A 69,237-nucleotide genomic window follows, 5' to 3' on the forward strand; every position below is an offset into this window, starting at 1 on the left:
CACATGTTGGTATGGTGAACAGTATAAATAGCTTCTAATCTTTATTCCCCTTTAGTATACTTCATATGTTTGGTTCTTGGTTGCCTTGGGTTAATAAACGACTGGGTCCGCTCCTTATGGTTGGGATTTTTTTTTAAAGTAGCCATGTATTTCATTATCCATGCGACAACAAGATTACAATGCCTACACACACATGGAAACCACAAAAGACCACAAGAAAAATAGATGTCTTGAAGAATTGCATAAGGAACCGAACCAATAAAAAACTAAAATTTGATTTTGGAGACCCTTCCACCAAGCCAAACCGTTGCCCACCACCAATCATCCCCGCCACCATGGCGTCATTGAAGAAGGGAAGAGGGAGCCCGACATTCCAAGATCTGGAGGAGCACCATTGCAGAAATCATTACCTTTCGAACCGATGAACCAGACCGCCGCATGCGACGGCACGGAAGCTTTGTGGCACGTCGACCGGGGATCATCCTCATGCTCGCCGAATCCAGGCGCCGTCGCCTTAATACAACGTAGTTGAAGAAGATTATTATCTTTGGACAATTTGGCAATGCAATAATGATGTGATTTTAACAACTTGTCCTACTTAGAGTTGACTTTTGTGATGTAATAAGTTTGTACTTTTTTATACTGTGTGCGCCTTATACGAAGAGGCAAGGTTTGATACTTTGTGATTGTATCGCTCAATATGACATTGAAATTAATTAAAAAAACTTTGTTTAAAAAAATCAATGTTTTCTTATCGCATCCATACTTTGTGGTTGTATCGCTACAAAAATCAATGCTTTTTAAGGCATCCACACCTTCTGCAATCATGGGCGGATCCAGTGGGGGTTCCATGGGTGCCCTGGCACCCCCACCAAAAATGAAAATTAACATAGCTATACAACATTTGCACTAAATCTAGCTAGTTTCACTAATGCCTAAGGCTCAAGAATAACTAAATATTGTAGTTAAGCCAGCAGCCTAAGACACGATCATCCAAAACAAGCTAATCATCCTAACTTTAAGCTTATGGGTAATTCCCCTTGTCTTAGAATTGGTCGGTACAATTGGTCTCTCTTGGTTCATAGTCATGTACTCTACTAAGGACAACAAGCACACCGTAATCTATAAAACTCTTTGACAGATATTCCCTCTGTCCCAAACTAACTGACGTGGATTTGTATAAGAGGAAGTATATATATAACTCGTCAGTTAATACAAATCCATGTCAGTTAATTCGGGAAGGAGGGAGTATATAACTCGTGAACTCATATTGACGGCTCAACCATTGGGCAACGGGATGTCTTAAAATTTCAATGTTTTTGATTGGTCCTCCCTTGGATCCATAATAAATGTTTCAGATTTAGTACAACTTTGCACTAAGTTAGTACAAAATCTGAGACACTTATTTAGATCGGAGGGAGTATCAAAGTATTTATATACCAAATTTTGAGATAAAATTCAATTTTGTTTGAAATTTGCAAAAATAAATCTATAATAAAAAATCAATAAAAATATCGAACTGATTTGTAATTCGATATTATTTAAAGTTATGTTCGATAACTTTGATATTGGTACGACACAAGCACCCCAGTGGTAAAATCCTAAATCCGCCACTGCCTGCAATCATGAATCTCGGTTCTCGGATCACCCAAACAATGTGTGCCTCGGGTTTACGTTTGTGGTACTCGTCCCGTCATTTCTACAGTACCATTTTTTTTTCAACGGTTAGTCAAGCCTAGGAGTGGAAGACTGGTAAGAGAAAGCACGATAAGCCGATGACCCAAGACGACGACGACCGTCTTCCCAGGAAGGAAACACTATAAAGTAGTTGTAGTGCTTCACTGGCCTCGTGTTGTCACGGCGTCACGCTACAGAATAGCGAATGCGCTACGTTGAAAAAATTGACTGAAGGTGCCACCATACGAGCTTCTTCCTTTTCTCTAGCGAGCAAAAATTTTGTGCATTTTTTTTAGAAACACGGGCTTTTCTTCCTCTACAATATACTCCGTAGTTTGCCAAATTGACATGGAGGCTGATGCGGCGTCAATAGAAGCCCAGCCCAAGACAACTACAAATGGAAACAGTTGGTGATGCTTGTTTCTTGGGAGATTTGGAATGAAAGAAACGCGAGGGTGTTCCGGAAGATCTTCTCTATGCCCACCGTCGTCGCAAGTAAAATTAAAAGGGAGGCCTCTACTTGGGGGGTTGCGGCTGCCGTTCATTTGAGATCTTTCTTACCGCGAGAGTAGTTCGTTCATGTGCCGGTTTGGCTAGATTTTGTTTTGTTGTTCTCTTGTAACACTCTTTCTTAATCAATATGATGAGCCAAAGCTTTTGCCTCCGTTTCAAATAACAAATGGAAACAGCGTTGTTTCTGCCGACAGTAATCCTTCGTGGGCCGCCTCAGACAAAATCATCCGCTGCAAGAACAACCATTTTCCCTCGCCCCGACAACTGATTTGACGATGGGAAGAAACCATGGAGGAACATCTCGCATATAGTTTTCTCTCAAAAATAAAACCTAGCTTTAAGCTGTTACTCCCTCTGATCCTAAATTCTTGACTCAAATTTGTCCAAATATAGATGTATCTATTCTTAAAAATGTCTAGATACATGTAATATTTCGACAACAATTTAGTATCAGAAGGAGTACCTTATTTGTAAGATTTGCATATCCTCGTCAATGCGTCCTAATGCTGGAGATGGCGTCACGCGGACTAAAAGTCTTCTAGCTGTTCTATGATGTCACAGTCTACTCCATGAAGTTTAGGAGATCACATAGTTCATGTTTTTTCGGACAAAGGACGTGTCTCCGACCATAGTGCGTCCAGTGATTCTAGGTTCATACTTCTTGGAATGTGGTGGGTCATGCGGCTCTTTAAAACATGCAATGTTAGTACAACTTCTGCAGGTAGTCTTTTGTAATTCTCTCAGTAGAGATTCTGAAATATGGTGCAAACGGTGGAACTAGAGATGTTGACTTCGATACTCTTCTATATAAGTTTTGATTTAACCGGAATCTTCGTTGTTATTTTACTTTTTTTTCAATCAGCTGTAACGTAATCGTTGAATAAAGCAAACCCAGGAGAACTATCTTTTCTGATTGTAGAACATCCTAGTTGTGGATATACTGTTGGTAAAATCTGAAAAATATGGAACATACTACCCGCTATTTATTTTTTTCAAATTATGAGGTGCTCATGTGTTTTGAGCTTTGCCTTTGACAAGTTAGACAACTAAAATATGTTATATTCATCATAAAAAAAATATGAATTCAACTGTATAACTTATTTTGGATCGTAACCCACATTTATCGTGTCATGCCTGTTCATGGTATTTTAGTTTGGCCCGACATCATGGTCCACCGAACCAGCCCAAAAGAGAGAGAAGCAACGGAAACGAAACGCTACCACACCAGAAACCGTCAGATCAGTGCTTCTTTTTTCCGTGCGATGACATCACAGTAGCTCCCCTGCAGCTCTTGGACAAGTTCCAGCAACGCGACCCGTGACGTGCCACCGTCAGACACCGCTGACTGGGCCGCCTGCTGCGCCCAGGCGGCCCTCTCCCGAATCCTCCGCCCTTCTTCGCTGCCGCCGTCCATCATCCTCTTCACCTTCCGCTCCACCTCCGCCCTCTCCACGACGCCGCCAGCCTTGGCGCCTTCGTCGATCCTGATGCCGGCGCCAATGACGTCCGCGACGTGGTTGGCGTTCAGGTGCTGCTCGGCCATCATCGGCCACGCCAGGACGGGCTTCCCGGCCGCGAGGCTCTCCATTGCCGAGTTCCACCCGCAGTGGCTCACGAAGCCTCCCACCGCGCGGTGGGCCAGCACGCTCCTCTGCGGCACCCACCCCCGGACGATCCGCCCGTTGGGCCCCGGGTCCACGGGCGGCGACCACGTGCCGGACCGGACGGCCCAGAGGAAACCGTGGCCCGACCGCACCAGCCCGTGGGCCAGCTCGTCCAGCTGCGCGTCGGCGAGCGGGGCCTGCGTGCCGAACGACACGTAGACCACCGATTCCTCTGCCTTATCGTCGAGCCAGGGGAGGCATCCCTCGGGGTCCAGCTCCGCGTCGCGCTCTGTCATTTCGCCGGCGGCGAGGAACAGCGGGCCCACCAGCCAGGCGCGGGCGTCCGGCCGAAGGTAGAAGGACTCCAGCGGCGCCACGTAGTCCTCGTCCAGCGAGGCGAAGCTGTTGACCAGGACGCCCCAGCTGCGCGCGTCCGACTCGCCGATGTCGTCGATAACGAACCGGACCACCGGGTCCTCCGGGTCGTCGGCGATCTTGGCTACCACCTCCGGGATCTCCTCGGGCGTGATCTTTACGTGCTCCGGCATACCAGACACGTGGAAGCGAGCGCCCGTGCCCTGCTCGGCAGCCCTGGCGCTGGGCGATGATAGGTGGTTTACGACGAGCGATTTGCAGATGGCCGTGGCGAAGCAGGACATGCCGCTGAACGCGACGCGGCGGACGCCGGCTTCGGCCGCGACGCCGTGCGTGAACCCGAGGAAGAAGTCGGAGACGAGCGCGAGCGGCGGGGAATTATAACGGATCAGCGACGCCATGAACTCCGCGAAGGGCGCCCTGAGGAGCGCCGTGGCGCGCAGGAACGTCGGGTAGAGGGACGGATCCGGCAGGGCGTCCGTGGACTCGACGCCCGGCGGCAGCGGCGGGAGCGACGGGAACGGGAGCACGGCGAGTTGTACAGTCGCGGGGAGCCGGCTGCAGGCGAAGGCGGCGTTGGCAGGCGTGGTGACCATGGTGATGCGGATGTCCTTGCGGTGCAGCGAGAGTGCCGTGGCGAAGTGGAGCAGGGGGAGTGTGTGCCCCTTCGCCATGAACGGGAACACGACGATGTGATCGCGGCCGCGGCCGCCGGAGGAGCCGTTCCCGGCATGGCTGGCTGCGGTGGCAGGACGGTTGGTGGTTGTGGCGGTGGTGGCCATGGCAGGGCGTTGTTGTGGTTGGGTGCCAGAGCTTGGAGTCGATTGATACGGTGAGACTTCATATACGCAAAACAAACTAATTTAATGTGTTCAGGTCATCTCCATATCTTGGAATATTTTAAGATGTGTACGCAAGCTTATTTAATGCCATCGCCATATCTTGGAATACGGTACAGCATCAATGCTGAGATATATACAGATGTCATTTTTGCGAGAAAGCCTTGTAGCTTGTGGCGGTGTAATACTTTCTAATTTCATTTCTGCGAAAACGAGTTCCTAAGTTGGCCGTGTTTTAAAAACAAAAAATGGTGAGCTGTATGTTTGCTCACCATATTTATCTTTTTTGTGATATATTAAGATCAAGTTCACTCGTACAAACGAGAGACAGTTCAAATATCATTGGCAATACCAAGGGGGACAGACTGTACTAGAATGGAATCATGCTAGCTGGGCATTTTGTCACAAACGCCAATTCATGCGCAATCTTGTTGCCCAGCTGTGCTAAACTTTTTTAAATAATACGAATTAAATAATTATTTTTGAAAATAATACGCGTTTTTCAGAATTTTCAAAAATAATGGGCCAGGCCGATTAGCTCCAGTCGGCCCGGCCGAAGCCGATTAGTCCCAGTTGTTCCGGGTAAACCTGATTACTTTCAGTTGGCATAGGCAGAGCTGATTAGTTTCAGTTGGTGTCGTCCAAGCCGATTAGAACTAATTAGCTTCTCCAAGCTACTTAGTTGCATGTTTAAATGGACGTAACTTGTGTTTCGTTCACAAACCCAACAATTCGACTGAAATTAAGGCACGACTGAAATTAAGAGAGCAAATTAATTAAGAGAGCAAATAGTTCAATCGTGCCTTAGTTCTGTAACCAGTTTCTGTTCAATCGTGCCTTTATTTCAGTCCAATCGTGCTAACTAGCTTCTGTTAATTTGCTCTCCTAATTTTAGTGGTGCCTTAATTTCAGTCGAATTGGGTTTGTGGACGAAACACAAGTTACGTCCATTTAAACATGCATTGATCATGTAACTAAGTAACTTGGGGAAGCTAATTAGTTCCAATCGGCTTGGGCGACACAAACTGGAACTAATCAGTTTCGCCCAGGCCAACTGGAACTAATCGGCTTCGGCCAGGCCGACGGGAGCTAATCGGCCTGGCCCAGACCGAGGACGTATTATTTTTGAAAATTCTGAAAAACGCATATTATTTTCAAAAATAATTATTTAATTTGTATTATTTAAAAAAAATTAGCGCCTGTTTAAGTAATGTTGTCTAGTTATTGTGAAATTAATGTTGTTGAAATTATGTTGTTTTGTTGTTATAATCTGCTGAAACGGGTTGTTTTGCCGGCATGACGCTGCTGTTTTTTCCTGTCTATACTACGTATTCTCGCAGGTTCGGGTTCCCTGACGCGGGAAAAAAATACTGATGAAGTCGGTTGGGAGCGAATTTCAGCCGGAAGGTTAAAAAATCCCCTCGTTTGTCTCATACCAAAAAACAGATCTAAGGCCGGTTTTGATCTCACGTGATGCTGTGGTGCCGCTGTGTATTTGTGGGGCATGAGGTCGGAGAATTTTGTAGGCCTGTATGAGAAACTTTTCTTTCAAACGATACCGAGGGTTTCTAACCTGCCGGGCCTAGTTTTTTTATTTCATGGCTGCTCAGTTGGGTAGGATTTGAGAATGTCAAGAAGTTCCGTATATATTGGAACAGAGTGTCCTCGCAGAAATAAACATAAACAAATTGGAAGAGGTTGATGGAATCTAAGGTAGTGTTTGGTTGTGATCATGATCGAAGTGAAATGTAATGGAATGGTTCCAAAAGCTGAGATGATTCATGTATTTGGTTCTTAGAACACAGAGTATTGGAATGGAACCACATGGTTCCTCAAAAGGGAATATTCCTTCAATATGCCTAACCATCTCATTTCTCCAAAATGTAGTAATGAGTTGGTTCCAAGTGGAACCAGTGATTTAAGTGTTTGGTTCTTAGGATATTGAAAAGTAGAACCGTTGCATTACATTTCATTCCTACAGTATAGAACCGTTCCATTTCATCCCACCTCGCTCTGGAACCAAACACTGCCTAAGTGACTGTTCATCAGCAAAGCGAGATGCTCGAGGTTTATTTTCGTCGCTCGTGGACAAGCACAACGATAATAAGGATAGTGTTTAAACATAGCTAGAAGCAATAGAATGGTGCCATCAAGATGTAATTAGCTCATAAGAGCCACCGGAATGGTATGATTAATTATCTGTAATACTATCTTGGGCACTGAACGGCGAGTATTGCGCTGGCAGTATAGGTACTCTATCTAGCAGTAGTAGCCGATTACTTTCCCTATAAACAAGAGGTTATTTGGAAAAATCTAAAAACATCTACTACTCTAAATTACTCACTTGGATCCATAAAAAGTGTCGTCCACTTAGTACAAAATGGGCGACAATTTTTATGTATCGGAGGGAGTAGTTTTATTAAATCAACTATGATATATATTTTCATAATATATTTATTTGACATTTGAAATGTTGATATACTTTTTTATAGACTTGGTCAAAGTTTAGAAAGTTTAACTTAGGACAAAGTTAGAACATCTTACATTTAGGAATGGCGGGAGTACATTTCAAAGGATAGCGATGAGAACCCAAAGTTGCATCGACCCTTTGAAGTTTGAACACGTCAATTGAATGGGCAACAGTCCACAAGGTTTACGACGGGACAAAAGAGGGAGGTGAGCTTGAATGGTATACCACCAGCGCTAAGGCACCCCTAATATATTTTATCTTAGGGTTTATATTACGTGTTAAATATGTGTTTATGTAGAGAAATTTGACAAAATGGCACATCTTTTTTTTACTTTGTCTCGAAAGTACACTTTTCATTTACTTAGACAAAATAGCACGCTTTTCTTTGACATCTTAACAAAATAGCATATTTTGATTTTCTTTGCCACTTTTCGGACCTGGGGCCACAAGTCATATTTTTTTGGATCGAATCACCCCTGTGTAATAACAATTGAGATTCCTGGATCGATTGGGAATTCGAAGGTTCCATGGCAAATAGAAGTCTACAGGTGCTGCACACACTCTACTCCGACATGTGGGCCCATCTCTGCGTCAGCTTGCCCATGTGACCTGGGCATGTGAGGCCCCACCCGGACGGCCCGACACAAAGCCCTGCATCCCAAGCCAGACCCAGGCCTCATTTTCCCATTCGGAGTCCGACATAAGGTGTAACAAAATCAGTATAATACTACCTTTGATTCATATTACTGGTAATAACTTTGTCTAGATACACCTATCTATACAATGAAACATGTCTAGATATGCAAAGTTGTTACCAATAACATGGATCAAAGCAAGAATAAAAATTTATTTTTATCCAAAAAATATAAATTTAATTTTTTTAGCGAAAAATATTAATTTAATACTACTTTCGTTCCTAAATACTTGTCGTTGTTTTAGTGACAAGTATTTAGGAACGGAGGGAATACTAAAGAGACATTTTTCTGGGTTTCGAGCTGGGCCTAGGCTTAGAATTTTAGGTTCAGGCTTCCCGGCCTAGAAGCCGGGTCCAGATAGAGTCCACCTTACAGAACTGGAAGATGTCTTAGGTCTCACACCCTCGCCACGTCAACATTTGTCCATTTAGCACATAGGTAAAGAAAACCGAATAAACGGCAGCAAGGTCCACGAAACACTACGGAGTAATTGATTTTTCTAACACTGCCGATACATCAGCGTAGAGAACTAACTTTATAAGGGCCGTACACAAACTAACGAAACATGTAAACAGATCGGACGGGTGCAACATGATTCACGAACGAGTTACTTTCCAGATGGCAAGTCGGTGGCCACAGTTCGGTTACAAGCATTATCCCACGCATTTGATCGTATATATGCACACATCTAGAGTAGCAATCGAGTTGACAATGGAAAATCATGACAAAATCGAGCCCCAAACGACATTTTCGTTAGTAACTATCCTCCAAACATCTTACCAGTAAAATCATCGTTCTTCACTATCTCCGACAGTATGAACACATTAGACAGAGAGTATGCATACACATTATTGATCATTACAATTTTTTGACACTTCCATTACATCCATTGCAATAAACTGTCAAATACGGAGTAATTGCAAAGAAACAATATACTTCATACGAGAGCAGACATTTACTCATGCAGAGGCTGACTCTTGCCGTGCTTGCAAACAAGTGTTAGTGCTATACGCATCCACGTACATGCCGAATGACAACTGGCAGCAGATGGAAATATATTCTAGTCAAAACTATAGACATTGCCTAAAATCAGCACAGTGGCTATTACCCACAGCGCTGATATTTCAGTCAAAATGCGAGTACCGAACATATTTAGTGATGATGGAAAGAACATGGAAATATATACACAACTATCCGGAAGAAAGAAGCAATATACAACACCAAACCAGAAGTTAGATGCAAGCCTTCTAAAGCATCTATCAGCCTCCCTCGGACACAACAATTCTCCATGCACCTAGAAGGAAATAATGGAGACGATAGACCAATAAAGTGAAAAAGTTATCTGGAGGCACAAAAAAAGTAGCTTGCCAATGGTACAAAACACAGGAATAGCATGGGTTGCTTAAAAGGGGCCAGTTTATGCTATTGCAGAATAGTAGAATAATGAGTTCATATCATAAAACGGAACACTAAATTTCAGTAACATAACACTAGAGAGTTCTTAAGCAGAATCACTACTTAGGCAAAAGATATCGAAGTAGCAGCAACAGAGAACAGGACAACAGGCAGTAAATACTGACAACCTAGGTAGTAAGAGGGAAGGCTAATGAATCTCCCCATCTTCTCCAAGTTCACCATCTTCAAGTTCCTCATGTGCACCATTTCTGCGGGAACTATCTCGATCCTTTTTATGTCGTTTATGCCGGTTTTCACTATCCGAGTCTGAAGCATGGGTATGCTGCATGAATGACAAACAATCTCAATGTCATATTCATGTGATGTTGGTACCTGAAGAATTTGTATGATGCATGAATGATAATCATGCTGTCATCCATGCTAATCCTCGATAAAATTTATGCATCAGATATTTTACATAGTACAGATATCATATATGGGCAATATCCCAAGTGCAACACTTTACCAATATGGAACTACTATATGTGAAGGTGTAACAAAACATACACAAATGCCTCACCACTCTGTACAAACGTCACAACACAGAGGCGAGAATACTCTAAATTTACTAACAAATTGCATACCGGGGATCACCAAATTTGTTGTGAAGACTCGATGGAGTAGGTGTTCGAGGCAAAGGTGCCAACCATATTCTAAGTGCTTTGATTTGCACAAAAGGATAACAAACGTTATACCTTCCTAGATTTCTTGCGATCACTGCTATGCCTTCTAGACTTCTTCGAGTCATCCTTCTCATCCCTTTCAGAGCTTAAATCATCTGTGGCATCATGATGGCGTCTTTTATGCTTCTTTTCTTTATCCTTCTCTCGTTTCTTATCTTTTGAGCCATGAGTCTCCATGTCAGCTCCATCGATCTCCATTTCCTCTCTCCTTGACCGATCCTTCACCTTTTCCTTTTCTCTTTCCTTCTCCCGGTCTCTTTCTTTTTCTTTGCGCTCTTTCTCCTTTCTTTCTTTCTCTTTCTCTTTCTTCTTTTCTCTCTCTTCACGTTCTTTCTCCTTTTTTGCCTACATAGAAGAAACTTACACTAAGGCATATGTAGGTAAAGAATACAACTGAGAAAGAATCATATCCTGCCACTACAAGTTAGCACAAGGTAACACATCGAGGTAGTAAGACGTGTGGCATAAACCACCCATCTAACAAGTGAGAGCAGAGTACCAAAAAAATACAGAGGAAAAAGTTCAGAAGACTTGATGCAGACAAAGTCGTTTGTCATAGCCATCAGCAAGATAAAAATAATACTCCCTCCGTCCCATATTAAGAGACTCTCTATTACATGTAGCTAGACGCTTTTTAGGCATAGATACATCCATGTTTGGACAAACTTGAGTCACTTAATATGGAACGGGGGGAGTATAACAACAAGAACCAAACAAGAAGTCAATAGGCCTAATGAACAGTACCATTACCTTTTCTTCCTCCCTCATGCGCTCTTTCTCTTTCAACCTTTCTTTGAGGCGGACAACACACTCTTCAAAAAGCTCTCTAGCATATGTCTCACTGTCCAGAGCCCTGATGTGACATATACAACATAAAATCAATGTGAGAGAGGAACTTCTGTAAACATTGTAAACATTCCAGGCTCAAACCAGGATAGGTACTGGTACAACCATTTTTTCACAAGAATTGTTAGAACATCCAATTTTTGCAAGGGTCATCAGGACACTTAGATTTTATTTACAAGTCAGGCACAAATAATCTTGAAAGGACATGTCTCAAGCTTAATATGAAAAAAATCTGGCTTAAAGAGCTTTAAAATGTATGAAGATTTTTTCCTGAAATGACAGTACTGTTACTCCTGTAGCCTGTAAATATACAGAACTATGACAAATCTAAATCTCAGGACGCCCACAAAAAAAAATTCTTTCCAATCTATGAACTAAGTTTTTTCTTTTCAAACCAAACTGTACAATATTACGTGCAACTATAACTAACTAGCCCAGTTTGCACTTGCCACAACTACATAATCATCTGTATTGCACCCATAAAACAGAGAGGATTAATAAGTTTTTGTGTAACAAAGAGGGATCATCATACTTAAGGAGGATGCATTTACCTGCACTCCTGGCTATCTTCAAACAGTGGTTTAGAATCCTCCCATGTTGAAGTTGCTGATATTTCCTACAAATTTCAAAGGAAAAGATAAATTAGGTTAAGAGAATAACATTCCAAAAGATAATGTTCCTCAACTTATCTTGTTTGAAAACACTGGGCTAACTATGGTTTGATGAAGCAAAACATTTACTGAATGAATGTGTCCCTACACAAGGTTTTTCATTTTTTAAGACAAAATGTTTTGAGGTTCCCACTGGAAACCATTAGTTTCCTCAGAAAGCTTTCTGGCAATTTTCGCTGTATATGGTTGAAACTGAGCACTGCTATTGACGATGATTCAAAATTTCCAGAACAAATAAAGTTGAAAAACCAAGATTATAATTAAAACCCGTTTCAAGCAAGTTTTTGGAACTAGGAACGATAGTAACAATCCAGTAAAATATCTTGGTGGCACTTAGGCTGTAAAGACATGACATCAGGCATGCTTTCTATCTAACATCTATGTTTGACAACCTTAGAAGTTAAATAATCAAGTGTTTTCTTGGTAAGTATAGCAGGACTATTTGATCTAGGTAATCAACTAGCTTGGCAAATAATGATGCTGTCAATACCTTGATTGAGTACAGGAAATCCAAAAAATTATCACCCAGTCGCTGGCGCTTCTTAGCCTCCTTCAGATCCTTTTCCCTGAGCCTTTCAATTTGGTCATCATAAATAAGCTGGAACATGTCCAGAAAAGAGAAGTAACACTATCAGTATAACTAAAACTCAATACTGAAATCACTAGAAAACAAAATTACCACTATAGGATATCTCCAGTATATCTTTCAGACACTGATAAAAACTTAAGACCGCACCTTGATATTAATATTTGATATTCCTTTACAATTGTCATCCCCTGTAACAGCAGCTTGGAAGTCTTCTAATGTCCATGAGGTCGTCATATGAATCTAGAAGAAATAAGAAGGCAATCAACCATGCATGTATTTGCTCTACAAATTCCGCATCACATAATGCATCACATTATTTGGGAAAATATGAAACGAAAAGGTACCTTTCCAGACTTCAATTCATCTTTAATTAAAGTCTTGTCATCTTGATACTGACACAAAAAGATAGTAACAAAACATCAGTTTTCACAGACAAAGAACGCAACACATCTGAATAGGCTTGTAACATGAATAGAATATATCCAAATACATAGTAGATTTTATTCCAACTATGAACATAAAATTAATCAACAAGTACGAATTAACACAGAATATTCTGCTAGAATTGGAATAATATGATCCAATCTCAGAGACTGAAGATAATTAGTGTGAAAAGCCTCCAACTGCTGAGAGCAAAGGCTACTCATGCAAAAGAGCACAGAAAATTCCAATATTAAGTTAATACAATTGAGCGTAACTGTTTGATTGTTAACACAAAAGTGATTACCAATTGAAGCAGCAAAAGAATTTGAACCGTTCCTGATTTAAACAACAAAGAACCAAAGGACAGAAATGACATCATCTGATAAATAAAATAACACATTGCCACCACAAAAGAGAAAAACTTTGTTTCAAAAACCAAACTAAATACTTATTTGAAATGTAACCGCGCAAGTTTCATTTCGAAGAAAACTATCAAATTTAACCTTTGTTGTAACTAAAGGTTAGGGCATCCCAAAGATGGCAGCTAAGGTACAGGTATGCTAGAATCCAGACGATTTAGTCATGTATGGGTTCACAAGGGTTCCAGTTTGAAGCTAGGTTCCAATAATCTTTATATTTACTATCATATAAATGGGAGATGGTGGCCCAAAATCTCTCTTTCCCACCAACCTAAAAAATCTCTAGGATAGCAAATTAACTAAATAAAACATGGAGCTGGCGTGGAACATGAATGCAGAAGCGTGACACCATCCTAGGTTTAACTTGGATGCATAGCATCATAGCCATGGCTTAACATGATCAGTTCTACTTTTTTGGTAGCTAAGCTTGCATATTTAGATAGTTTAACTAAATGATTAATTAAAGGTTTTTAAAACAATGTTTCAGTGCAGAATTTATTGAAATTTTTCGATCTTCGATACAATACAGGGACTACTCATCCAAGTACCAAAATTAGCAAACAATAGTAGCACTTGATAAACAATCACAAGAATATCATGTAACTTTTAGAAACTAACCTGTTTATCAAGCTCCTCGATGACATCTTCAAAGAGCTCTTTTGGCATGGAACCAGACATGTTTGAGGCTACTGCCAAGTAAGCACGTGAATCTTTTACCTGTAAAGTGGTAAATTTATTGAATCAGGGTCAAAGTGTTAGCCAATTATTTCAATCCTCAATTACTGGCAGCGTCTACATTTAGTCCTTCCAGCTCTTATAAACCGAAAAATTATGTCCCTCAACAATCTTGGTAAAGTCTGCATTTCTTGTACTTTTCATCTCTGGGACAATACCACCTTGGTTTTGAATGACATAGCTCCTGTGTATGTGGTTTTTCACGCACAAGAGATGACTTGGCATCCAGTAAAAAAGTCAACAGATTAAAAAAATCCCAAAATGATAACATGATTATTTTTTATTTAAGATGAGGTACCATGCAGGTGGCAGACACATGGCGTGTACATGGGTTGAAACAACTTGGAAATTCTCTCAGAGATGAAAAGTGCATGGTATTGATAGTTGAAAACACAATTTAGCCTCTTCTAATAGCCTAATAGTTGAGGGACAAAAGTATTTTCCCTTTTAACAAAGTACCGAAATAAATATTTCAACAACCTGTGCACAGTAGTCACGCCAATGAGTTTTCGCAGTAAGAGTGCCATCAGCAACATGTTCTTCCAACATCTTGCGGAACTCGTCGCGGTTTTTCCGCTCTTGTCTCCTTGTATGCTCCTGCATTTTACCATAACATAAGTCTATAGACGTAAAGCATTAGGACTGTACTGGTGATAAAGTAAAATAAAAAAAACATACCTTCTGAATCCGCTTCTGCTCTTCCTCTTCTTTCTCCAGATCCCGTATATACTCCTGTGGACAAAATGTTTTGTTAAACCACAAAATGAGAAAGGCTGATATGGGGCGCAGAAAATACGAACTTGAAAAACATCCAAGCGATCAATCTTTTCAAGTCGGGAACAGCGTTCATCATCCTCTAGACGATCTTGAACTTTTCTCCACTGGGTGCTTGCCTGAGCATATAAAATGAACTCGCAATGATGAAAGACACTCTTGAGTAGAATAATTCACTAAATGATAAAGTCTGAGAAATAACCTTGATGAAATCACACGATTCAAGAAAAGCTCTATATTCTGCTACATGTCTTTTGTGCTCTTCAGCAGCCTTTGCTTTTTCCTGCAATGCAACACAATACTTATCAGATCAAGATCAGTGTGTGATGTTTTAAGCTACAATATTCAAAAAGCTCCTAGAATACAACACTTTCTAGCTGCTACACCTAGAAAGTATGCTGTAACTTCATGTCAAAAACTGATATATGATCAAGTACATGTGGAAATTCAAAAGCCAGAAGTCCATTAGTGTGAGAAAATGATGTGGAATAATTAATCATAGGATCCTTAATACATTCTTGTTTGGTTTTAGGAATATATTGGTTATTGACCATGCCATTCTTTTTTTGACCTGATGTGTTGCAGGATATGTGTACTTCTACTTGTTGCCTAGATTCCAAATACCGACACTTTAACATACTCATATCTAAAAATTAAAAACTAAAAGTGAATATACCCACCCTCGAGCTAAAGCTTGAGAAATGGAAATGGGAGGGATACAGTATTTTTGGCTACATATGGTATGACAAGTTAAAAACATTAATAGCCTGACTGGAAAAAAATGTGAGATGAAGCAATTAAAGTATAATTAAATCCAAAAGCAAGTTCTTTTACAGGCCTATCCATAGGGCAGACAGTCATGAAAGAAAGACAACACATGCATGACCAGTAGTCTCCACTCTAAGGAGTATCAACAGTTGAACAGCATTCATATATAACAATCTACAAGTGAAATAGTACACCAACTACCACAAATATAAGTTAGTGTTTTCATCTAATACCTTCTTTTGTAATTCCACAAGATAATTCTCAAATAGATCTTCACGCTCCCTTGGACGCTCAACAGCATTGAACCTTTCGTCATCCTCAAACATAGTTATTGCTTTGCTGCACAGTGAAAAGAAATATATTAAGTGTATGCAACAGAAAACAAAAAAAGAAAGACTAACAAACAGAAACTTATTATTAGAAGAACTTGTGATTTTTTTTTTGGAGAATATACCTCCATCTTGTTGATGATGTAAGGTCCTTGCATTCCTGAAATACACAACAAAGTGTTTAATATGGTAACATAAAGAGAAAGCTTACTACAGTGGTCTTACTTCCAGCATTGTGAGAAAATCATCACGTGATTTCCTCTGCTTGACACGCCTCTCCTCAGCTTCAATCTTTTTCCGCTGGTTTAAATACTACAAAACAGCAGATATAACCCTCAGTGAACCATCTACCACAAACCCAAAAGATGGGACCAGACTTAAAGAATTCAATAACGATGTTATCTCTTATAATAAAGAAATGTTAACCTCGTTATAAACTTGCTTTCTCTCTCCATGACTTCTCAGAGCACCATATCTTTTGTCATTTATGATAACTCTCATGGCCTGGGAACATTAAACCACATTCAGACATGCGCCTAACTAATTAGTAGCAGTTCAATACAAGCTGTGTACCTGATCCCATGACCAATCAGACTCAACATTTGCTGATTCAAGCAGGGCTTTGAATGCATTTTTTGCTTCCTATGATTTGAAAAAAGTAAGAAACATGAATTAGGTTCACAATAGCAAATCAATTGCTGATTCTTAATTTAGTTATGTACTAGTCTTCCTCACCAACTTATTAGCATAAACAGGAGGTTCTTCTTCACTTGTTTTCTCCTCCAGTGGTGTAACATTGATCTTCCCTGCAGTTGGCATCGTCTTTTTTGCCTCCTTAAATGGCAGTAGGAAATAGTATTAATGTACAGAGACACATAAAGAGATGCTTCCCACAGGACAACATAACAAATATAAACTATGAAAGGTAGGCCAACCTTAACTATCAAATTTCATTCTGTGTAAAAAATCCAAGTTACAATATGCAAATCTGTCTAGATGTCTAAAAATAGCAGCTTCGGTAACTACTCAGGATGTTGCCATACTAGCGTCAACTCATCCGGAAACCTTTCCTTGATAAAAAAGAGTTCAGACTACTAGATGATGTATATTACACTAGTTTTAACAGACCTATATAAAAAAGGAAATAGAAGAGAATTTCTTAGTCTCCACTATGAATCAAATAACGAAATGAGATTCTGTACCATGACAGTCCATGTAAACTTTCTCACCAAATGTTGCAAAACAAGAATCACGCCAGTACTGTACAAGGTGGTGTCGTACCAGTAACACTAGATATTATCTGTATATGTAGTGGAAAGCGGAAACCATCTCCTTCACCACACTAACATAATGTTCTGTAACTCGCTAGAAATATCTAATCAATAAATTAAGCGCTTGACAGTAAAAAATCATGGTAAGGATTTTTCACAGGAAAACAGACATGTTGAGAATATGAGGATGTTCCCGAAATAGCTCACCTAATGGATAGATTTCATAAACAACTAGAGGCAGTTTCATAAGGGTATGTGGATAAAGAATTCCCCAGATCTAAACAGGCCTTTGGAGAAAAAAAAAAAAGATCCATGTACTCCCTCCGTCCCATATTAAGTGACTTTCTATTACATGTATCTAGACTCTTTTTAGGCATAGATAGATCCATATTTGGGCAAATTTGAGTCACTTAATATGGGACGGAGGCAGTAGGAGGCAAGGTAACGATGTTGTAACTTGTAAAGGAGAACTATTCACATACAAATCTAAGAAACGACACAATATCATGACGGTAAGACGAAAGGTGGACAGAACGCAAAAATGCAGGCCTTACACAAAATAAGAGTAAGGAACTATTCTCAAATAATTGGAAGTAGATTGTCTCTGCTAATTACATATACTCAGCAATCTCAAATTTTCAGCTTGTAAACCCATTTGCTTTGGGAATAAGCAAATATTAATTAATAATTATATCTACATCAATCACTGTTCCCAAAATGGAACCAACCAATGCATGAAGCAGAGGGGTGTTGTGATCTTTGAGATCTGCCTCATAAACTGAAACGGAGGGAGTATTTTGCAAAACAAAAAACATGTGAGAAGGAACCAAAATATACCTCCAAATCTTCAGCAGATGCTCCATCTTTTGTGTCAGTGGTGATTGTTCGAGATGAACTTTCATAATTGTTTCTGCAAAATTTAAAATAGAACACAATATAAGCTGCACTCAAATGATGCAAGGAAGAAGCAAAGGGAAATGAGAAAACATCTGCAAATACCTGCTTGTCCCTGCATCAATTGCAACTGATGAAACTCCTGTGCTCGTTGTAACAGGGGCAACAACAGAAGCACTTGTTCCACCATTTTGCGTGTCAACATGGGAAGAAGCAATGTCACCATTGTAAGATAAGCCAGCACCAGGGGGAGCATCAGGAGGAAGAGGTAAGTTTGCCAACGCATCATGTGTGGTTGAAGCAATTATTCCTACCACAGATGAGGACTGGTTGGCAGGTAAGGAAGGCTCCACCGGAACAGAAGCGGATCCAACAGGGCCACTAGTAGTGGTTTCAGTTTCCCGGTCAGGCTGTTGATTTGATGCCTTTTCTGCCAGTTCACGTGCGATCTAAACAGAAAGGTGAAAGTAATTGTAGATACATCCCATCTCTTATTAGACAGTTAATATAGATGTTACGTTAAAACAAAAACCTTTAGCTCATCAGGAATAGACCATTTGGATTGTTTAGTCAGCTTGTTGTAATAGTACCTAGAAACAATAGAATGGTGAATCCATGACTCTGACCGATAGCAAAAAAATAGGGCAATTATTTTCAATATGAACTTACTTTCGTCCTTCAGCTGTAGTAAATTCTTTCCATTCAGTTGAGGCATCAGCCCTCTGTACCATGAACAAGAGTATGTAATTAAAAACGTAAAAGGCCATTTAATATATACCAAAGAAAAAGAAGAAAGCATTGAAGTGAGCTGGTACTACAAGACACTGACGTGTTTCTTTAGTTACCATATGGATTGTTCCCTGGAGAGAACAAAAAATAGGTAATTGGATGAAAGCGTAGTTACAGGATTAGCTAGACAATGCATTGAATCCCAAACCCAATCGATATAGATCAGGATATGAAACTGGTCCTAATTGGTGATGGTTTGCTCCCCAATTCATAAGAGAAGGAATACCACACCGTCATTACTTGGCACATGCTGCCTCCGCAACCAGTCGACCCACGATATTGTTCTAGCCGCTCAACCATTGTTGTACCATGAACCTTTGACTCTTCGAGTGCAGTCGCCGTTGGGTCACCATGGAAAAGATGGTTTGAGGAAACAGAAATAAATGAATTGGAAGAAGTAGAGTAGTGGCTGCAGATGCAGGTTTGGAGGAGGGCTTTAACTGTAGGAGTGCAGGATAAGAGGCAGAAAATAGCAGCGGCAGCCGGTAGCTTGCTTAGCAGCCAGTCAGATGCAGACAGAGAAGTGAATCAGATATTTGTTGGGCTAGGCTGGCCCAGCCGCCCATGCCTCAGTCTCTTTTTTTTTGCTTTTTTCTCTCTTGTCCATGCTTGGATCTTTCATGACAAAGTGTTACCGTGTGTCTACAAAGCAATTGATTCGTACACACTGCTTATCAATTTATTGCTTAGTGAATCCCATGTTCGAAATTCATCAATCAGAAATGTGTACCCTCTGGCGAACCCGAGCCCGATTTGTACACTTGATCAGGTAACTATGGATGAAAGCAAGTTGTACTTATCATATGAAACAAGTATAAGAACAGAACTAACCTCCAAAGGTGTCATCAACTCGGCAGGTTTCTCCCAACTTGATTGCCTTGTCCTCTTATTGTAATAGTACCTAGAAGAGAACAATAGCAAGCAAAGAAAATAGGATCAAAACACATAACAATAATATCACCACGTACATCATGAAGTTTTTAGTAAAATTGTAAAACAGAAAGTAATGCAAAGATGATTTACTTTTTTCCATCCTGTGAAGTGTGCTCTTGCCAATCAGAAGAGCTAGGCTCAGTTGAGCTGACCTGCACATTTGTAAACTGAGTTGTTGGCTGTTGCACAGGCAATCAAATCCAATTTGATGTAGTAAACAAAAAGGAATGGTGTGGCAGAGGTCTTAGATGTTACATAGTACATAAGAATTATCACATAGCAGTATAGTACACAAAAATCAAGAGATCAAAATGTACCAGAGGTCCCACATTACTTACTGAGGGCAATGAAGCTGACATGGACTGATGCCCGGGCTGCACCGCCGGTGGCACAAGAGGTACACTCTGACCTAGAGCTGTACCCCAGGATTGAGCTACAGGAGGAACCGATGTTGGTTGATACTGAAATGTAGAATTAATAACTTGTCAGCAAAATATTCTGTGCACACACTGATGGCAGTGAGAAGCAGTCCATACACACATCATAGGAGTGCAGTAAATAGTGACATACCGTATAAGATGGGGGCGGCATAGGGGCGCCCATGGTGGGCATATGTCCACCAGGGAATACAGCTTGCTGCTGCGGCTGCATAGGCGCAGATGACATAGGTCTAGCTGCCTGATAGGCCATAGGAACAGCTTGTGATGCAGGCGGAACATGACCAGAGTGAGGCATATGCTGACCAGGTTGCGGAAAATGTGGCATCTGCCCCGGCATGCCCATGTTAGCTCCTGGCATGGCCTGACCAACAGGTCGAAACTGTTGCGGCACCGGTTGCATGAACTGAGGCTGTTGTGGAGGACCTGCTGGCCTAAACTGAAAATGGAGCACATAATAGCAAAATTAAAAACCTATCATAAGACTACTAAAATGCATACTGCATAAAGAAGCGAAACAAATCAGATGTTCTAGTTTACCTGCATGGGAATTGGTGGTCCCATATTTTGCGGTGGAGCAGTAGAACCCATCATGGGAGGCCTCGGAGGCTGCTTGGAAGACAATATAGGGAATTACAAACTTGCACACCACAAAACATCAAGAAACCTTGATACTGTGAATAACCACATTACAAAATATAGGATGGTACTTACCTGAGGAGGCCCAGAAGCCTGCATATTACTCGCCATTAAACCGCATCAAACGACACGGAAAAGAGGAAGAGCTCTTCCAAAGATTGACCGTCTGCCCAGTGACAGATTGAGATGTTAGAATATAACATGCAGATGACACAATGAACTCCTGAAGAAGAGTGCAACTGCTAACATAAACTCACTGCATACCATGTACCTAGTCTATCAATAATTGTGTGTGTTGGCAGTTCGTTTAATGGATACCGATGTAGGCGCATTGTTTAAGAAAAATCAAGTCTAGTGATATGTGATTGTATTGTGTTTGCACATAGGAAAAGAAGCAATTGCAGGTTTCAACAAATCTACCAACGGCTAACCTTAAAAGGCCGAGCTTGCACACAAGGCATGAAATTCTAGGGTTTACTCTAAACCTCAACTATTTTGGAAACGAGATATTACTATTCAGTAGTAATATATCACAACTTTGCAACAATTAACCACTCCTAGAAGGCTAGAACTCCGCCTGGAACAACTAGTATGTGCTAAACTAAATTCCTCCTAAAACAGCAAGGAAAATCAAAATACTCTAAACAGTGGCTTACATTGCACACAGAGTCGCCCTGCCGCACAGTGGTCGACAACGATGGTCAAGTGGGTGGTGTCGTGGAGTCTTGGAATTGGACGCTACAGCCTGGCGTTCAGGGGAAGAGAAGTTGTCGGACACCTGGGGTTGAGCACCACACTCCCTGCAGTGAGAGGTGTGTCGCACCGGCAGCTCAGAGAACTAAAGTTGCAGCCTGCAGGGTACTCCAAGTTGGAGGTCAGGAATCGGGGGCACAGGCGCCGCGCAAAGCCACGAAGGGGGCAGGGTCAGGAACAGGATTGAGGAAATGGGCACAACAGGATAGGAATCAGCAAGTTGGGCTAGGCATCTGGGCCATGGATCTTAAAAGTCTCAGGGATGTTCCACTGGAGACTTGGACTTGCCTGAAAGTAGCCTGGAAATTTGATGGTTTTTGCCAGGCCGGGAAGTGTTTGGTTGGTGGCCTAGACCTGACAAAGCAGTAACAATTGTATTGTGGTTTCTGAAATATAAACCTGTTTCAGATTAATTGTGTTCAAAATAAATGAAAAAACTCCAGCCACCCTGACGTGTACATTCCACACAGAGAATGATAAAACCAACAATAATCCCTCCTCAAACCAATCTCAACTAACTGGGTGCCCCAGAACAAGAAATTTCATACAATCTAATTCAACTGTAGGGGTGATATAGGCTACAAAACCAAAAACCCTATTTCCTGCCGCAAACTTCCCCCTCTGTTCTGGACACCAGCGGAGTTCTGTGCCTCACCCTCTCCACCGCGTCACCTTCCTCATGCTTCCTACCACATCTGATGTTCCGCCCGTTCATCCGCGAGCTCTAGTGAGCTTTCATGATAAGATTCTTCTACATGAACTCACACTCGAGTATGAATAATGAAGAAGACAATCTTTTTCATATGGCAGCATTCCATAATGATGGACCCACGTTCCACAATAGGATATTAAAAAAGAACATTCATGCCGACACATGCGACACACGTGGCGATAGGCTTTGTCCAATTTGTTTGGGTGGCGTCTGTAACGAGTTTTGTCGTTTGGCAACACGGCTGTAGAGTGGTTTTAAGCAGAGAAAATATCTGAGTTGCCCTTAGGGTTCTGCGAACATGATAGTTTGCTGATCCTGTTAATCACCTCTTTTTTTGTTCATTCAATTATAAATGACTGATTGTGCAAAAGGCGCAGCAAGCAACAAATCATACAGCAGCAGCAGCAACAGAACCAAGGCAGCACACCATACAGCAGCAGCTTAGAGAGGTGGAATTTACCAGCAGAGCGTGGATGGCGGACAGGGCAGGTAGTGGACGGCGGTCTAGGGAGGAGGTGGAGACGACCCGAGGAAGAGGCCTCGGGGGACGGAGCGGAGATACGGGTACAGGCGGCGGCGGCGGCGGCAGCGCGGGGGACGCGGTGGCTTGAGTTCGGTATGGAGGATATGGAGCGGGGGAGGCGGTGAGAGAAGCAGCGGCGACGGCTCCGCTCGCCGGCGGCGCTGAAACCCTAGTTCCTGGGGATATCGGGGGAGGGAGGCGATTGGGACGGGATGCAGGATGAAAACGACTAAACGAGAGGGGCGGGGGCAAAAATGAGAGAAATTTGCTGGAAGGAGTAGGGGCAGTCTGGGCCTGCAATTTCAGAAACCGGAGAGGTATTTTGGCCCATTGTCACGGTGAGCTTGCTTGCCATGGCAGTGCTACTTTGGCTTGATGCAATTTGGCAACCTAATCGGGGTCCTGATTAAAAAATTGGCTTGATACAACTTGGAAACAATCCTACCATGTCAAAAGCCAACTGAAACCAGAAGGACCGAAAATTTAAAAAGTCGGTTCATGGACCCATTCAATACTCGAAGATAGACCTACTCAAATAGTCGAGTAACTCCGAGTTCCCGTCACCCACACAACCGATCAGTTCATCAAGATTCAAGCCATCAATGGGCCCCTTCTCAGCTTCTCCTTCCCCTCCTCTAGTTCTCAAGAGATCGAGACCAAGACCATGACTCCCTACCCAGACCTTGATTATCATCTTCCATCGTGTCGTGTCGTGCCCCAACCCTAGGCGCTGCGACCGCACGCTTGTTCCCCAATTGATCTATTTTAGCCTCTTCCCTCACAGCATGTCCCACTGCAGCCTTAGGCACCGCCACGTCATAGCCACCAGCCCACCACTGATGCATGCTTGTCCGCTGGTCATCACACCGTCTCCTGGGCTCCTGGCGTAGTCGAGCATGAGGCGGACCGGATTCAAGTACGAGGCGATACGAGGGGGGCTCATTTTCTCCCTTTCTTTCTCTCTCCTCCTCTCCCTTGCGAACAGCTCGCCTCCACCTTCACCCGGCTCCTCTCCCTTTTCTCTCCGCCGGGCTCGCCCGATGGAGTGGGGATGGGAGAGGAGACCGGGCTGTCCATAGTAGTTGTAGGGCTAGGTCTTCGATTGCTTTAGAGGCGTGTGGCGTTATCCCGTTATCGAGAAGCTTCTCTTGGTTGCTCGCGAGCAGCAGCACAGGGTGGCCAGCGAACTTCTCTGTTCGTTTTCCATGGTGGAAGATGAAGGAGAGGTTTGGATCTGGCGAGGGCTTGGTCAATAAGCTCATTGGAGCTCAGATCCGTGGTGATTTGACCCATTCTAGCCTTCCTGGTGGCAGTGAAAGGGCCAAGTTGCTCAGATCTGGAGCTCGTTGGGAAGTTGGTGAAGCTGCATCTCTGTTTCTTCGTCGGAGCTCATCCCCAGCGGTGTCTAGATGGCCGGCGCTGTCTCGTCGCTGTACCTATTGGCCGTTTGAGCGGCTGCTCCATGAGTTGGTGCTGACCGATGTCAGACACTTCAACTCTTTCTTCCTCCTGGCTGCCGTGCCAAAAGGGAGGTCTCCGGTATGGCGTCTCAAGCTTGCTTCGTCCCAAGTGTTGCCGTCCCCGGCGATGATGTGCATTGCCATGCCTGTAGGTCTCAGAGCTTGCAAAGCGGAGAAGGACCTGATTATAATCTAAATCGTTCTCTTTGGGTTCTTTTTGTAAAAAGTGAGGACTTTGTTGTTATTCTAGTTCATCTTGAGGTCCTCTCTGAAAATTGTAATCCAACCGCTTTAATGGAGTAGTGCAGATTCTGGGTCGTTCGGACCCTTCCCTTTCAAAAAAAAAAGTACAAGGTGACAGGCACACGGTGATGAGGATGCAAGGAAGCATTAGAAAAACGACAGTGTTGCACCAATCACAAACTTCCAATGTGTGTTCGTTTTCCGCATCTGCTCCTTTTATCCGGTCATGATCTAAGAGCTAATCAAGTTATTGGTTTTGTCGGGTAGCTAAATGAACTCACAAATCTAGTGATCTGACTAACCGGAAAAAAATTGTAAGAAAAATACCGAATTTTTCCGCCCTGAGTCTATTGCACTTGTTTCTGCTGCACTATTCCTGAAGGACCCAAAGTTTGATATGAAATTTAATTTAGGTCATGTCTAGTTTATATGTTTGTTTTGTCGTCGTGATAGGAAATAAAAAACAGAATTTATAATGAGCGAACGTTTGTCTTTAGTCTTCCGAAGCGAACGCTTTGTTGGCCAACTGATCGGAAAGGCTATAGATTTTATCGTATCACGGGTCCTGTGGGGTGACAACTTTAGATATGTGAGATGTCAACTTTAATTACGTAGAGGGGCAGCTTTAGTCCGTCAATGTGGCAGCTTTAGTTCTATAAGTGTTGGCAACTTTACTCCGTCGTGCTAGAATGCTAGGGAGCAAATGTTTTGTTTTGTGGAATGACAACTTTAGCTCCATGAAATGCGACAACTTTAATTCTGTGCGGCTGACAACTTTACTCCGTTGCAAGGCTAGGGGGCACACTTTCGCTCCGTATTCCATAAAAAAAATATGGTGGAAATTTTTGTTTACGAACAGTTAAATAAATTTAATAAAAATGTTAATTAATCTACAACATGTGGGACAAGCCGGTAACAAAGGTTCACGCAATAATTTCAACTTTGTTATGTTTGCTCAAATATTTTGTTTTTCCGTTGTTCGGTTTCTTAAGGACCTTTTAAAAAGATCTTATACGCGTTGTGACACACGCACGAGAGTAACTACGCTTCACCCACCGAGCTGTCAAAAAAAAAAACTACGCTTCGTCCTCCTCCTGGTTCACTCGCCACCTGGAACTACAAGTCGCACACGTGTAGCTTGCAAGCCCACCGCACCAATGGCGCCCCTTCCCATACATAAAGCTCCTTCTCAGCAGCGGGGAAGACGCCGGCCCTCCGCACGAGAACAATGGCGAGTCATCAGCTAACACCAAGAATAACGGGGAGCGCCTCGTCGTCGTCGCCGCCGCCGGCAGCGAGCATGAAGCTCTTCATCGACGTCGACGGCGGCGCGCCGCGCGTGGTGTTCGCGGAGGCCGGCAAGGACGCGGTCGACTTCCTCTTCTCCATCCTGGCCCTGCCGCTCGCCAGGGCGGACGCGCTGCTCGGCGGCGCGGTCGGCTCCGTGGGCAACCTCCGCGCCAGCGTGGAGACACTGGACCCGGCATTCATCCAGCCAGGCGCGGCCAGGGAGTCGCTCCTCCACCCCACCGTGCTCTCCCCTCCGGCCGCGCGCGCCGAGCTCAGCTTCCACCCACGTAGGCAGCTCTACACCTGCCCCACACGCATCTACGCGACTACGCCGTGGACTGCGGCAGGACATTCACGGACGGCAGGGGCGCCGCGTGCCCGTCCTGCGGCGACGAGATGACGGCCGTCGCGCGCTACGTGCCGCCGTGCCCCGGGTCCTCCACGGCCGGCGCGTCGGGGTTCGTGGCCGCGACGTCGAGGTACGTCGTGACGGACGACCTGAGCGTGTTTCCCGCGCCGACTTCGGCCGCCTCCGGCGTCGCGGTTTTTAGGGACCTGGGCGTCCGGAACGTCGGCGCGCTCCGGCAGATGGATGTGCAGCTTGGGCGCAAGGAGGTCGGTCAAAATAGAGCTGACATTGATTAATCCATTCTGTCCTTCAGCATTTTATCACAGTTACTCTTCTTTTTGCAACCGTAGGGTAAAGAGATCCTGAAGGCGTCGCTGCAGTCCAAGACGGTGCTCACCGACGTTTACCTTCGCCGGAGAACTGCACCCGGAGGCGAACGTACCCACCCGACACTGGAGTATGCGAATGCTACCCCGGGTCGTCTCTACAGCTACAGCTGATGTACGGTGCCTGAAGCTAGTGGTTATATGTAATGCCGTAATGGTTAATTCTGTAGTTCTAGCTGCAGGGAGCTGAGGTGCACACAGCACACTCTTGTTTTGAATGTCCTGAATATATGTACAGTATGTCGTTAGGCTTATGTTTTTTGTTGGTACGAGCAGATCACGCTGACGATTTGATGCCATGGTCTGGTTCTGTATCCCCAAATTTGCTTAAGCTCTCTGTAAGGCGCTCTAACCACAGCTTCGTTAAAATCACCTGAAGAATGGAGTTTGTTCCAAATCAGTTCTGAACTTCTCGTCATCCAATGCTGAATGCAAGATTGTTAAAAAAAGGTTTCATGTGTGGAACCGTACAAAACCGGCAGGAAGTAGGCTATAGTTCAGTTCTGTTCTTTCCTTGTTTTAGTTGCAAAACGAGACACCGAGCTAGCAAAAAAGTTGCGCAGAGTTTGTTAGCATATCCAGATATCCATCTCGATAAGACTCCCGTCCGGATTAAATGACTTGGTGTTGGACTTCAATCGATACTGACTATACAAAATCAGCGTATTTGGCCCAATTTCGCAGTTCTTTTGACACCCAGAACATCAGCATAATCAGTATCTTCCAACAATGAAGAAACATACACACAATTTACAAGCTTGATCAAGAAACTGGTGTACATATGTATTACTAGTACAATTAATATACATTCTCCCTGTGTTTTCTCAATCAATTAGTGGCACGAACTTTTCGTAGAGTAAATCTACCAAAACAAACTGCGAACGAAGACAAAATCCTTTACAATGTGGGTTAATCAATCAATCGAGGAACAGGGGAAAAAACAACAATCCATACGGACGAAACGAAAAGACGCGCGCATGCTGGGTTTCAAAATCATCTGAGCGTCAAGATGTGGAGGTTGATGAGCACGGGCGTGACGAGGACGATGACGATGGCGATGCCGCCGAGGACGGCGAAGCACATCCACTTGCGGCTGTCCTTCTGGATCTCGTGCGCCGTCTCGAGCTCGACGGTGCCCCTGCGCACGAAGGAGCTGGCGTGCGCGACGTGGCTCTCGATGTCGTTGAGCTGGTGGCCCTGCGCCTCGACGAGCGCCGCCATGTCGAGGAACACCTGGTGCAGGTCCATGAGGCTGCGCTCGATCTCCTTCACGGCGTCGTGCCGCTCCTGGATCTCCGAGATGGTGTCCATCACCTGCCCGCGCCCTTGGTCCTGGATCGCCTTCTGCATGAACGACTCGCTCTCCCCGGACGAGATGAGCGACTCGATCGTGCTCTCCTCCGCGTGCTCCCCCGTCACCGTGTAGTACCGCCGCGCCACCGTCTCCTTGTACTCCGCCGCCATCCTCGTCCTCAGCCCCTGCGCCCCCCATTCACATTCTTCATGTCCTTGAGCAAATTGCAAGCATTGGATATATGGGTTATAATAACGGGTACCTGGAAGTCGTCCATGATGTCCTTGAGCTTCTTGCCGAGGCCGGCGACGACGGAGGTGCGGGTGCGGTCGGTGGAGGAGCCGGGGCCGCAGCCGGGGGCCTTGCGGGAGTTGGCGTTGTCCTTGTCGAGCGCCTCGAGCTTGGCCTTGACGGCCTTGGCGCGCTTCAGCACCTGCTCCACGTCGCCGTCCATGCGGGAGCGGAGGGACTTGATGGCGCGGGCCTCGTGCGCCGTCTTGGTCTCCTCGTTCGTCGACTGCAGCCGCTTGTACAGGGTCTCGAAGCCGCGCATGTCCTCCTTCACCGCCTCCACCTCCTCGAAGAACATGTCCAGGTTCGCCACGCTCTCGCCGCCGGCCTCCATGTCGCCGCCGCCCGCACCCTGCGGGCTCGCGTCCGCATACTTCTTGAACGAGCTCGTAGAGAAAAGGTCGTTCATCTTGGCGACGGCTTAGATGCGCAACCCGGCCGGCCACAAAGCGCGCCGATCGACAACGGAACGGCCGGCAAGCTAGATGGATTTTGGGAACAACGTTAACGTGCGGGGAAGGGGATTAATTGAGTTTGGAAGAAGAATGACAATGGCTTGCCGGCCTCTTCCTAGAAAGCGCGAGCCCAAGAAACTAGCAATCGACCATGAAGTGGTGTGGAAGAAAGGAGGGTCACCCTCTCCTGTAGGAGGGACTCTCTCCCTCCCTATTCGTGGCAGCACGGCATGGACGGCTTCTCGTTTGTCTTGCCGGGGTCTTCTTCCAGTCATTTTTACCGCAGGCGAGCGAGACTCCTTTTATTTATTTATTCAGAAAATTCGCTATTTTCTTTTCTAACCAAAAAGAAGTAGTTCTCCTGTTTGTGAAGGTGCAACTTTTACTTTTTTTAATCACTTATAACTTATAACTTTGTTCAAACTCCGTAATCGTTACAATTATAATGTTCGGACCATGGACAGAAATTACAAAATGACTCATATAGTTAAGAATTACAATGAAACCTTTCGAAGACATCTTCTCCATGACATCAATTTTTTCAACACGAAAGTCTGTGAAACTTCATCAAATAGACTACAATTAAAATTGAGCAACAACACTACCGCCCGTACCTCTGTACAAAGTTGAGCACTACTTCAAAGGTCTCAAAAATCCACTTGAATCGCCCATCCGAAAAGATAGGAAGCTGTGAGTGTTGAATGTACTTAAGCCGGGATGATCCATTACGGGTTGTCAAACCACAAAATCTGCATTAGGACACCAATGAAGGACTCCAAATCCACAAAAGACCATACCACCGAAAGATCCATGATGCTTTAACAAAAACTCATCAAATACGAAGGACACAAACTCAAATCTACAAGATCGGACACATCAAACCTGCGCTGAGTAGAAATTTTTGACCCCGTGGCATGGCCAAAAAAGGTACCGCTACAACAGAAAAAGAAGCAAAATACATTTACTTTACTTTTTAGACAGTAAAAGTAAAATCGAGCCCTTTGGGACAGATCTTAGGCCACTTGAGTCGTCTTCTCTCCGATCATGCCAACTGGTCCGTGTTGTAAATCCTGCATACTGTCCTTACTTGCCGCTATCTTGAGAAAAAAATCGAGCCTTGTTGTTAATTGGGCCTGGTTCTCCGGCCATCTCATATGGGTGTGTACTGACCCGTCGTACCGTAGAACTTTGCGCGTGGCCAGTGGCAAGTAGCGAGCTAGGCGAACAAAGGTTTCGTCTACTGGTACTAGCCGAATACTCTTCTGATTCTCCGTAAAGCACCATAGCAGCCACGGAAAAAACCTAGCAGCGGTCTTCGGAGTAGCTTTGATATCCGCTGATTCCTTTCGTCTCCTACAGCTAATCTGGCATTGATTGGCAGAGGAACCACAAACCAAAGTGGGACATTTTGATATCTTTTTGTTAGGTTTGTGTGTTCTTGACGGTAGAATCTTGATAATGGATGCAACATCATTTAGAAAATTAGTGTCCTGCTTCCGTCTTCATCCCAGTAGTCATGGAATTGGTGGTTCTTGTGGCTCGTTTTTTTTGTGCCTTTCTCTTTTTTCTTGTCGATTCAACGATGTTGTAGCGATTTCATAGCCTGTTTTGCAAGGTGGTATTACTGATCATGGTATATCCAACAATATTAGGTCTTCACCCTATGAGTACTACTTCGTTCCCAACTATAAATATTACTCCCTCCATTTCACAAAGGTTGGCGTATATTGTCTCGTTAAGACAAGATTTTGACCATAACTCTATTAATATGTGTTTTTTCACAAATGAAATTTATATCAATAAATTCTTCTTTGAATTTCTTGCTAATAATCATGGTTTCATTTCATATAAGTGACATATTCATAGAGTAATTCTTGGTCAAAAGTTTGTCCTAATGAAACAAAATACGCCAACTTTTGTAAAAAGGAGGGAGTACTAGTTTTGTCAAATTTCTTAAAGTTCGGCCAAGTTTATAGAAACTACGTCAAGAGCTGCAATATCAAGTAAGTATACTATAAAAAAAATTATGATGGATTTAATTAAAAGTAATTTAGAGTCGTAGATGTTGATAGGTTTTTCTAAAAACTTGATCAAAGTTTGAGAAATTTGACTTGGCACGAAGCAAAAAATTCTTACATTTAGAAACTGAGTGAGTAGCTTTTATTGTCTTCGTGGAGCAAATCCGTCCACTAATATGGGTCCAAATGGAAAAAATGTTTTAAAAAATAGAAAATGGTATTTTGTCAATGTTTCAAAGAAAAGTGTGGCATTTTGTCTAGCACAAGAAAAGCTGTGTCTTTGGGACAAAGTCTAAAGAAAAGTGTGGCATTTTGACAAATTTCTCCGTGATGATCACGGAGGTCAATTGCTCCCTTGCCTACTTCCGCTTCACTTCTACAACCTATTTGTGCGGAGATTTCAACAAAATAGACTTCGTGACGAAACTATTTCATAAAATAAACTCGATGCGAAACTATTTCACAAATCTAACCATTTGTTTAACGTCCGACAGCGTGGCGCTATCCTTCATAGTTCAGCGCCTTTCCGTGAGGCGCTATCCCCCTGCCAGCATGTCCAAGCCGAGCCAGCGTGGCCAGCCCAAGCCCCACACGCGGTTGTGTAGCGCCTGAGACACGGGCGCTATACCCACAAGATTCGTGCCTGAGGGCTGGGCATTATGATCTCAGGCCAATTTCACCTGGTATTGTTTCACCTGCCAAAGCAATTAAGAGGAATAGACGCATGCATAGCTATATATGTTTCACCTTGCGGCTGCCAAAGCAAGCAATGTAATGAGATGCAATTAACCAGGAAGGATGCGTGTATTTGGGCCATGCATGACCACAAATCGACCAATCAAGGAGGAAAGAACGTTTTTCTTGCGTCTTACTCTTTCCGTTTCTCCAGCTCGTATTCTCCTTGGGGGAAAAAGACAACCGCATGCTCCGGCAGCTTGCAGATGAGGTTGCCGCCCGTGGATGCGTATGAGATGAAAGGTACATGACAACCTGGACGAACTGCTCGACATCCTCAACGTCATTGAGGCTAGGCTTGCCGCCGACATGACGGACCTTCTCGTTCTCACGTCCTGCAAGTGCTGACGCTGCGCGCTGTAGACCGAGGTGCAGGAGCTTAATGCGAGCATGACGGAGTGGCAAAGGCTGGAGGCTATCAATGTCGACCGGCGAGCTGCAGTAAAGAGATCAGCCGCCTTGCTCTCGTTGGGCGCTCCTTACACCTAGAAATTTTTGTCTGCTCCCAAATCCCCCTTTGCCCCGCCTCTAGAAATTTCTCCGGCGGCCCAGCCGAGGGAGTAGCGCCAAACGCCCAGGCGCGAAGCCTGTGGACTTAGAAAATTTGGTTACTCTCCCATATGCAGGCCTTGCGTCACGTGCGAAATGTTGTGCCAAGGCCGCCATGGCGACTTCTCGGCCCCTGGATGGCTCCATCTAAAATTCGAGCCATGAATGTGAGCTCCATGACCATGACGAGCATCTAACATCTGAAAGGGACCAATGAATGCGACCTCCGGTGCTTCTTCTTTAATGCAGGCGCCCCGAGGCGGCGATGGTGATTATCGCGGACATGGTGGCATCCGGCGTCGTGCCGAACGACTTTGCCTGCAACGCGGTGCGGGCGGCGTGCGCGGACGCCGGCACGCTGCGGGCTGGTGACCAGGTGCGAGTTCCATGAGGCGGGGAGTGGAGCCGAACGAGCACACCTTGACGAGCAATAGAGCATCCAGGGGTCATGTTGCCCATTGATTCTTGGTGAGCAGGTACATGCCTACCTGGTGGTGCTCCATGATGCAGCTGCTGGTTTCTCTATCTCGGATCAATCCAGAAGTAAGCAAGTGCTGTGCTAGTTTTAATCGTGCATCGGCAACAAGCGTGGCTTAACTGCTTAAGTGGTTGGAGAGTAACGCCTTTCTCAGAGGCGCTATGCCCCAAGCATAGCGCTACACGACCTCAGGTGGGGCCGGGCTGGTGACGGTGGCTGGGCTTGGCCACGCTGGCAGGGTTATAGCACCGAGAGATTAGGCGCTGAGCTGCGAAGGATAGCGCCGGTGCGTCGGACGTTGAGCGAAAGGGTTATATCGGTGAAATAGTTTCGTTTTTTTTTTTATTATTTTCTTTCGTCACGAGGTCTGTTTCATCTCCCTTTCCGCCCCCCTTCCCCTTCCTCCGTCAGGCTCAGGCCATGCTCTGAGGTTGACCGTCGACTTAATTCGCGAGCTAGTTGTAATTTCCGTCCCTTCTACAGATGTCGCGTGCAGTAATTCTCTGTACTGTAGCACATCTCAGTCTGTACGATCTACTCCGTATGCAGAGTACCGATGAATCCCCAAACCAATTAAATTGTACACTTGACTCCATATATATCTCAAGTATCTGAAATTCTGAACCCCTCTACACGATGAAACCCATGACGAGAACATGCGCAACCAAGGCCAGCAACGTCGTCCACCTAAGCGCCGGGGCCATCCTCCCGCCGGCGCTGATGATCTGGACCGGAAACAGGCAGCCCTTGGTGGAGGCGTTCTTGTCGGTGATATTGGCGAGCCCGTCGAAGTCGCAGGCGCGCACGTCCTGGTCCTGCATCTGGAAGTACATGTTGAAGGCGTAGGAGATGTTGCTCTTCTCGTCGAGCCCGTCGCAGGAGCAGCCGTAACCGAGCGCCGTGCAATCCCCGCCGGCGCACGCGTACTGGATGTTGCCCGGCAGCTTGTCCTGGGCCTTGGCCTCGTCGTCGAGCACGCACCACTGATGGGGCAGGTACTGCACGCCGGACACGCCGGCCAGGAGCTTGTCGTGCCCTTGCCCCGACAAGTCCATGGGGAACTTGGGCTTCCCGTCGTAGGTGAGGATTCCCCAGTGCCGCTCGAAGTTCCCGGGAGCGATGCTCTTCAAGTCCTCGTCGAAGAGGCCGAACAGGTAGACGTCCAACTTGCCCGGCCGGAGATGCGTGCCTTCGTTCTTGGCCAGCTTCTTCATGAGCCCGTCGTAGAAGCGTCTCGCGAGCTTCATGTTGGCGTTCTTGTTGCCGTCCGTGGGCCAGCCGACCTCGCCGACAACCACCTTGAGGCCGCCCACGCCGGCCTTCTTGAGCGCGCTCACCAGCGTGTCGTAGTTGGCGTCGAACACGTTGGAGTAGCTCACGCCGTCCTTGTCCTGGATGTTGCGGCCGCCGTCGAAGAAGGCGAACTCGAAGGGGAAGTCGTCGCTCTGGTACAGGCTGAGGAACGGGTAGATGTTGACGACGAAGGGCGCGCCGTGGTCGTGCAGGAACTTGACCATGTCGGTCATGACGTCGTCGATGTCCGGCCGGAACTGGCCGGAGGACGGCTTGTCGTCCGGGGAGACGTACACGTCGGCGTTCAGCGGGACCGTCGCCTTCACTTTGTCTCCCAGGCCCGCCGCGTCCAGCGCCTTCTGAATGTTCTTGAGCGCCGGCACGGTCGTCTTCATGAACGTCCCGTTGTAACTCTTGAGAAACGGCTCATTCCCCACTGCCACATACCTGCGAGTTCAGGATCAGCGCGCCGCCACGAACGGCTTGATGACATTGATGTTGATTGAGGAATTAACGCGTACTTGAGCTTGAGCTTGTCGCCGTAAGCGGTGACGTTCTCCTTGACCCAATCCTGGGCGCTGCCGTAGCTGCTCATGATCTCCAGCATGTCGTTGGGGATGCCCAGCATGACCTCGATGCCGGAGTCGAGGAGCGCCTCGACGGGCCACGGGTCGGCATCGAACAGCTTCACCTTCATGATCCCGTTGTCCTTGAGCATCTTCACGACCGACGATGGCAGCAGCGGATGCGTCAGCTGCGAGCCCCAGTTCACGCCGACGTCCACGGCGGAGCTCCAGGCGGACGCATGGGACACGGCGACAAGCAGCGCGGCCGCGCCGGCCAGCAGCCGCAGGAGCGGAGCCATGCCGGGGCGTTCTCTCAAGTGTTTTTTTAATGTCCTTCCTTTCTTTGGCGTAATGGTAGTTTTGGTATGTTATTGGGATTTGGTGGTGCTCGTGGCCTGAGTTCCCCGTCGCTGCTCTGCCTCCGGTGGTGTGGAATGGAGAGGAGAGGAGAGGAAAATGGCGAGGAAAGCGGTTGGAGTTTGACTATGACACTAAATCGAAGACAGACGGGGGTCCTTTTTTACCATGTTTTCTCATGTGCAATCAAATGGAGTATGTTATTAAAGCAACACAAATTAGAAATTTTATTATCCAGCTTTGCAAAAGTTAATTCAGTGTTCAGATTTGTACAACAGTATGGACAAAAAACAATCTTGGTTTGAAGTAAATCGATCTCAGTATGGAAAAAAAATCTCCGTTTAAAATCAATCTAGGTATGGAAATAAAACCAATCTCGGTTTAAAGTAAATCGATCTCTGTATGGAAAAAAATAATTATCAGTATAAAATCAATCTCGGTATGGAAACAAAAAATATGTTCTATCTTGGTATAGAAACCAATACATGTATGGAAAGTTGGAAACAAAAAATGTATAAAACCAATTCGGTATGTAAAATGAAATCAATCTTGGTATGGAAATTGGAAAGTATGAAAAAATCAATGTTGGTATGGAAACCAATTAGGAAGGTATGAAAAAATAACCTCGGCATGGAAAACAAAAAAGAACCCTTTGGTGTAGAAACCAGAACTGAATGATAGGTGATAGTTTTTTTGAGTATAGAAAACTCGCTGGATATACAAGCAAAAAATATATCATTCGTAGCCGAGCACACTCCATATCTGGACCGACCATATAAGCCGATACGCGACCTACGGGCTATTACCATGCAACCAAGTGCAGACTAAACAAACTCATATTTCAAATATATACGAATGGAGTAAAGAAATAAATACATGAATCAAGTACCTTTGTCGAAGGCCTTTTTTTCTTGGCTCACGGCAAATAGCGCATGTTGGATTTTTTCACGGCAAAAGTTCTCTTTACCGTGAGACTTATCTCCGGCCTTCGGCAAGGCCAAATAAGGGGCCTTCGGTAAAGAAAAGGGCCACGGCCAACAGACGGAAACAGCCAAGCCTTCGACTGCCGCACGTTTTAGGCAGCCACAAGACACTTCTTTGCCGAAGGTCGGGCCTACATCAAACGCTTTGGCTGGGGCCTAGACCATCTTTGCCGAAAGCGTTTTCTTTCTCGTGAGCTTTTCTTCTAGCCCACGGTGTATCCGTTTCTTTGCCGTGTGTTGGAAGGATTGTCTTCGGCAAAGCCCCAGCACACGGCAAAGACCATTTTTTTCGGGTAGTGCCTAGCCATGAAACAAAATGTTCCAAGACGTCAAACTTTTTCCGTTTGTAACTATGCAAACTTTTTTTTGCAGTAGATCGGTTCGCAATCAAAAGAAGAAAACTGAACTATCCTACTTCCTGCCAGTTTGTACGGCTCTACATGAAACCATTTTTGAACAATCTTGTTGCTAGATCACAAAAATGCATGTGGCGTGGGGAATTCAGTTTCGGATGACGAGAAGTTCAGAACTGGTTGGAATAAACTCCATTCTTCAGGTGATTAGAACTAGAATAAACTCATTCTTCAGGTGATTAGAACTAAGCTACAATTAGAGCGCCTTACAGAGTTTAAGCAATTTTGCATAGGCGTTCTCCGAGCATGGGTACATCAAGATTGTTGCGTCTCCCACCCCTTCCTCTCTCAAACATACATTGATTCATGGCATTCAGAACAAGGGCGTACGTGGTCTCTTCTATGTCGCCACGCCCAGAAGCTACTTAAAGAGACCAAGAGTGTGCATTTCCCTGCAGCTACGCAATAACCATGACATGCAAGGATTCCTTGACCCTTGCTTTGGCAACCAAAATTTTGACAAAAAACCAAACAAGGGCCGAAAAAATTTGGTTGCCAATTAAAATAAAGGAAAGTTTCAGTAAAGTGAGAAGGCATTTACATACAACAAGAAAGCTGGATCCGACGGATGGCTAGGCCACTGCATGGGGCGGCTAGTTCTGACATTCTTCCTTACAATTTCCATGGCTGGATAATTTGGCTTGTAGGTGTTCCTCTATGTGTTTCATCGTATCTAGATGTAACAGCCCGACAGCAACTTTTACATTTAAACCCTTGTTTGGATCTATTTGTAATTTATTTAAATGCTGCATGACAATTACATTTGCATCCATGCCATGCCATGTCTATTATTTGTGTCACATGAGTTTTAAACTTGCATCTCAAATTGTGGTTTGAATGCTTGTTGTGTAATTTGGCTAGAAGATTCAAATATGAATCACCCTCCTTTGAGTTTGAATTCTTTTCTCTTTATTTTTCAAATGAGATTCAAATGGTTTTTGTTTTAAACCTTTGACCCCATTTGAATATTTTCCAAATACCAGTACCATATTTGTTTTCTCCTACTTCTTAGCTATTCAAAAGTTGTTTGAAATTTGAATCCAAAAACTATTTGCAAAAATAGAAAAAGAAAAGGGAAAAGAAAACCTTACCTGCTCACTTGGCCCGAGCCAGCCCAGCTGCCTCGGCCCGCCTTCCCCGCGCGCCGTGCAGCCCAGCAGCGCGGCCCAGTTTCTCTCCTCGCGCGCGCGGCCCGCCCGCGCCCGCGGCCCAGTTTCCTTCGCGCAGCGCCCGCGTGCCATTTCCCCGCAGCGAAAGCGCATTCTGCGAAATACACCACCTCTCACACGCCCGTCTTCCTCCTCACCTTTTCTCCCTCCCGACCGGTGAGCCCCCCGGCCACGTCCCCTTCGACAGCGACAGCCACGCCTCCACGCCGCCTTTATAAGCTGCTCCGCACCCCTCCTGCTAACCCTAGGCCAGCAAAACCCTAGCCCAACTCCCTCTCTCTCCGCGCGGCGCCGTCGCCCGTCTTCGGCCGCGAGCTCGTCGCCGACGCGCCACCGTCTCCGGCCAAACGGCGGCAAGCCAACCGCGTTGTCAAGCGCGCCTCTCCTTCCTCTACACGTGGGTGCAAGTAATTGGAGCGCGGACGTCTAGACCGACGCCTAGGTCGTCTTCCCCAATTCCGGCCGCCGCTCGTCTCCGGCCAAATTCCGGCGAAACCGCTCGGCTATTCCTCGTCAGCTTCCTCGCACGTCACCGGGGTGAGTTTCTCTTCCTCCTGCCTCTTTCCGCGCCGTTTTTCATGCACCCTAGCGTCGTAGCACCGCCCGCGCGCCCCGCCGTGCCGCCGCCGAGCTTCGTCTCGTCGCCGCGCCGTCGTCTCCTTAAGGACACGGATGGGTTAAAAGGGCTTGCGCCCTGTATCTTGTAAGATCTGAATCGCAGCCCGCCTGGCCACCTCGCTCATCCGTTCTCTCGGTCAAACCAACCCGGGTTCGATCTTCCGTCGGCGTAGGGTAAAACCCCCACCTTTTTACTCTTTGGCCACGTCTGACAGGTGGGACCCGCTGGTCAGAGACCGCGGCAGCCAGCTCAGCGCGCCCCGCCTCGTTAGCTTGTCCGGGCTCGCTGTCAGCCACACAGGCTAGCTGCGCCCGTGTAGTTTTAGTTCTCTGCGTGTTTTCCTTTGTTGTAAAATTCCAGAAATTGTTTTGTCTTGTTTAATTCCTAGAAAATGCATGCTATGTCCTATTTGGGCAAACCATATATGTTTTGGAATCAGAAAAATGCAAGGAATTTAACTGTGCAATTAGAATCACATTTTGAGGTTTCAAATTTCAAATCTGTTCCATATTTGAAATTCAAACGTATGAACTTGTTTAGTCTCTAGTTTAAAATTGGTGACTCTTCTGTGGATAATGTAAACATCAAAGTTGATCCCCTTAACTAGTAGAACACAGTAGCATACTTGGTTAGGCCATTTGTGTATTTTAAAGCTGTTGTTTACCATGGTCTAATCACCTAATGGTTAACTTTGTTGCTAGATAGAACCTTTTCACTTGCGTATGGTCGCATCATGTTGTCACATGGCATCTCATGTTGTATTGTGCATTGCACCTATGAAGTATTACTTATTCGCATATTGTATGATTTGGATCTTTACGATAGCGACTCCGCCTTACTCCGTCGACGATCCGGGTTCCTACACTTCTTCGGATCCCCTCTCTCGGTGCCCAGCGACCGATAATCCAAGCAAGCAGCTATTCCTTAAACATGTTGTTTGTACCAATGCCTCTCTCTCATTCTTGCATTAAGTTACGTTCTTAGTTCTTGTCACGATGCCTCTAGGATTGCATAGCTTTAGTCAGCTCTACTAAAAATGCCTGTTGTCTTGTTCCTTATCATATTGCCATGTCACATGTTGTTTTGCCCTAGTTGGTCATTAGAAGTCTTGCTTAGATTGCTCGTCTAGTGTCCTTACTTGGGATTATACAACTGCTACATCCACATGCTACTTTTCTGTATTTAATTGCAATTATTAAACTGTGACCTGTTATTACCTGCACAAGGCAACGATGGGAAGCCGTGCTAACGCATTGGTGTTTTGTTCCATTGGTGCCGACCTAAGGACTGAGTTCTCGTTTTCGCCGACCCAAGAAACTTCGCGCTAACCGCTCGTGGGAGAATATATGGGTTCCTCCTCGGCTTAGTACTCGTTTCATAACTCTTCCAGGGCCCACATAGTTCGGGCATTTCTTTTGGCATATCGCATATACACTGGTGTTGTGTTTGGAGACTTGTTGTTACTTTGCATACATATAGGACTGCGGCACTAGTGTGGAGTGGTCATTCTGCGGACACTGAACCACTACCAGCTGTCCACGCAACTCTTGAGTCCGTACGACGCTTCGGCCGGGCTCTCGTTTCGGATTAGACTCAGTTGGGTGGTCCCCTGGATTAGTTGTGGGGCTTGGAAACGTCGTGTCGCTCAATCCTGCCGGCACATGCTTTTGCGTGTGTTCCATGCTAGTGGTATCAAGGGTTGGACGAACGTGTACGGGTAAATTGGCACACCCTGCAGGGATAAATCTTTCGGGAAGCCGTGTCCGCGGTTATGGACGACTTGGTTGGTCATTACTTGATCATAGAGAACTCATACCATTTAATTAACTTAATCTCTTAAGACTTGAGTAGTAATTAGCCTAAATCATGGATATGCTTAAAACTGATTAAGTGTGAGTGCCTTTGGATCATTTCCTCACAAGGGGTTGAGGGGGTGATAAGAGGTTGTGTTCTGTTTGGTGTTAGTTGATAGAAGATCACCTCACTTGGTAGACGCTCCTTATCTTCTATCTAGACGATGTCATTAGTGTGTCTCTCCATCCTTTGAGACTTGTTGCATATCTAGTATAGATCTCCCGTAAGTCTTGCGAGTACTTTGTACTTAGTTGCTTTGCAACGTTGTTTTCCCCAGAGTTTCCGGAGGAACAGGTGAGTGGTTACTTCGTGGAGTTCGACGACAACAGCTTCGACGTTTAGCCAGAAGATTCCAGAGCAGGGTTCTGAGAACTTGTGGCGGCTCTCCTTTTTAGTTTCAGCCTTTTAGGCAATATTTGTAATTTGTCCGTACTCGGGCATAATTTGCTTCCGCTGGTGTAATGATGATTGTGGACATGTGTCCGTGAGTTATAATAACTTGGTATTTTGCTCCATGTATGAGCTTGACTTCATTCTTGTGTCTTAGAGTGATGTAATGATATCATTGTTGTTCTAATCTGCGGCGAACACCTTGCGTGTATGTTGTGAAGTGTTCGTCGTAGGGAGGCACTGGGACTTGATTTATGCGCGAGTTAGCATTTGGGGCTAAATTGCATAAATTTAGTCTCGGGGTCTCACACTAGATCTGTCAAAGCCTTGGCTGGTGTAATGTGTATGCCAATGGATGAGGTTAAAGAATTACAAATCATGAGTTTGGTTTTGCAGTAGAATCTTCTTCCCTCAATCGATTATACAATCAGGTGTGCATTTTGTCCAACAGACACCTCAGGTTATGAGACAAACCTTCGGATTCATGTGATCGATCCTGCCCTAGGGGCACCTTTCATATGTGACCCACAGATTTCATGTGCGATGTCTATGGTTTTATCATTGCATAGCCGTGCCCGGAAGGCGCCTAATCTGCATGCATGTGGGTGTTTGGTCCTGTCCAACATGATCAGGGCTATGAGATATGATCGTGTCGATTCAGCAAGTGGGGATAGCAGTATAGATTTCAGTTTGACAGTACTCTTTGAGTTTTTTTTTTTGAAAGTGGGAATATATTAATTAGCCAAAGATTCAATTACAATCATCCGCAACCTGACACATCGTGCAGGATGGCACAGAATCACGTAACACACCCCCACTCAACTCCTTAACAGCCCAGCGGGCAATGCAATTAGCAGCACCATTAGCCTCACGATCCACTTTCTGGCAAGAGATGCTTGGAGCAGGCAGAAGAAGCTCTTTTAGCAACGCAATTACTCCATAGATGGACGAGCGCACAGGCCCATTGCAGTTAATCGCTTCAACCACAGAGGCACAATCGCACTCGAGAATCAGTGGAAGGGAGGTCCAGGTGCGGGCATTCTTCAGACGTTCCAGGTAGGCGATCGCTTCACCAGTTTCTGCACTAGGACAGTGATCAATCAAATTCCAGGCTGAACCAAGGACATCACCATTACTGTCACGGAGAACTGCACCCCAAGCTGCAAGAAGATTGTCAGGGATAAAACTGGCATCCACATTAAGTTTAACAAAACCCACCGGCGGCGGCTTCCACACAGAAACACATTTGGGAGCAGGGTTGCAGCTGGGGACAACGGGAGCGGGGACGACCGGGGCCTTGCCGTTGCCAACAGTGCGAATGCATCTCTGATTTAAAGAGCCCAGCGAATCAACGTAGTTGAAAAGGAAGTGTGCAGAAGCTTCAACGGAGGCATCGCCCTTGCCAAAAATTATGTCGTTTCTGAGGTGCCAGGCGCGCCACCAAAGGAACAGGAGGAGAACCCTGGTATCAACATTGAATTTATTTAACAGGACAAGGACCCAGTCAGGACTAGACATCTGAAGCTCGTGTTCGGGCGGGAGGTTCCATTTCTTTCTGACAGTCTCTCAAGTACCTGGCTTTGGTGCAAGTCATCACAGCATGGAACCCATCTTCAGCTTCCATTCCGCAGATGGAGCAGGTAGGAAGGGCGTCCATGTGGCGGTGATGTCTGTTGGCTTGGATAGCAAGAGAGTAAGTAGCAAGCTTCCACGCAAAAATTCTTATTTTTGGTGGGACAGGTGCCCTCCAAATAAGCCTCCAGAGGTTACGATGGCCATCGGGGGCTGCACTGGTACCTGAAGCGGAGAGATTTTGTTTCAGGTTAAGAGCCAGACGGTAGGCACTCCGAACCGAGAAGGAGCCCGTCTTCTCAAAATGCCAGGCGATGAAATCGTTCGTTTTTGGAGGTGGGAGACGGATCTTCAGGATCTCATCAGCATCAAAGGGAAAGAACAAACTTCTGATGAGGGGTTCATTCCATAGGTTCGTGCCCGGGATGATAAGATCGGCCACCCGGCGCAGCCTGGACCAAACAACCGGTGCAGAGATTTTGAGATTGCCCCGGGGGACCCAATTGTCGCGCCAAATTTGGATTTTACTTCCTGAACCCACACGCCAAATGATGCCTTCCTTAAGGAGATCGAGTCCATGCTGGATGCCTTGCCAACTAGGGGAGGTGACCTTAGGGAAAGCAGTGTCGGTTAGGTTGCCATGGGGGAAGTACTTGGACTTAAGGAGGCGCAAGGAGGCGCCAGGCCTGCTTAGCCAGAAGTGCTTGGTTGAAAAGGCGGAGATCCCGAAGACCAATGCCACTGAATGATTTGGGGTTTATCAGGCGGTCCCAACTCATCCAGTGAGTTTTCCTTCTGTCATTTTCATCGCCCCACCAAAATCACGGGCAATATGCGAAAGTTCCTCACACAGGGTGGCAGAGAATTTGAAAACGCTCATCGCGTAGGTCGGGGTGGCTTGGATAACCGACTTGATAAGAACTTCTTTACCGCCGCAAGAAAGGAACTTCTCAGCCCAGTCTGAGCATCTCTTCTACATCTTTTCTTTCACAGATTGGAATTTACCATCTTTCATCCTGCCCTCGGGCACTGGGAGACCGAGGTATTTGGCCTCGAAGGTGTCATTTTGAACCTCAAGGATCTGCATGACTGCTGTAGAGTTCTGCGGGGAGACTGTGGTGCCCATGAGGATGGAGCATTTGTGAGGATTGAGCATCTGGCCAGTCCCGCTTTCATAAGTATAGAGAATTTTACGAATTTTGATGGCCTGATCAGCATTAGCTTTGAAAAATAAGAGGCTATCGTCAGCAAAGAGGAGGTGTGAAATACCTGGGCTGTTACGGCAAATGTGCAGCTCCTGAATGGCCCCAGAGGTGATATGATCCTGGAGGAGTAAGGAGAGACTTTCAGCCACTAACAAGAACAGGTATGGAGAGAGGGGGTCACCTTGTCGAAGACCTCTACTCGGTTTGAAACTGTTGAGGAGTTTTCCATTGAATCTCACAGAATAACGGACAGTGGTCATGCAGCTCATAATCCAATTTATCCAACGTTTAGCAAAACCAAGTCTAGCAAGAGCAAGCTCCAGATATTTCCAGTCGACACGATCATATGCCTTTGCAAGATCGAGTTTGAAAGCACAGAACTCCCCTCTAGAATCATTATTCTTCTGAACAACATGGATGCATTCAAAGGCGATGAGGGCGTTATTTGTGATGAGGCGCCCCGGGATGAAAGCACTCTGAGTTGGGGAAATAATATTCTGGAGAAGCGGCCTCAATCTGTTGACTATGCACTTTGCAATAATTTTATAAATAACATTGCATAAGCCAATTGGTCGAAAGTCTTTCAGATTTGTGGGATCTTTAACCTTTGGGATAAGCACAATAGTGGTATCATTTACCCCCTCTTGCATCGCTCCAGTACGAAAGAATTCCCTGACCGCACGGCAGATGTCAGTTTTCAGCAAACCCCACTGTTTCTGCAGCAGCCTAGCAGGGACACCATCCGGCCCGGGAGCTTTCCAGGGGCCAATCTGGAAGAGGGCCGTCCCAATCTCATCGTCTGAGAATTCCTTGCAAAGATCGTCATTCAACTGGTCTAAAACTTTGGTTTGGAAGATTCTTGAGGCAAGTTGGGGAGAGACCGAGGTGTCTTGAGTGTACAGATTCTGAAAAAATTCAGTAGCCATTTCTTCCATCTCGTCAGTTTTATCAGTGAGGGCACCATTTGTTTTCAGCAGCCTCTTGATGTTATTTTTCTTGGCACGCCAAGAAGCTTTGCGATGGAAGAGTTTGGTGTTGCAGTCGCCACTTTTTATCCAGCCCACACGAGAACGCTGCTGCCAGTAACATTCTTCGGCGTCGAGCAGGTCGTCAATCTGTTTGGCCAGATCAGTAGCGCGCTGGACACTCTGAGCATTCTGAACTCCGGACTGAGCACGAGCAGTACCCAGGTCTTTACGCAGTTTCTCGATTCTTCTGGGGAGTGAACCGACAGTTCTTTTGCTCCAGGCAGAGAGGGATTGCAGCACACCACCCAAGTTGTCGAGGACATCTCCAAGATTTTCTGGGGGTTTGTGGCATGCCCAAGCACTGGCGAATTCGGAGTCCAGGGCGTCTGACTGCTCCCAGTAGGCTTCATACTTCAGGCGATTGCGGTACGAAGTAGCAGTCTTTTCCTGTTCAAGATGTAGAAGTAAAGGAGAATGATCAGAACAGGAAGAAATAAGATGCTAAAGGCGATGGTTTGGATACAGGTTGCACCAATCCGGGTTAGCAACAGCACGGTCAAGTCGCACCCGCACATTCCGATCATCTTTCTGTTTATTGTCAAAAGTCCAAGGTAAGCCTTCATATCCAATATCAAATAAGTTACCGTGGGAGATGACATCTCTGAATTCTCACATCTGTTTCTCTCCTCTTTTGCTAGCAGAAAAGTGCTCTTCTTGCCAGGCACATTCATTAAAATCTCCAATCACACACTAAGGGAAATTGCTAACAGTTTTGATACGACGTAAGAGGTCCCATATATGGTGACGGAGATGAACACGTGGCTCTTCATAAATGAAAGTGCATCTCCATTTTATTCCTTTGGTCTGATCACAGATCAAAACATCAATGATACGGTTGCTAAGTCCCAGAAGTTGGACATCTAAATTCTCATCCCAGAACAAGGCTAAACCTCCCCCTTTGCTTTTCTTACCGCGAATTTCATTGGAGGCAGTGAGCACGTTCTTCAAGCCGAGGTGCCAGCGGAGATCTTCAATCTTATTCTTATTCTGGCATGTTTCAGATAAAAACACGATCTTCGGACAATGCACTTGGACCAAGCGGGTCAAGTCTTGAACTGTCCGCGGGCGGCCCAACCCGCGACAGTTCCAAGCTAGCGTCATCATTGCTCCTGACAGGCACTGTCCAGCGTGCCTGTCAGGTTGCCGACGGCCCCAGGGTCGGCTGCCTCCGAAGTTACTTCTTTTGCCTCATGATTTTCTTCCTTCTCTCTGCCTATCTCACTCTGAGCATCACTCTCTGCCTCCCTAGCAGCTACATTTGGTATTACATTGTTCTCTGTCTCCTCACTACCAAGAATGATTACAAGAGATTCAGATTCTCCCCCCCCCCCCCCCCCAGCAGAGTTGCTCCGGTTCCTGATCTCATTGGTGATGTTCAAGTCGCCTTGGTCTTCCATCTCTCTCAGCCTGCGGAGCCCGTCCACACCAAGGCAAGCTTCAAGGGACGGCCACAGGTGGGAAGGTTTTTTGGCCACAGGGGCCAGTGCCATGTCTTCATCTTCATCAGGCCGTGGCCGCGGAGCCCCCAGGATTGGGCACTGGGTTGGCGCCGCCGCCGTGGATCCCTTCTCCTTCCGGGCTTGCCTCTTCCAGCTGCTGGTTTTCTTGTGCGGAGGAGCTGCGTGTTGGTTGTCGGTGGCGTGAACTGGTGGGGACTCAGGCATCGGCTGCAGTTGCTTTTCAGTGGTGTCTGTAGGAGGGGCGACCGGCTGGTTGCAGGTAGGAGACGCAGCTCGGGGCAGATCCTGCACTGAGAGGTTAGCAACGCCGGCAGCGACAAAGTTTGCGATGGCGTGTTGGCGATCCGGGTTTGAGCTGTGGAGGAGGACGTAGCTGGTTCGCTGGGGATGCGCCACAGGAGGGTAGATGGACTCTGTCGGCGACCCTGGCCAGTGGTCTCAGGGAGGAACCAGCATCGCGGGTCGTTGTGCCGGAATGCGTCGACACACAGCTCGGGGCTGTAGTTGTTCGCCTTCTTGCTGTCCGATGAGGCCGCAGTGGAAGCAGAAGTTGGGAGGCGCTCGTAGAAGACATACACCACCACTTCCTCTTCTGTGACATCATCGATGAGGGAGATCAGCTTTTGGAGTGCTTTGTTGATTGGCAGGAGCACACGGTCTCTGACAAATTTGCTGCAGATATCACCCCGAGAGTTGTTATCGATGTTAATGAGGGAGCCGAGCTTACGGCCAAGATCCGTAGTCAGCTCCTTGGACAGGAGGTAGTGTGGGATGTTCTTGAACTGGACCCAGATGGGCACCGGGCCCCAGGTCACCGTCTCTGGGTCTTCGCCGTCCTTCAGCGCCTCGATCAGGATCGCGTCGCCGCGGTATCTCCAGGGGCCGCCGCGGATGACGTGGTTGTAGTCGCCTTCCTTCGTGAACTCGAGGATGAAGCACCTGTCTCCAAGGGAATGAGAGTCGACGCTGCCGCGGATCTTCCAGACACGCTTCAGGTTGTCAACGAGCTGCTTGGACGTGATGGCGAGCACGGACAGGAAGATGCCCACAGCCAGATATCGAGCACGCATGGCGCTCCGGGCCCTGGTCATGTTGACGACGATGGACATCTTGTCCTGTGCCTGACCAGGTTCCTGCATGGGCAGCTTGCCCTTCTGCCGCCTGAGGGCGGCCTCCGAAGTCTTGGCGCCGTTGGTGGCCTGGAGGGGCATGCCGCCAGTCGCCAGGGCCAGCTCGCTGCCAACAAGCTCCGTCAGCAGACGGCTTTCCACCGGAATTAGCAGCTCCACCGGGCGCCATGAGGCGAAGTGTCGAGCAGGTTGAGAGCGTGGCGAGCGTGGGGATGGGGAGAGTGTGGGCGGAAGTACCTCCGGTCAGGGGCCGCGGCCAAAATATAAGCTTGTCGGAGCAGAGATTTCTCCGGAGAATTAGGCCCCCATAAAACATCAACGGGAGGGCGCGCCCAGTCTGGGCGCCATGATGGACTTCAAGGCGCGTCGGGGCCTCCGGGGATGACTCGAGCATTAAAATCCGGCGGGTGGCCGGCACATCAACGGGCGTGGAATCTTCAGCGGGTTGAGGGGCGTCGGGGGAGTGATTAAGGTGGGGGGCGCCATCGTCGGAATCGCGCTCGGAGGGTTGAGGTCTCTGGGTGTTCCTCAATGTTGGTGTGTACTGGAAAATCTCTGATTTGGCTGGCGGGGGATTCGTCGGTCGGATGCCCCATCGACTGAAGATTTCCTCCACTCTCTCGCGGCAGATCTGGAGGTTTCGGGCGGGGTCAGGGGAATTTAGGACGAGGGTTCTCAGTTTGCGGAAATTGTCAAGGCTCAGAATCACGGGCTTAACGTGGTTGTTGGGGCCGGGGGATTGGGTAATTTGGTGGATCGAGGGGTTAATCTGATTCTCTAGGTGCTGGTTCTTCGGGGGATCAATCTTGGATCGAGGTTGGGTAGGGTTCGATGTGGATCTCGCAGGATCGCCTCCGGCATCGCCGGAGAGACGAACCATTGCGTCCATCACCGTATTCAGTGCACAACTTGTACTCTTTGAGTATTGGGTCTTTGATCTTGGAGGTGGAAACAATATACGTAACCTTTACTGGTTGTAGCTGGCAGCACTATTTCCATAGTTGTCTTATTGAAGGCATTGCCTGAAAATTGCTCCAACTTGTTCTCCGGTCTTCAATAGCGGGATCCGGCTCTTACGGCGCTTACACTTCTTTTCTTTTGTAGCCCAACCCAGAAGTTAATCCAGTAGCAAACAGAGAAAAGAATATTAGTATGTTCCTTAAGTACTGATCCCTTAAAATAAGAATCATTTCGACATCTCCAGATGCTCCAGCATAGGGCAGCGACGCCAACAGCAACCAGCTCTCGCTGGCGCCCCCTAAACTGTAACATCCAGGCATTCAATAAGTTCTTAACTGAACTAGGCGTACTATGAATTCCAGAAGAACAACACATGACCTTCCAACACACCTTAGCTACTGAACACTCAAATAGAAGATGATCTACACTCTCCTGGGCACCACAAAATTCACAGTTTGTAGAGCCTACCCAGTTCTTTTTTGCTAAATTATCTCTTGTCAACATGCTATCCTTGCATATTAACCACGGAATTTTTTTTAACTTTCAAAGGAATTTTTATTTTCCACAACTGTATATATGGTATTTGAACCTGTTTATCTTTAAGCATATTATAAAGAGATTTGATAGGAAACTGCCCACTGTTGGTTAATTTCCAGACACATCTATCCTGCTCACTGTTTAAACAGACACCTAGACACAACGTTCTCAGTTGTGTCCACATTTCTAAAGTTCCCTCACAAAAAGATCTTCTGAAGCTAATGCATTGCCATTGAGAATTAAAGACTGCGGAGACTGAAATGAATCTCTTATTAGTTAAATTATAAAGCGTAGGGAACTTTAAACACGGAGGAACATCCCCAATCCAGTGTTCTTCCCAAATACAAGTCCTATTGCCATTACCCACTTGTTTTCTACAACAATTAATGAAAATATTCTTTACTTGCATAAGCCCTTGCCAAAAATGATTGGCCTCTTTTCTGCTCATAAGTAAATAAAAGTTGCTTCTTAATGTACTTACTTCTAATCATATTCTGCAAACCCCCTCTTCATTTTCAAGCTTTCATAACCATTTACATAACAAGCTAATATTCTTAATGTCCAAATCAGTTACACCTAAACCCGCTTGATCTCTAGGTTGGCAGATTTCCAGCCAATTAACCAGATGGTATTTCTTAATCCCTTGATCATCTTGTCAAAGGAGTATAGTTCTAAAAAAATCAATTATCTTCATAACACCTTTTGGGATCCTAAACAAAGAGAGCATGTAACTGGGAGCATTGATTAAACCAACCTCCACTAGTTTAGGCCTCCTTTTTTTTATCGTAGTAGTTTGGTAGTTGGATTTTTTTCTGCCTCGACTGGCTCTTGAAATTGTGTTTGTGCCCAGACTAGGTGTAGTAGTATCAATTTGATATTAATATACTTCGATATTGTATACTATCCATTATCAAAAAAAAATCACAGATATGCTTTGCATTTGCGTCTACGTGTTCTGTACTAGAATGTCCATCTAAATTTGAGACGACATGATAGTTTACTCGCAAATCTATGTCATACTCACTACATCTCGATAGATATTCCACCGGATAAATTAGGGTTACTATCGAATCATGATGTGCTGTCTCTCTTTCAGAAACAATACCATAGAGAACCTTTATCATTGAAGCGCCGACGTAGTTGTTGTGCAAAACAGTAAATACCTGACCGGTACAATAGGTTTTGTTTACTCTTTTTATTCAAAGAAGGCACCAGTGGTCTAGTGGTAGAATAGTACCCTGCCACGGTACAGACCCGGGTTCGATTCCCGGCTGGTGCAAATTTTTCCTTTCAACGAGTAGCTTTTCTTTTTTCTCCTAAAGCATCAATGAGAAGGTCCCAGCGAACTTCAAATGTTTTTGAATATCAACAATGGAACCTATCTGCGCATGGGAGGCCACAGATGGAGCGAATGCTATCAACAATGGAACCTATCTGCGCATGGGAGGCTGCAGGCCACAGATGGAGCGAATGCTATCAACAATGGAACCTATCTGCGCATGGGAGGCTGCAGTCCCAGCGAACTTCAAATGTTTTTGGGCTTCAGCTCGGTCAAAGTAGAAAGCTCCTGCCACTAACTTGTCCATCGGTTGCAAGGCTAACCAGACCACTGTGTCAGCCCCTTCCTCATTTGATCTCAGGTTTCCCGATAACCTGCAACAAGAGGTAAACCACAAGTTAGCTGGTTGATACTACACGCATAAATAAACCAAGAGGGGCAATTGGGACAGCACAAGGGTTTACTTCTCTGAAAGTCCCGGCAAGCTCTTGGAGACTCCAGGCGTATCAGCCCATCCTGGATGCATAGAGTAGAAACCGATCCCCTTGTTGCTGTATTTCTCAGACCACCATTCAGTGAGTGCAACCTGAGGAAGATACGGGATCGTAATAATTTTCTCACATGAAGACTTGAATAGAAGGAATTTTGATGTCAGGTTCACAAACCTGAACTCTCTTGTTTCGAGCATATTGTTTGGTCCCGTCAAAGTCACTTTCTCTGTACTGAAGTTCAAAAACAATAGTAAATAGGGTTATAACTGCAATATCTAATGACCAAGCATAAAATATGTTCTTTCCACAGGCTAATGTTTCCAGGAGCAAAGAACTCCCTGTCATCTGTTTCTATAAATATATCATCACACCGAGTCACTAACAGCAATGAAAGGAAGCGGCAGTTGCACTAAGCTCTTGCTAAGCAGCCAAATCAGTCCATTCTCAGTGAAAAACAATACAGAACTGGGTAAGTGCGAAGTGCTCATCCAATATACCTCCAAACTGAATTCAATGACTCAACTAAACTGACTTCAATTGAGTCCACAACTACTCTTTTTTTAAACCTTGATTTGCTAAATTCTCAATAGCATTTGTTTTCCTAGTACGTGGAACTTAGGAAAGGAGGGTGTTTTTATCGCTTCCCGCATCACAGTATGCAGTTTGGAGTCTTCCGATGAAGTATTGTATTGTATTTCCATACTTACTTTTCCACATTATGCTTCCCTACAGATAAAAGCACAGAGAAAAAGATACCTCCAAATTGTTATTCAATGGCTCAGTGTACATTCCTCCGGATGAAACTGTAATGACACGAGCATCAGGTGCTGCCTTTTCCAACAATGGCATCACTAGCTCTGTTAACGTGTACGTAGCTGCCACATTCACAGCAAAATTGAGCTCCAACCTATTATAAGAAGAAAGGAGGAAAAGGAGTACGCGTTTTTCAATTGACGAAGTTTGCAAGATAAATGCTGCATGCTTAGGATTTATTTAAAAATGTCCTGAGAAGTTTGAAAATAACTAGGGGAACCGATTATTAAGCAGTATCACATACCCTTCCGGTGTAGTCACACGCTTGTGCTCCAGGAAGCCAGCATTGTTAACCTACAAGAACAAATTATCTGTTATATTTGTTTCTTCCGACAAGTAGATAATAATATTCTTGAGGAAATTTAATGAATTATCTGATTATAAGAGGCAAAAAGAAGCTGCAAGCAGGGATAGGAAACACAAAATGCAAATATTTTGAAGCAGCAAAGCTTACCAGGACATGGAGTGGCTTGTTCATTGAAGAGAATCTTGTCGTAAATGATTTTATTTCATTAATAGATGAAAGGTCACATATCTGCAACACAATAATGAATATAGTTCGCCTGTAACTATCATAGAGCTTCAATAAGAATTGAACCTTGCAGGGATTGTATCTAGCGTTGAAGCATCACACCTCCAGATGAACATTCATATTGCCGGTTTTGGATCTTATCTGTTTAAGAGCAGTCTCACCCCTTTCCTTGTTACGACAAAGCATATAAACAGTGGCCCCACTACAACAATATAAAACAATTCTTTTCTTTACAAGACCACATGGTCAAAAGTGGTAAAAATAATATATTTTTGTCTGAAGTAAATAATATAAAAAATGTAATAGATTCATACTGCGAAGCCAATCCCTCAGCTGTAGCAAAACCTAAGCCAGAATTTGCTCCAGTTACCAGGCAATTTTTCCCATCCAACCGGATCTGCATATCCTCCTCTCTAAATTTCTTGGCATGTTCCCTGAGTAATTTGAGTCTGATTATTTGAACAATGAGGACGAAAGCAACTACGGTGTCCATATTCTAAAAAAACTAATCTGGGAACAATTATTAAAATCCTTTTCATCGACTCGGATACAACGCTACTCGGTCAGAATACTCAATTCCTACTTGTAAATACCTCCCTGTATCTTTTTAGAACCCAGGTAGGAGAGCGGTTATCATATATTAAAAAGGAAAAAAACTATTACAATCTCATAGAATGGCAACAACAACAATAGGCTTTGGGCTACTTCCCAGACTATGGCTCAAAGGAGCTGCAAGCACTATCATTGATTGATTTCCTTGGGCATGAGCAAGGGGGCATCCTTGGAGGTGAGAGCCGCATTTTGAAATAGTTTGATCCACATGAACTCAAATAGATTGATCCTCTACCTTCCAAAATAGATTGATCCTCTCTAGTGCCGCGAGAAGTGCGCAATCCCTTGCAAGCAAACAGATCTTTCTCCATCTGGTTACTACTGGATGACATTAAACTACAAGGTTTCAGCAGCTAACAAGAGCGTCTGGGTTCACAGCAGTTGTTTGGTTCTCGGTGTAGCCTGGCACGGTTTTTTATTTCATCAATGACTTTACTGTTGTAATGCATAATTATAGGCTATATATGCTTCTAGTATGCAGAGGTCGGGGCTAATAAAGCTTCTATTTTCTAAAAAAAACCGTGACGGGAATCAATCGTATCCTCAACTGCTGTGCTAAATTGAACACGAGGAGCAACCAGTTTCGACACGGATGGGGGAATTGAAAAAAACTCCAATTCCCCAACTGAGACACGATTCCACGGAATCGCGCAAGCTACAAGAAGAGAATCTGTGAGACGATTGGGTGGAAATCAGGCTTACGCGAATCCTGATTTGGTGAACTGGGTGAAGCCGTAGAGCCCAAACGCCGCCGTCCTCCATGCCTGCGCCACCAACAAAATCCGCAAAAATTTACCCCACATACATAGAAGAATTTGCGCAAGGTTACCCGCGGATTAACGGTAGAAGAGAGCATGGAAACACCATCACCTTCTGGATAAACATATCTCTTCCTCTCGCTTCCCTCCCCGCTCGATCTTTTCCTCCGCGGTGCGTACGGATTCGAAATGCTGTTGCTTCGCCCCAGGGCGAAGCTGTTTGTGCTTTCCACCCGGAGCTCGGGAAGAGTCAAGAGCCCCGCCTCGGTGGCCGATTCACCGCCGCGGGGCGAAGCTGTTTGTGCTTTCCACCCGGAGCTCGGGAAGAGTCAAGAGCCCCGCCTCGGTGGCCGATTCACCGCCGCGGGAGAGGGCGCCTCTCTGCTCTCCGTCTCCGTCACGGATGCCGTACCGTTCTGGTTGGTGCGGAGATGGGCCGAGTCCGTCCAAGTACGCCTCCGGTACGGGCCGGGGTGCGTGCATCTAGCCGCCGGCGGTCACGGTTTTCAAGTGAGCAGGCCACTTACTTAGCCCGTTTTCTTTTTAAAATATAAATTAATGTTGATCAGTAAATTGGTGTGAACAATTGTTGGATGGGAGCGCGAGCCAAGAAGCCAACGAGCTCCAAAAGAGAATGAGATGAAAAAATTGTTGAGGAACCGACGACGGGTGGGGCCACCGAGTCGTGCGCCCCCCACCTAGGCCTGGGCATAAAAACCGGAAACCGAAAACCGGAACCGGAACCGAAACTGAACAAACTGAAATCTCAGTTTTTTTAGGCTGGCAGTATTTTTCGATTTCTGCTGCAGCTAACCGAATACATTAGGTTCGGTTCGGTTAATTGGTTGGTTAACCGAGTTAACCGAAGGCTAGCAGCACCTCACCGCAGCGCCTAGCCTTGGGCTTGGCCCAGTGGCCGAGTGCCCAGCGCCCCAGCCCAACTCCTAAACCTAACTACCCACGCACGCCTGCACGCTGCACGCCAGACGCCACGCACGCCTCTCCCTCTCGGCTCTCGCTCAGGACTCGCCGCCGCCTGGCTTGACGCGGACGCGGTGACGCCGGCCTCGTCTTCGCCTCTCCTCTCCACCTCGACCGCCGGACCAGAGGACGCCGGTGGCGCTGTCCCCATCAGGTCATCTCTCCACCGCCCGTCGACCGGATCCAACCCGTTGCCGCCGTCTCGCCTGGCCAATGTCCTTAAGGCTCCAACTTCCGCCGGCACTCCTATCCCGACGTCAACCACGGCAGACCGTCAGACATCACTCCAATCGGTCAATGTAAGTACTGACCTCAATCTTATGAATGCACAATTGGACATGGATTAGCGTTAGGTATAGGTGGCCTAGTTAGGTAGGTGTTAACTGAATTCAACTTATGTTTATGCTGGATTGCTTGCTGGTGTAGATGCCTGCTCCTGATCCTGAAGATTATGATTGGGATATGACTGAAGAGGAGATGCGTGTTTATGGGGAAGAAGAAAGGAAGATTGAGGGGCGAGAAAGGAATAAGAAAGAGAAAGAAGGGAAGGAGGATGAAGCGACCGCCCCCGTACACGGGTTCGATCTCTGAGCTTTAGTGCTAGTTCCTGGATCGACTCACTAGCACACACAGTTTCAAGATGTAATATCATAGAACAAAGATCTCATTATTACAACGTATCATCCACCCTGTTCAAACCATTCATTTTATTTAAGAAATTGGAATGAGTGGGACTTTTCTTACAGCTCCACATCTAGTTGCTCAAATTGTCCGTTGCCGGGGACACGGCTAAGTACTTAGTTTTGACGCTCTCGAGAGTTTGTACACATTCCCCACAAGAAACCGACGTGTTAATCCCTTGCTGTCCTCAGGGTAGAGTAGCAACGGCATCGATTACGAGATTTTCAGAGGTAATTCCCTAAACCACGAGAGAATCACGCTCCCCCTACACGGCTACCTCAGTACAATTCCTCGGGTCTAGGTTCATACAACTTACTCTTGTCTCGCCAGAGCCCATATAGCATTGTGGTTGTACTAGAAGCTTCTAAATAGGAAACTAGTCCAGTCTCGGTTACCCCAGGTGGCATTCCACATTTGCAACGTAGGCGCTCCCCGAATCTACGGGAGAGGCGTCCATGGACGATCCATTCCTGAATCCACAGGAACTCGACTCAGAGGGACCCATAGAAATGGACCTGACGCCGCTAATTCTCAAAATCTTCAAAGCAGCCCACCCAGGACGGTTCATTGAATTAATTGTTTTGCCTTACATCTAACAAAACATTTCATATCGCCAAAGGCATAACAATATCATAATGTAGTTATTTCCCCCACGATACTACCATAGCCTAGCATTCAACTACAATCGATGGCAATTTTGGTACAAGGTAATGGCGAGGGTAAACTAGACTACCTGGGATTTATAGCTAGCATAGAAGTACAAGTAATATTCCTGATGCGTCTAATAAAACATCTAGTGCATAGTAAAAATATTTAGGAGAATGATTAAAGTGAACTTGCCTTGTCCAAGGTTGTGGTAGTTCTCGCACTCTTCGCAACAACAAGGATTACGCTCCACACAATCTAAAATAAAACAAAGTATACACACAATAAACACAACATTCCACACAAAATCATGCTATGATGCATATGCTATGTTAATGCACACTTGGTTACTTTTAATGTAACAAGTTTCGTTTCTGTTTTGAAAAGTTTTTCAAAATGTTTGGGCAACTTACACATTAACGAAGAGGTAATTAATATGCATGAAACAAGGATAGGGTTTAAAACAAAAGATTGTGTGACTTTTGCAACATAGAGCAATATTTAACTTGTATGTCATGATTATACACGAAATAATTTCTTTTCTCATCCTAATGGACAGAGAACAAGTTTAAATAATTTTACAGTAGGATAACATGCGCAAAACTATTTTGAAACAATTCATTTGAGATTTAAACCATATTCAACCATTCTGTAAATAGCTGCTGTCTAAGTTGTTCAAAACTGAAATTAAATAGTGCCAAAATAATCTACACGTTGTGACGATTCCAGAAAGGCGCGGATCACAATTTTTGGACAAACAGTTTGAAAGATATGAGACTTTGAAGTTACAGGGGCTTTTCTGGAAAATGTGCAATAATTATTTCGGCCGAAAAAGAATAAAACAATAAAATAAAAATCTCGCCACGTGGCAGCGCACGATAGGTCGGGACATAGGGTTCTGGCCGGCGGCGGCGCGGTCGGGTCATGCGGGCGGCGCTCGGGCGGCGCGGCAAGTGGGCGCGGGGCGCGGCGGGCGGGCGGCGGGGGGCGCAGGTGGGTCGGGCGGAGCGGGAGGCGGAGGCAGGCGGGTTGCGCGGGCGGCGCGGGCAGGCGGGCGGCGCGCGGTGGAGTGACGGGCGGGCGGCACGGCTCAGGCGGCCGCAGCCGGGGAAGAAGACGGACGGCGCGCGGGCGGCGCTCGAAAAACAAATCGGTCCGTGTCACTACGTGCGCAACGAAGAGAGGAAGAGGGTTAGAGGGTCGGCGCGGGAAGAACCTCACCGGAACGGCGGCGAATCGCGAAGAACGGCGATGGCAGCAACGAACTCCGGCGAGCAATTAATCTCTAACCGGTGCGAAATTGATCGTGGGTTTGGGGGAAGTGGTAGAGGAGTTCGAGGGCTTTGATATGACGTGCGGGGTTTCGGATTTGGAGGTTCGTGCACGAAGAAATCGGGACGGAAATGTGAGCGAGTCGGAGTCGTGCGTGGCATGGAATCCGGAGGCAGTTGAGGAAGAAGATGATGCGCGGGTCCCACCGGTCAGTGAGAGAAACCGGGCGGTTCGGGCTGGGCCGGTCCGGTTCAGTCCGGTTTGACCGGTTTTCTTCGGTTTTCCTTTTCTTTTATCTATTTTTTGATTTTGAACCTCAAAATTGATTCGAAGCTCCAAATCACTCCAAATAAAATGCAACAAAATTTGTAAAATCATATTTTCATATGATCTAACTTTTGGAACAAGAATTTCCTCAAAATAAAATATTTAAAAATACATTTGCCTATAAAATGGCTTTTAGGGCCCTTAGGCTATCGAAACAAACATTTTTTTCAAAATACTTTCAAAAGCCAAAATATGAGATAGCTCTATATATGCACTAAATCCCTTTTTATCTCCATACCCTCATGGGTTAAAATGCAAATACTCAAGAGCAAGATCAAAGCCCAAAATCAAATAAAGGCATCTTTGAAAAGGGTTTTCTGGCAAATTTTAGGGTTTTGAAAGTGATCAAATGCAAGGGTGACATGATGCTTATGATATGCAATGCATATGAAGAGTTTTGAAAATTGGGATGTTACAGAGGAGAAGCGAGAGACACAGCCTAAAAGAAAACAAATGGCGAAGAGAGCAGAGTGTTGGAAACTTGGAATCACTTCAAGGAAGTGTTAGTTGATGGTCATCTCACTCAAGGAAAGTGCAACTACTGCAACCGCTGCATCAAGGCTTGTCCGGATAAAAACGGTACATCTGCTCTTAAAAGCCATCTTTCCACTTGCAAGTATAATCCTGAGAACAGCAAAAATCAAAGTACTTTGCAAATAAGTCAAGGTGAGAGTCCAGTAGAGCAATTAGGAGAGCAATTGCTGAAATGGTGATAGAGGATGAGCTTCCATTTGCATGTGTTGAAAAGGTGGGTTTTAGAAAAATGATGTCAGTAGCTTGTCCACGTTTCTCTATGCCATCTAGAAGAACCATCACTAGGGATGTTGTTCGCATTTACTTTGAAGAGAGAGCCAAGCTAAAACTTTTTTTGAAGCAATCATGTGAAAGAGTGTGCCTCACTACTGATTGTTGGACTTCTCAGCAACAAGATAGTTATATGACAGTGATAGCACATTTCATTGATCCTGATTGGAAGTTGCATAAGAAAGTCATTAGTTTTTTCCTAGTAAAAGGTCATAAGGGCGAGGACATTGGGAAAGCCTTGGAGCAATGCTTAATGAAGTGGGGCTTAGATAAGGTTATGAAAATAACCGTTGATAATGCTAGCTCTAACGATGGTGGTATAAATTTCATAAGGAAGAAAATGAATAAATTGAAAACAAGCATTGCTGAAGGTAAACATCTGCACATGAGGTGTGCTGCCCATATAATAAATCTGATTGTTTCGGATGGTCTAAAAGAGTTGGATATTTCTGTGAATTGTGTGCGGGCTGCAATGAGATTTATTAGAAATGGGCCAGCAAGGTTGAAAGCCTTTAAGAAGCTTGCGGAGTTGGAAAAGTTGGACACCGAAGCATTCTTGAACTTAGATGTATGCACCAGGTGGAATTCCACATATCTAATGTTGAAAACAGCAATCTTGTATGAAAAAGTGTTCTCAAGGTATGAGGACGACGACCCACAGTATAAGCAGGACTTGAATGGTGAGAAAGGGCTGGGACATCCAGAAGAGGCTGATTGGGAGAATGCCAAGAAAATGGCAGAATTTCTTGGTCATTTTTATGACCTCACACTTAGTGTTTCCGCCACACTACGTGTGACATCCAATGAATTTTTCAATGACATTGGTGAAGTTAAAGTATTGTTGCAAGAATGGGCTGATAGTGAAGATTTGTTGAGAATGGCAATGGCTATGAGGATGCAAGAAAAGTATGACAAATATTGGGGTAATTGGAATGATAACGATGGAGAATGACTTAAAGGGGAAAGGGAAGAAAAAGGAAGAGGAGAACATGAACATGTCTTTATTGCAACAGTTCTTGATCCAAGATACAAGCTATCCAATTACACAAAATTAGCCATTGTGGAAATGTTTGGTGAGGTAAATGGGAAAAAAGTTTGGGATGTGGTGAATAGTGGTTTGATTGCTTTGTTTCAAGAGTACAAAGCTCTCTATTCCCCAAGTGATGCAAGTAAGCAAGTAGGAGACACTCAAACTGAAACATCTCAACAAAGGGAAGGAAGGAGGATGCAGTCCCGGATTGCAAAGAAGTTGAAGGTTGGTGGAGAAATCAGCACTAGCAAATTTGAAATTGAAAAATACCTACAAGAAGATAATGAAGATGACAATATGAAATTTGATATTCTTGCATGGTGGAAGGTGAATGATTCTAGGTTTCCAACGTTGGCAAGAATTGATCGTGATGTCTTAGCAATTCCGGTATCAACCGTTGCATCGGAGTCAGCATTTAGCACTAGTGGACGTGTCCTAGATGATTTTAGATCCTCACTTACACCATTCATGGTCCAAGTCCTAGTTTGCACCCAAGATTGGCTAAGGCGTTCTACTCCCATCAATATTGAAGAAGATGCGGGAGAATTAGTAAAATTGGAAAAAGGTACTGTTTTGTTAATGTATTTTTTATAAACATGTTGTATAGCTATCTTTGTAATTTTGTATGCTACTTACATGCTCATTATATTAATTTTCAGAACTAACAGAAGAGTTTGGTGGTGCAAATTCATCCAAGTCGAAGTCGAAGGCTTCCCACTCCCAAGTTGGCAGAGTCTGTGAGTGGTGTCAGTGTTAGCAAGCCATCTCCAGCATCTTAAATTTATGCAAGGAAGCTGCTGCAGTGCTGCGTGCTCATATGCTGGCTGCTGTTGGGACTTGGGAAGTTGAAACCTATTTCTTTTTGGCTGTGTGTTTGTTGGGGCTTGTTGTAATGAACTAATGTTGCTTGCTGCTGGCCGCCGAAGTGCCGATGTTTGAGTACTTATTTTCGTTTTTCCTAGCCGTTGAGTGTTCTTGGTCATGCACATATTACTAGTTATTAATTATGAACTGTTGAATTGCGAAAATATGCTGTTTTGTGTCGTTGTGCTGTCGAAATTTCTGTTGAATACGTGCAGTTCTGTACTGTGTATGTGGTACACAGAAAATTCGGTGTAAACCGAAAACCGAAACCGAATTTTCGGTTTTGCAATTTCAGGTACTAAATTCGGGTAGCTGTGCTGCTAACCGGATTATAAAAAAAATCAAAATAAAAAAACCGAAAATTCGGTTTTGACCGAACTCCCAGCCTACCCCCACCAACCCCCCCTGTTGGCTCGTTCCTCCACCTAATAGTTTGTTGTGGGCTCTTATCCATTGGGCTTATATATAGGAGAGGAGGCTACCCCTTATACGTGCTGTTCAGATCATAATTAATAAAGAGCTCCTGTTCCTCTCTACTTCCTGGTGTTCATCTACTTTACTGTACTTCGTAATTATGTGTGTTCGATTACGATCTTGGTGTGCAACTTCGGGACCGGCCAGCCGGCAGGAGTTGCACAACACGTTATCAGCACGAACCTCTACCCCGAGCCTTCATCGAGCCTCCCCCAAGCAGGCTCTCGACAAAAATCACGGAGGTATTGGATCTGAAATTTTATTGCAAAAATGGATTCCTCTCTGCGTTACGATTCCGTTTTTGCGATTATTTCCTTTTCGTTGTATTTCACCTCAAGATTGGATTTTCCTCACGGGTCGTTCGCTGACCAAGTCGTCGGCACAATTGCCGATCGATCCCGCCGCAAGAGGGATTTGTTGACCAATTTTTGGGGGAGACGGCACCACGCCGTCGAGCGTCGCTCCGCCGGCCACCGCAGCCATGAATGGCCGCAAGCCGTGCCGCCCAATTTTTCCCATCGCGAGTGCCGCCCCCGCTGCCTCCGAGCGCGAGCACCGCCACCGCCAATGCGCCGGCTGCCGCAACCTCGGGCGCGGGCCGCCGCCGCCTCAGGAGCGCGGCGGGCGCGAGCGCACATCGCCACCGTCCGGCAGGCCGCCGCCGCGGGCGCGCCGGCCCATACCGCCCCGGGTGCGCGCGCCCCCGCCTTGGGCGCTGGCTGCCGCCCGCGCGCGCCGCCGCCGCCATGGGCGCTGGCTGCCTCGTGCACTGGCCGCCCACGCGGGATGGGCTGCCACCCAGGGGAAACCCTAGGGGCTGGCGCGGCTGGCCCAGCTGGGCCGCGCGGGATGGGCCGCCCTTTGGGCTGAAAAAAAGGGAAATGGGCTGGCAACCTGAATGCATCTTGGGCCATGATTTTTGCGTTTTAGTCTGGGACGTTTCAGTAAATTACATGCATTTTATCCCTGTTGTGTTATTTTGCATATATGTCCCTGGAACTGTCTGTTTTATCTAAAATCGCATATTTAGGCCAAAATTGCTTCGGGAATGTACTCTTTGGGCGTATTTTTGCCCTTTGCACTTGCTTAACATGTCATTTATATTAACATGCTTTGATTTAGCTTTTTGATGCTGTAGATTAATTGTTCAAACACTTTTAATCGTATTATGAAGCATAGAATCACATGTTTTTAATATTGGAACGCCACATTAAATCACAAATGTATTTTTCATCGCAATTATGCATTGGAATCTAAATGGAATCATGCATACTTGCAGATGTCGGCAATCACCAAGCGTGAGTTTGACGAACTTGCACGGCATGGTGGTAACTACCTTGCATGGGCAACTGATGTGGAAATCTGGCTCGAGGGTAAACAACTCTTGAGCCCGATTGGCTTGGGTGGCAAAGGTGCCCCTGCCGGCACGTCGGCTGAGAATGCCCAGGCTTTGCACTTCCTACGCCACCACCTCTGCGCCACACTCAAGATTGAGTACATGGCTGAGCGGAGTGCCTTAGCCTTATGAACCGCCCTCAAATGCCGGTTCGAAAGACTAAAGTACTCCACCCAGCCCCAGGCACAGGCGGAATGGGCCCGGTTGAGGTTTGCGGATTTCCGGTCCGTTGGTGAGTACAACTCGTCTTTACACCGAATTTGTACTCGTCTTCAGCTATGCGGTGTTACAGTCACCGATAGCCAGAAGATTGAGAAGACTCTCTCAACCTTTCATCTGGATGCCGTGCAATCCTCCCGGAGCTACCGGCAGGCGAACTACAAGGAATATTCTGAGCTGATCGACATCCTCCAAGTGGCTGAGGCGCATGACGAGATTCTCAAAAAGAACTTTGTCGTGCAACCACTGGGGGCTAGTGCAACCCCAGAAGTGCAGGCCAACGCTTTCAAAATCCGCAAGCCCCTCAAGAAGAAGAGGGGCAAGAAGGCAAGGAAGGACACGAAGGAGGCCAAGGTGCCCAAGGGGCCCCAAATGTATTTCAGGTGCGGCGGGAAGTCTCATTATTCCCGCGAATGTTGCGCACCTCAGTACGTAGCGGATGCTTATAAGGAGAGGAAGGCACATGAGGCCAACCTCACCATCTACGGAGGGGGAGGATCTGTGGCACCCCAAGTGGCGCCGCCACAGATGATCCCTACACTGCCATCATTGGCGATGTTACAGGCATCCACTACTGACACCACCACACCGATGGATGTTGAGCCCTCGGGGAATCCTCCATGTGGTCTGGACTTGGGAGACGCTGCAGCACTTTTCACCATGGATGACCGGAAACAACATTGCGCTTGAGGTCAATGGTCTCATGGAAGAGTCTACCTAGTTTGCTTTATTCCTTTATATTTGCATGGTGGTGTGATACATTTGAATAATTGGTTTATTGTAAGCTCTACGAGAGCAAAACATATTTGTTTTATGGCGATTGGATGTTGAATTCATTCATTAATTCCTTTATTAATATTGATGGTTTGTTATGTTCTAAAATGTATGTCGCATTTACTTAATTATGTTGCTACTTCCTCGTTTCATGAATTAATTAGATGCTATATTTTAGAACACGTGGCGCTCGAATGGAGGAGACGTGCCTTGTGGATAGTTGTACCACAAACACCATCTTGAGAGAAACTCGTTATTTCGAGTCCATTAAAAAGACTCCGGGGAGTATAATGACTATCGCAGGGGGCGAGTCAAAAATAGTAGGCTCTGGACGAGCCACTATCATACTCCCTATGGGAACAACTTTGCTCATTGAGGAAGCATTATTGTACTCAGAGTCGACTCGAACTCTCTTGAGTTTTAAGGACATCCGCGCAAACGGCCTCCATGTGGAGACCGATGATGACAATGGCAAAGAGTGCCTACTTATCACAAAGCGCGATGCCCACGGTAAGCATGTTGTTGAAAAATTCCCTTCATTCGACACTGAGCTTTACTACACTAAGATTGTAGCGCCGCCCGTGTACACTACCTTAAAGACTATATTTAGAAGCTCTGAACTATTTTGCTTATGCCATGATAGATTAGACCACCCAGGTATTAGAATTATGAGAAATAGAATTAACAACTCAAATGGGCATGGGGTGAATGTTAAAAATTTCCCGAATCATGATGATTTCGTGTGCTCGGCATGCACGACGGGAAAATTAATCATTCGACCATCACCATTGAAAGTGAGGGATGAAATTCCTGCGTTTTTGGAACGCATCCAAGGGGATATATGTGGTCCGATTCAGCCCCTTTCGGGGCCGTTTCGATACTTCATGGTGCTCATAGACGCTTCGTCTAAATGGTCATGTGTTAACTTGTTGTCTACACGGAACCATGCCTTTGCCAAGTTGATGTCACAAATCATACAAATGAGGAATAATTTCCCGGATCATCGTATAAAGTTTATTCGAATGGACAACACTGAAGAATTTTCTTCAAAAGCGTTCGATGATTATTGTATGGCACTTGGCATTAAGGTTGAGCACTCTGTACCGCATGTCCATATGCAAAATGGACTAGCAGAGGCATTGATTAAGAGGATTAAATTCATTGCCAGACCACTCCTTCGGGGTTTTAATTTACCAACCACGTGTTGGGGGCATGCAGTGTTGCACGCCGCAAATCTCATCAACTATAGACCCACGACCTACAACATCCATTCACCTGTCCAACTAGCGCAATGGTCGGCACCGAAAATTTCCCAGCTTCGTAGGTTTGGTTGCCAGGTATATGTACCGATACCACCCCCTCAGCGATCAGCAATGGGACCGCTCCGTAAGTCGGGGATATACGTTGGTTATGAGACTGTGTCCATAATCAGGTATCTGGACCCCATGACAGGAGACTGTCATACGGCCCGCTTTGCTGACTGCATTTTTGACGAGGATCTCTTCCCGACTTTAGGGGGAGGAAATCAACCTCTTGATGAGAAAAGTCGAGAATTGACGTGGCAAGCCACGGGGATCCACGCCAATGACCCGCGCACAAGTGAGACACATAGAGAAGTCCAAAAGATAATAGATTTGCATGCTTTAGCGAATCAACTGCCTGATCACTTTAGTGACTTGAGAAGTGTGACAAAATCACATGTGCCTGCGCGCAATGTACCGGAAAGGGTAGAGATACCCAAGGATCCTGTGGGTCTACCCGCTCGAGTCCAAAGGCCTAAAAGGACGAGAAATCCGGTTCCTCAAATCCCAAGTACTCGGGGACGCCCGACGAAAAAGGACAAAGGGGATTTATCACACTCGGTTACTAAAAAGCCCCGAGAGAATGAGGGGAGCCAATTGAGACATGACACAAGTACGGAATCTCCAGCACAAGGAATTCTGGACTTTAACCTTCCAACAGTGGAAGCACCCAGCGGAGATGTGAGTGCACACATCGGCGCGGGAAAACTAAAAGACCTCGCTCCACGAATGGAAAATCCTGTGGAGACAGAGGATGCGCATGATGCGCCCCATGACGAAATGGCCATAGATTATGTTAACACGGGAGAATCAATCAACCGAGCGGCATCTAATGTCGACATAAACTTTGCTAAGAAAATTGCCGCAATCATCGATCTGGACCCCGAGCCTAACTCGCTCGCTGATTGTAAGAAGAGGTCGGATTGGAAAGATTGACAGAAGGTAATAACTACCGAATTATTATCTCTGCACAAAAGAGAGGTTTTTGGACCTGTGTGTCGAACCCCTCCCCACGTACGCCCTGTTGGCTATAAGTGGGTATTTGTCCGCAAGAGAAATGAAAATAATGAGGTAGTACAGTACAAAGCAAGGTTAGTTGCTCAGGGGTTTACTCAACGACCTGGGGTTGATTATGAGGAAACCTACTCCCCGGTCATGGATGGAATTACTTTTAGATTTTTTATCTCAATGGCAGTCAATATGGACTTAAAAATGAAATTGATGGATGTTGTTACTGTATTACCTGTATGGTAACTTGGATTCGGACATTTATATGAGGATACCTGATGGTCTCCCGTTTCCGAACCAAAACAGAGCAAACAGAGGTCTATACAGTGTTCAACTCAGGAAGTCACTGTACGGACTTAAACAGTCGGGTAGAATGTGGTATAATCGCCTGAGCGATTTTCTACATGAAAAGGGGGCTACACGAGCAATGAAGATTGCCCATGTGTATTTATACGGCGATCCCAAGATGGATTCTGTATAATCTCGGTATACGTAGATGATTTAAATATCATCGGTACACCGAAGGATATTGAGGAAGCAAGTTCCTACTTGAAGTCGGAATTTGAGATGGAGGATTTGGGTAAAACCAAGTTCTGTCTAGGTTTGCAACTGGAACATTCCCATGATGGGATTCTAGTGCACCAGTCTACCTACACTCAAAAGCTGTTGGAAAGATTTGGATTTGACAAGGCATATCCTTCAAAGACTCCCATGATTGGGCAGTCATTACAGCAAGACAAGGACCCTTTCAGGCCAAAAGAAGAGGGGGAGGAAGTTCTGAGTTCAGAATTTCCTTACCTGAGTGCTATTGGCGCACTCATGTACCTCACGAATTGTACACGGCCAGACATTGCGTTCTCCGTCAATTTGCTGGCTAGGTACAGCTCTGAACCTACCAAAAGGAATTGGAAAGGTGTTAAGGATGTCTTTCGGTACCTGCAAGGGACCAAAGATCTTGGCCTATTTTATAGAAGGAATCAAGACCTATCTTTGATAGGCTATGCCGATGCTGGGTATTTGTCGGACCCACATACATCCAAGTCTCAGACTGGATATGTTTTTCTATGTGGTGGAACTGCTGTTTCATGGAAATCGTCAAAGCAAAGTCTTGTATCGACTTCGACGAACCACTCGGAAATCATAGCACTATATGAAGCATCATGTGAGTGTGTATGGCTTCGACGGATGGTTCGCCACATTCAGCAGACCTGTGGGCTGAACACCGTCCAAACCCCCACCATTATCTATGAAGATAATGCAGCTTGTGTTGCACAAGTACAAACGGGTTATGTGAAGAGTAATCTCACCAAGCATATAAATCCTAAGTTTTTCTATGCACATGAGTTGCAAAAGATGAAGGAGGTAAAGGTCTTGCATAGTAAGTCGTGTGAAAATCTTGATGATTTGTTCACCAAGTCACTACGGCATCCACTTTTGAAAGGTGTGTGCGTGGAATCGGTATGTTGAGACTTAGTGAGATGCAAGGTTCAGCAGGAGATATTTCACATACTCATCGTTAAATCTTGATCATGGCCATCAAGTACTCATCTTGGAGATTGAGTAGGTTGTACTCTTTTTTCCTCTTTTCTTGTGTTTCTCGCATGAGGTTTTTAATGAGGCAATCTATGCAACGTAGCAACGTATCATATGCTCTCTTTCTCCATGTGTTTTTTCTGCTGGTTTTTTTTTGGAGTTTTTGAAGCATATGGCGTACGGATAAGTGCCCAAGGGTGAGTGTTGAGAAACCAACGACGGGTGGGGTGGCCACCGAGTCGTGCGCTGATGAGGACATCCCAAGTAATGATTCAACCACAACCCCTACAACACCTACACCTCAAGTACCGGAGATACATGGACCAATTACTAGAGCTCGTGCACGACAACTAAATTATCAGGTACTTTCGTTCCTCGGTGCTTCATTTAATATTAATGAGAATATGCTGCTGCCTAAGATGGGTTCTTTTATGTGTTTTAGGAATGAAGGACCTAGCTTGCACCTCAAGGATCAGCGTTGGACAGCAAACCATGGAGGTGGCAGCAAGGTGGCGGGAGCTAGCTCAAGTGATGATTTCAGAACATTGAAACCGCCATAACGAGAGATGAGAAGAAGGCCGCATCCTCTTCATCAATGGGATTTCGGCCAAGTGAAGGATTCCCCCTTCAATGGGTATCTATGTGCCAAAGATGAGGGTTATAACCTTGCTTTATTGGGCCTAAGGCCATGTAATAGGGTCCAGCCAATTTTTAGATGTTTTCGTTGTGTTTTAGGAGGATTCCTAGGCCGTTTCGGAGTCCCTCAAGGGCCTGTCCGAAAACCACCTAGTTCCCCTCCTATTTATACCCCATGGAGCCTTGGGTTTTGATTAGATAAAGTTTAGCTTTTGCTACTTTCGTGTAATCGCGTGTGTCGGTTAGACCACCTGTTTTACCGTCATCAAGACTCCAACTATATTAAATATTCAGATTCGTGAACCTTCATATCTCCTATTCGCAATTTCAGATTGCTTTTCATCTTGTTCTTGCTTGTTCTTCGATTGCTTGCAGGAACAAAGACCTTCGTGGTCAGGTTGATCGTGCCCCCGCGGGATCAATAACCTTCTGGAGTTGGTGTATCGATCGCTAAGACGCTGCCTCCTAGGTTGTAGTCGGATCGTCAACGTCACCTCCTACCAAATCGATAATTAGGTATCTCATCAAGAGATCGGGACACCCTCGAGGCTATCATGCGCCCCCCACCAACCCCTCGTTTTGGCTCGTTTCTCCACCTAATAGTTTGTTGTGAGCTCTTATTCATTGGGCCTATATATAGGAGAGGAGGCTACCTCTTGTACGTACTGTTGAGATCAGAATTAATAAAGAGCCCCTGTTCCTCTCTACTTCCTGGTGTTCATCTATTTTAGTGTACTTCGTGATTGTGTGTGTTTGACTACGATCTTGGTGTGCAACCTCGGGACCGGCCAGCCGGCAGGAGGTGCACAACAAAAATATCGGTCTTGCTATACACCAGGCGCCTGATTTTTTTTTTGAAACCAGGCGATCTCGTGGGCCGTCGATCCTTGCATCAAGATTGGTGATATTTTGGTGAAATTCACCTTTTTCGTTTTGCGTCAGGCCGCTTCTTCCTCTCCCCAACCGGCTCCATTCCCCATCCCCAAGCCCTCAACCTTCCTGTGTCCACCGAATCAGCTTGGAGAGCAGCTTCAAGCGCCTGCTCAGGGGCTCCCCCGCGTGGCCGCGGCCGATGCCTGCACCAGTGCACCGCTGCTAATTACCAGCCTCTCCCGTCTGACCCAGCGGCCAACACAACATCCATGGCTTCTAGTCGTCCCCACGTGCAGCGGCTGGGCGGCGGCGCGTGCTGGTGTTCGTCGGCGAGGAGGGCAGGCCAGTGGAGCGCTTTGCCGTGCGTACCAAGCTCCTGTGACAGCCGGCGTTCGCAGCGCTGCTCCGGCGCCGCCCTGGTGTACGGCTGCGGCCACTCGGGCGCGCTCCCCATCCCCTACGCCGTCGCCGACTTCTGTCGCCTCCCCACATCGGCGCCCGTCTCTGTTCCCGCTGAGTTCTGCTCGGGTTTTTTTGGCCTGATGTTTCGAGGAGAAGGCAGCCGAGGCGGTGTCTATGCTCGAGTTCCCCCGCTCCCTTCTGGTGAATCCCTACCCCGGTTTTTTTGGTGGACTCGTGGTGATCTCGTTGTGTTTGTGTGCTCGCGTTTTCGCTGCAGATTTTTGCTTCCGGCGGCGGACAAAGGGGAGGTGAGGCGCACGGCTGATTTGTGCATCTCTGCTCGTCGGTGGCGTGGTTGGTTGTTCCTTGCGGTGAGTTTCTATGGCCCTTCGCACCTCTGTTGTTTATGTGTCCCCTCTTATTTTTGTGTGCTCGTCCTTGCGTTGTAGAATGAGCAAGAAAAACAGTCAGCTGTAGGTTATGGTCGGTAAGTGTTTGGTTTCTGATTCGCCCGTTCTAGCCGATGAGGGTCGATATCTGTAGATTTTAGGTTTTGGCTTCGTTTTTGTGGCGTTTTGATTTGGTGTTGGTTGCGCTGCCGAAGTTTTGATGCAGCATTTGAGCGTAGTAGGTATTCTAGTGTATTTTTGTGTTCGGATTCAAATTGGTTGATGCAGACGTGGACTGTCCCTACATGTGTAAGCATTGTAATGACTGAAATTGTTGTTGGTTATGGTCTTTTATGCTTCATTTCTATGCTATTTTGTGGCTCTAGCTATATGATTCAGTACAAACTCTAGTAGATAAGTGTTAATTTGTTGTGTTCTTGGTTACCACAAGTGCCAATTTGTAATTCGTACATGACAGGAGTTGTTTGTATCCGATGTATCCTTGCCACACAGGTTGTGTTCTAAATTTTTTTGAATTTCATTACATCAAATCTGAAGTGCTTATTAGTGCTTTTATAAATGCGCGTGCACTGTCTGTTGTTTCTATTTGCACCACCTCTTTTAATGAATTAACATGTAGTCTTCCACTGATTAAACACCATTATATCTCAAAAAAATCACGTACCGTTATGTTCCTTCTCACTTTCTGTTTAAGCATGTTTTGGAATTAGATTGTTCCATCCTGTTGTACAGACCAATTTTAGGAACCACTAAAGTTGTAAGGATAATGAAACGCATCATTTCTTTATCTTTATTTTATAATTCTGAATGACAAATTGTTCTGTCTATAATTGCACTATCTTAGTCTTTGCAATTGCAAGCTCGCTAGTTTTTCAAATCGCAATTAATTGGCTATTTTGGCATGTTTTGTCATTATGGATTTTTTATCCAAATTGGAATGAATTTTAGACTCAATCGCATTACTTGTACCGTTGCAATTGCAGTTTCTGAAGTTGAAATTTCTAGTTTCCGTTTTGTTTTTGCTTTCTTGTCATGCCTTTATGGATTTTGATCCAATTTCCACTACTTTAAAATGCACTCCTTTCATTGTTGCAATTCTAGTTTTTCAGATCGCAATTAATTTGGCTATTTTGGCATGTTTTGTCATTATGGATTTTTTATCCAAATTGCAATCAATTTTAGACTCAATCGCATTACTTATACCTTTGCAATTGCAGTTTTT

At 45.6% G+C, this 69,237-nt stretch overlaps 7 protein-coding genes and 1 non-coding gene across 10 annotated transcripts in view; 2 read left to right on the plus strand and 6 right to left on the minus strand.

Moving 5' to 3' along the window:
- Positions 1-3,228: 3,228 nt before the first annotated feature.
- LOC100844735 (UDP-glycosyltransferase 90A2) lies at positions 3,229-5,282 on the minus strand. The gene has a single exon (XM_003560577.4). It carries the CDS (start codon positions 4,949-4,951, stop codon positions 3,425-3,427), a length of 1,527 nt encoding a protein of 508 aa, XP_003560625.1. The 5' UTR covers positions 4,952-5,282; the 3' UTR covers positions 3,229-3,424.
- A 3,845-nt stretch (positions 5,283-9,127) lies between these two features.
- LOC100825893 (pre-mRNA-processing protein 40A) lies at positions 9,128-23,064 on the minus strand. Of its 3 annotated transcripts, none has more exons than XM_014897286.2 (30): positions 22,754-23,063; positions 20,904-20,994; positions 20,730-20,798; positions 20,323-20,628; positions 20,091-20,213; positions 19,843-19,904; positions 19,651-19,720; positions 18,700-18,752; positions 18,563-18,620; positions 18,136-18,479; positions 17,974-18,046; positions 16,601-16,699; positions 16,439-16,507; positions 16,292-16,369; positions 16,091-16,177; positions 15,991-16,025; positions 15,770-15,875; positions 14,971-15,051; positions 14,795-14,887; positions 14,673-14,726; positions 14,475-14,591; positions 13,878-13,976; positions 12,762-12,809; positions 12,565-12,657; positions 12,319-12,426; positions 11,709-11,773; positions 11,062-11,164; positions 10,324-10,656; positions 9,757-9,911; positions 9,128-9,467 (listed from the first exon to the last, which is right to left on the minus strand). In XM_014897286.2, the coding sequence occupies exons 2-29, from the start codon at positions 20,937-20,939 to the stop codon at positions 9,777-9,779; spliced, it is 2,997 nt and encodes a 998-aa protein (XP_014752772.1). In that variant the 5' UTR covers positions 20,940-20,994; positions 22,754-23,063; the 3' UTR covers positions 9,128-9,467; positions 9,757-9,776. The 3 variants fall into 3 exon arrangements, 2 of the variants coding, with proteins under 2 accessions (XP_014752772.1, XP_010227563.1); XM_010229261.3 differs by lacking the exon at positions 9,128-9,467 and adding an exon at positions 21,485-21,679 and having other exon boundaries at positions 9,568-9,911; positions 22,754-23,062; XR_002961967.1 differs by lacking the exon at positions 9,128-9,467 and having other exon boundaries at positions 9,769-9,911; positions 10,213-10,656; positions 22,754-23,064.
- Positions 23,065-27,537: 4,473 nt separating this feature from the next.
- Positions 27,538-28,538, minus strand: LOC100826207 (syntaxin-124). The gene is made up of 2 exons (XM_003563651.4): positions 28,101-28,538; positions 27,538-28,023 (listed from the first exon to the last, which is right to left on the minus strand). Exons 1-2 carry the CDS (start codon positions 28,536-28,538, stop codon positions 27,538-27,540), a joined length of 924 nt encoding a protein of 307 aa, XP_003563699.1.
- Positions 28,539-32,923: 4,385 nt separating this feature from the next.
- LOC100845352 (glucan endo-1,3-beta-glucosidase 8) lies at positions 32,924-34,522 on the minus strand. Its single transcript, XM_003560579.4, has 2 exons — positions 34,179-34,522; positions 32,924-34,104 (listed from the first exon to the last, which is right to left on the minus strand). Exons 1-2 carry the CDS (start codon positions 34,520-34,522, stop codon positions 32,994-32,996), a joined length of 1,455 nt encoding a protein of 484 aa, XP_003560627.1. The 3' UTR covers positions 32,924-32,993.
- Positions 34,523-44,442: 9,920 nt separating this feature from the next.
- LOC112269893 lies at positions 44,443-47,448 on the minus strand. Its single transcript, XM_024457370.1, has 2 exons — positions 46,641-47,448; positions 44,443-46,509 (listed from the first exon to the last, which is right to left on the minus strand). Exon 2 carries the CDS (start codon positions 46,482-46,484, stop codon positions 45,216-45,218), a length of 1,269 nt encoding a protein of 422 aa, XP_024313138.1. The 5' UTR covers positions 46,485-46,509; positions 46,641-47,448; the 3' UTR covers positions 44,443-45,215.
- A 1,632-nt stretch (positions 47,449-49,080) lies between these two features.
- Positions 49,081-52,844, minus strand: LOC100826522 (dehydrogenase/reductase SDR family member 12). The gene is made up of 10 exons (XM_024457722.1): positions 52,498-52,844; positions 52,330-52,391; positions 51,330-51,449; positions 51,118-51,217; positions 50,938-51,018; positions 50,728-50,777; positions 50,427-50,577; positions 49,845-49,901; positions 49,644-49,765; positions 49,081-49,553 (listed from the first exon to the last, which is right to left on the minus strand). The coding sequence occupies exons 1-10, from the start codon at positions 52,510-52,512 to the stop codon at positions 49,331-49,333; spliced, it is 981 nt and encodes a 326-aa protein (XP_024313490.1). The 5' UTR covers positions 52,513-52,844; the 3' UTR covers positions 49,081-49,330.
- On the plus strand, positions 49,109-49,179 carry TRNAG-GCC. Its single transcript has one exon. It is a non-coding gene; the product is annotated as a tRNA-Gly (tRNA).
- Positions 52,845-67,281: 14,437 nt separating the features above from the next.
- LOC100845956 overlaps positions 67,282-69,237 on the plus strand; it is a 5,758-nt gene continuing 3,802 nt past the window's right edge. The window contains exons 1-2 of the mRNA XM_014897577.2: positions 67,282-67,806; positions 67,883-67,976. The gene's annotated coding sequence lies outside the window, so the exon portion shown is untranslated. The remainder of the gene's footprint in view (positions 67,807-67,882; positions 67,977-69,237) is intronic.

The sequence above is a fragment of the Brachypodium distachyon genome, chromosome 1 (genome assembly GCF_000005505.3).
Source record: "Brachypodium distachyon strain Bd21 chromosome 1, Brachypodium_distachyon_v3.0, whole genome shotgun sequence".
NCBI classification, from domain to species: Eukaryota; Viridiplantae; Streptophyta; class Magnoliopsida; order Poales; family Poaceae; genus Brachypodium; species Brachypodium distachyon.

What these genes read in the sequence shown, in the direction of transcription:
- LOC100844735 (XM_003560577.4), bottom strand. Translation starts at nt 4,951, where the DNA reads ATGGCCACCACCGCCACAACCACCAACCGTCCTGCCACCGCAGCCAGC.
- LOC100825893 (XM_014897286.2), bottom strand. Translation starts at nt 20,939, where the DNA reads ATGGCGAGTAATATGCAGGCTTCTGGGCCTCCTCAG. An exon ending in GACCACCAATTCCCATGCAG is followed by an intron (nt 20,629 to 20,729) that starts GTAAACTAGAAC and finishes CTCCATTTTCAG; the next exon opens with TTTAGGCCAGCAGGTCCTCC. An exon ending in TATCAAATATTAATATCAAG is followed by an intron (nt 12,427 to 12,564) that starts GTGCGGTCTTAA and finishes GACATGTTCCAG; the next exon opens with CTTATTTATGATGACCAAAT.
- LOC100826207 (XM_003563651.4), bottom strand. Translation starts at nt 28,538, where the DNA reads ATGAACGACCTTTTCTCTACGAGCTCGTTCAAGAAGTATGCGGACGCG. An exon ending in ACATCATGGACGACTTCCAG is followed by an intron (nt 28,024 to 28,100) that starts GTACCCGTTATT and finishes TGGGGGGCGCAG; the next exon opens with GGGCTGAGGACGAGGATGGC.
- LOC100845352 (XM_003560579.4), bottom strand. Translation starts at nt 34,522, where the DNA reads ATGGCTCCGCTCCTGCGGCTGCTGGCCGGCGCGGCCGCGCTGCTTGTC. An exon ending in GGCGACAAGCTCAAGCTCAA is followed by an intron (nt 34,105 to 34,178) that starts GTACGCGTTAAT and finishes CTGAACTCGCAG; the next exon opens with GTATGTGGCAGTGGGGAATG.
- LOC112269893 (XM_024457370.1), bottom strand. Translation starts at nt 46,484, where the DNA reads ATGCCCCTCCAGGCCACCAACGGCGCCAAGACTTCGGAGGCCGCCCTC.
- LOC100826522 (XM_024457722.1), bottom strand. An exon ending in TTCACCAAATCAGGATTCGC is followed by an intron (nt 51,450 to 52,329) that starts GTAAGCCTGATT and finishes CAAATTACTCAG; the next exon opens with GGAACATGCCAAGAAATTTA. An exon ending in CTCGAAACAAGAGAGTTCAG is followed by an intron (nt 49,766 to 49,844) that starts GTTTGTGAACCT and finishes TATCTTCCTCAG; the next exon opens with GTTGCACTCACTGAATGGTG.